Source organism: Prorops nasuta, unplaced genomic scaffold (assembly GCF_024137725.1).
Source record: "Prorops nasuta isolate Cenicafe-Biocafe unplaced genomic scaffold, Cenicafe_Pnas_1.2 PNAS00017, whole genome shotgun sequence".
Taxonomy (NCBI): domain Eukaryota; kingdom Metazoa; phylum Arthropoda; class Insecta; order Hymenoptera; family Bethylidae; genus Prorops; species Prorops nasuta.
The window spans coordinates 376,011-448,099 of NW_027116814.1; the positions used below are offsets into that span (position 1 = coordinate 376,011).

Sequence of the window (72,089 nt, forward strand, 5' to 3'; positions counted from 1 at the left end):
TAATTCTTCAATATTGAACGCTAATTTTTATCCACCAATAGATATTAGTGATGGGAAATATGAGCTTGACTTGATTGATTTACAAACCTTTAATACAATACAAAATATAAATTCATCGAATAATACATTTTATTAGGAAAAAAATATAATTGAGGAAAAAATCGAAATTCCACATGGATCGTATGAGCTTCGCGCTATTAATGAATATCTACAAGATGCTCTTTTTGATCAGTTAAATGATGATGACGCGGATAATAGTATAGATGATATATTAATCATACGTGCTAATAATAATACATTGAAAAGTGAAATTAAATGTAAATATGATGTTGACGTTAGTAAAAAAAATAATATAGGAAAATTGTTGGGTTTTCGGAAAAAAAGAGGAGTCCTCAAAGCTAATGAATTACATGCATCTGACATGCCTGTGAATATATTGAAAATAAATATTATACGAATAATGACGAATATAACTGCAGGAGCCTACAATAATGGTGAACTTGTGCACACTATTCATGAATTTTTTCCAAACGTTGAGCCGGGATATAAAATCTCGGAAACGCCAAATAATGTCATTTTTCTGCCGATAATCGTGAAGGTAATTGATAATTTAACTGTTTCTATTGTCGACCAAGATAACGATATTGTAAATCTCAGTGGTGAAGATATTACAATTAGACTCCATCTACGAAAATGTTAATTTACAACAAAGATTTTACATATAAATTACAATCTCCACGAACTTCAGAAATTAGTTGGAATTAAACTTCGAAATCAACACAACAACGACGAGGACGACGAAGAAATATCAAAAAACGACAGAGTAAGCTGAATATTAAAAATAAAAAGTTTTTAAAATCAATTGGTTTAAAAGTGTTGAAATAAGAAGAAATAATGGTTGATTTATTAAACATTATCGAAACACCTCATTACGATAACCGTATCAATAACATTGAAATACACTCTTACAATCCATATGTGAATTCATCGCTCAACAACAACGACGAAATACGCATTCCTATCTAACAACAGGATCTCTTTGTGTTACCAAGCGAAAGTTTCTTGTTTATTGAAGGAGATGTATCTGCAATCGCTGCTAATAATGCCACTATTAATGAGAATAAATTGTTCTTGGATTCAAATGGAGCTGCTTTTTTGTTTAATGAAATACGTTATGAATTGAATGGTGTTGAAGTGGATCTTTGTAAAAATGTAGGTATTACTACTACATTGCGAAACTATGCATTATTATCATCACATGAGAGTACAACTTTGAAATCAGCATCGTTGGATATTAACGGGATCCCTCAAGCCCTCTGTAGCCAACATTACGGAACGAAAAACGAGGGAGAATTGTCCAGCGCTATTTTTCAACCGATTTCAATGTTTTTGGGCTTATTGGAATCGTTAGGACTCGCCTTTCGTCATAAATAAAGCCGTATTTTCTAAAAAACGTAAAAAAATAAAATTGTTTAAAAATTCGCATTAATAATATTTAAACGCAAAACAAATCGAAAAATCGGGCTTCTTTATGACGAGGTGCCAGACCTAACGATTCCAACAAGCCCAAAAACATTGAAATCGGTTGAGAAATAGAGCCGTACCATTGTCCCGCGTTTCTGAGGTGGACGAAAACCAAAAATTTTTAGGAAGGCAGCTAGGCTTCCGCCCCTCTCGCGGCTCACGCTAACGTGTTCCCCCACTCCAGCATCGAAACTTACTGCGAAGCTTTCCTCATATTTACGCTACTCCCCTATCTGTAGCTATACACATATAAATACCGCTAAAATAATGTCGAGAACATTTCATTTCGCCGTTATAATGAAATTGCTAAAAATGCAATTATCATTTTGAAATAAAATTGTAGAAAAGGAGATTTCGTAATGCTTGAAATATAGGGCATACGGCGAAACGCGGGACAATGGTACAGTCGTATTTTTCAACAGAATTTGATGAGACTAGTAATAATTAAAGCCATTCTTCATGTAGATTGTCCTAAAGAGCTCGCATTTTCGATCAAGCTTATAGTTTTTCAGCTATGAACGTTTGAAGTTGCACGGCGCACAAATACATATTTCTTCTCTCGCGTTGATCAGCTGTTGCGCACGTCCATCTTCAATCGCTCATAACTGGAAAACTATAAGCTTTATCGAAAATGCGAGCTCTTTAGGACAATCTACATGAAGAACGGCTTTAGTTATGACTAGTCTCATCAAATTCTATTGAGAAATACGCCTGTACCATTGTCCCGCGTTTTGCCGTACTTTCAGGTCTTCAAGCGTCACTGACTCGTTCATTCTGTTATTTATTTCGGAACAAATAAAAGTATGATTGCACATTGAGAAATTACATTAGAAGCTCTCGATAATGTACATGCTGCTATGAGTATTTATTAATCTTATGAAGCTTGTCGTAGAAGGTGCAATGCAATAAATTTAGAAGGGCAATTTCGCGATTGAAAATAAGACCCACGTACATACATGCTAAACGCTATGTGTGTTTGTTTACAGTACACTCCACGAGTCACTAACACAGTCACACCCGTATGTATGTAGGCCATTGTAGGCCTACTAAGCTGGTTTACATACGCTGGACAAGGCAACAAGCTGCAGAAGGGAAAGGGGAAGCCAACTTTATTTACTCCGAGTACGCATCTTGTTACAGTTTGCATTATAATGACCAAAAGAAGCGTTGCAAAATTATGAAAATATCATAAAAGCGTCTCCCCTTTTCACGCTCTATTCAATGATGTCACCCAAGTTGTTAGTGCATTTTTTTACTTTGCTCGAAAGAAATAGCAGAATGAACGAGTCAGTGACGCTTGAAGACCTGAGATTACGGCAAAACGCGGGACAATGGTACAGGCGTATTTCTCAATAGAATTTGATGAGACTAGTCATAACTAAAGTCATTCTTCATGTAGATTGTCCTAAAGAGCTCGCATTTTCGATCAAGCCTATAGTTTTCCAGTTATGAACGATTGAAGATGGACGTGCGCAACAGCTGATCTACGCGAGAGAAGAAATATGTATTTGTGCGTCGTGCAACTTCAAACGTTCATAGCTGAAAAACTATAAGCTATATCGAAAATGCGAGCTCTTTAGGACAATCTACATGAAGAATGGCTTTAATTATTACTAGTCTCATCAAATTCTGTTGAAAAATACGACTGTACCATTGTCCCGCGTTTCGCCGTATGCCCTATATTTCAAGCATTACGAAATCTCCTTTTCTACAATTTTATTTCAAAATGATAATTGCATTTTTAGCAATTTCATTATATCGGCGAAATGAAATGTTCTCGACATTATTTTAGCGGTATTTATATGTGTATAGCTACAGATAGGGGAATAGCGTAAATATGAGGAAAGCTTCGCAGTAAGTTTCGATGCTGGAGTGGGGGAACACGTTAGCGTGAGCCGCGAGAGGGGCGGAAGCCTAGCTGCCTTCCTAAAAATTTTTGGTTTTCGTCCACCTCAGAAACGCGGGACAATGGTACGGCTCTATTTCTCAACCGATTTCAATGTTTTTGGGCTTGTTGGAATCGTTAGGTCTGGCACCTCGTCATAAAGAAGCCCGATTTTTCGATTTGTTTTGCGATTAAATATTATTAATGTGAATTTTTAAACAATTTTATTTTTTTTTCATTTTTTGGGAAATAAGGCTTTTTTATGACAAGGTGCGAGTCCTAACGGTTCCAACAAGCCCAAAATTATTAAAATTTGTCGAAAAATAACGCTGGACAATTCTCCCTCGTTTTTCGTTCCGTAATGTTGGCTACAGAGGGCTTGAGGGATCCCGTTAATAGTAAAAATCCAATTAAGAATTTCCAATACTTTAGCTTTTGCATACCGTTGAACGAACTAATGGGATTTTTTGATGATTATAAACGTGTTATCGTAAATGCACGTCATGAACTCATACTAATAAGATCGCGCAATGATTCTAATGCTGTTTATTTACAACGGATAATATTAATGTTAAAGTAGACTTAGTACTATCGAAAATTCAGTGGAAAATACCTCATATTACGTTGGAAGAATATACAAAATTACAATTTTTAAACATTATTGAAAAAGATCATCCTATTACAATGACGTATCGTTCATGGGAATTGTATGAATATCCTATGCTTCTCAAAACTCAAAACCATTCTTGGTCAGTAAAAGTTTCAACATAATTAGAAAAGCCATGTTTTATAGTCTTTGCATTTCAAACCAATAGGAAAGATAATGTAAAGAAGAGTATGGCTAAATTTGATCATTGTAATTTGAGAAATTTAAAATTATATTTACATTCCGCATCATATCCCTACGATAAATTAAATCTTAATTTTGCCAATAATAACTATGCTATTTTATATGATATGTATTATAAATTTATAATTTCGTATTATAATACTGAATCAAAGTATATTATGCCTATGCTTAATTTCGAAAATTTTATAGACTATGGTCCATTTGTTGCGATTGAATGTTCTCATCAAAACGAATCAATTAAAAGTGGTACTGTAGATATTAAGATAGAATTTGAGTGTGATTCTAATATACCTGAGAATACTAGCGCATATTGTTTAATTATTCATGATGAGATTATTGAATATAAACCATTAAGTGGTATTGTACGTAAATTTTTATAAAAATGATGATGTAATATGTATTTTTTTTATGAGAAAGGATAGGTAAAAAAATGTCTTGAGTATGTTGCGACATGATTTCTTGCCATTGTGGGGAAGGCACGATTTTAACAGAAAGTCAGTGCAAAGGCACTCAGACCTTATTTGTAAAGAGCGCCAGGCTCATAAACGCTAAATGAGCCAGTCTGAGGCTTGCCGGCTTGAGACTCTCAAGGAAGTGGCATGCTAGGAAACCAAAGTGAATTCTCTTTGGAAAGTAATAATACTAAGTTAATAACAATTAAAATAAAAATTATATTTTTGTAAATGCTCTGTCTATAATTTACAAATGTAAAGTCAAGATAATTAAACAGTTATGTATGGGATTTCTCCCCAAAGCTACCGTTAACTTCTAAAGATTAGAGCAATGAAGTTATGAATATCCATAAAAGAAAAGTGCTTATATAGATACGACAACTGAATATTGAATAATATTGAGGAGGTCCGATAATTGGATGACTTTCAGCCTATATACTGGACCGAAGATCTTCTTTTAATCCTCCCAGCGCTAGTCTTTCAAGAACCTAAATACTTGCTGTACCATTCCTGTAGGAACCGTAGAAGACACAAGCAAAAAGGTCACACCGAGTCAAGCAAGGCATAGCTAGGTCCCACAATATTTAAATCATTAATAAGAAAGTGAAGTGACTAGGGTTATATGATGGAGTCTATTACACTCCTTTGTCAGTGTGCTTAAGCACCAATTCATTAACAATATTTCACTCAAAATACAATATTACCCTTAGTCTGAAAATACTTTGTGATATAACCTATGTACAAGTATATAAGCAAAAGAAAGAGATTAATATGTATATTTGGCATTAAAGCCTTATTCCTGTCATCGTACAGGCTATGGAATTCAAAATCCAACTTATTTCAATAATAACTTACTTTCCCTATTGGAAATATTAGACTATATGAGTGTAAAGGAAAAATTCTGTATCTATCTCCTGAGAAAAAATGATTGAAGAGTAGGCTTTGTGGAATGGGTAAACTAGATTGTTTGAGCTAGAAATGAGTTTTTTATCTACGGTCATATGCTATTATACTTGACAATTTTTCCCCATATTCTTGTAGTAAGATTTAGGATAAGAAGGCGTAGGGAGAAGGATGAATATAGTGCAAAGGAAGTAGAGGGGAAAGAGTAGGGATATACCACCTACTTTATATATATAGAGTAGTGTAGCTATGCCGATACTGGAACAGGGGCGAGGGGGGTGCGGCGCGCGGGGGAGGGTCCCCGTCGCGAGAGGCGGGAGGTGTCCCCACTCCTCTGACGTCAGGCCCCCCCCCCCACTTGGTTAGCATATGAGTTCCCCCACTCCGCTGACGTCACAGTAATTTTTTAATTGCTTCACGAACGTGTCACAATTTTGATATAAGTTTAGGAACTCCATTGACCCCCACCAATTATGAGTCCCCCCACTCTGATGACGTCAGGGCATATGTTTTTAAATGCTTTAGGAATTGCTGTAATTTTTAAGAGAGAGAGTGAGTGAGTGAGAGAATAGCGGTCTCGGATGTGCTATTCGGCTGAGCACAGCGTTTCACGCTCGCCGCGACCTAAAATGGCTACAATCATCTTTTGAATATTTTTTCTATATACGATTGTCTTTTCTTTTTCTTCCATGGAGAGCGTTCCAGGAGAGAGAGAGAGAGAGAGAGAAAGGGGCTTCAACTTTTTTTCATCTTCTTTTTTACTGTAAAATAATAACTACTTCAAGGTTGTGATGATACATCACCCAACAATTAGAAATTTAATATACGATCAACAAAATTTCAAAGTGTAACATAAAATTGAGATCTATGTATGCTTTAAATATTAAATTTCAATTGACTGGTTTTGATTTCGTACGTGTATATTTTGAATTCTTTAAAGCTAAAAATAAGATGTAATTAGCAAAATAACAATTAATTTTTTAAATTTCAGCGAAAATTGATATTTGCACACATCTTTAAGATATCCCTACCATCATTATTTTTTACCCCCTCCACTACAATTTTTTATTATAATTTCAAGCAATACTGCATAAGCGTTATTCTTGAAAATCTTCCAACAGTGGTAACTAGTGTCACTTGTATTCAAGCTTCAGTCAACAGTATTAACTAGTATCAGTTAAAATATATACCAGATTAATTCTTTGCACAAGTTTCATACATATTTTTTTGTCTTCTAAAGGTAAGAATACATCATTTAAATCTTTGTTATTTAATAATAATAATAATAATAATAAGGGTTTTCTTTATAGTATAGAAAAAAGAATGTCCTTTTTAAGTGGTGTCAATTCAATAGCTTCCGTCCCTGAGATGGATTTTATTAAATTAAACACTCTTTAAGAAAATCAAGAGTACGAAATACTTCAAATTCTGAAAGTTAACACGAAATTTGGGATGAGATTAATAGCTAAACTATTTACTGATAAATGGTTCTATTTACCAGCGCGGATGGCTGCTTTATTGGAATCGAAGGCACAGGACCAATTTGCAGAGCTGCAGAAAGCAGCAAATGAAAATATATTAATAATGAGATATTTGGGAGGAAAATACAATAATCTGGAATTTAAATTGAAATAATAATGTTTTTTGTGTAATAACAGTAATAATGTGTAAATTAATAAATACTTTTATATATGTTTTAAAAAACAATGTTTTATATTTCTAAACCTTACATTTCTAATTTACATTTCTCACAATATTCGTAAGTGGATTATAGTCTACAATTTTATCATGTATAATTAAACAATACGCTGTAGTATTACTCCGAATGTTTTTCCAACACTCTATCTCAATTTTAACATCAACCGTTCCAGTTTTAATAGATTCATTTTGATGTGAACAATCAATTACAAAAAGGGGACCATATTTTAAAAAGTTTAGATAATCGAGCATTGGTTTCGACAGTTTTTCTCCAGCATAATATGAATTGAAGAACTTTACATACCTGTCTTATAGTACAAAATAGCGAGATTTTGTGAAATCTGTATCGAGACGATCGTAAGGATAAAATTCAGAATTCAGATAAACTTTAACATCACGTACATCACAATCGCTAAATTTAAGTACATATGAGTATTGATCGTTCTTTTTATTTCTTCTAAATGTCAGTATCACATATCTAGGCTTCTCCAATTGTGTAGCTGCTTTCACAGCCCACGTATGTCGCTGTGTTTCAAGGAGAAGCGGATATTCATAGAGCTCCCAGGAACGAAAAGCCATCGTGAGGTTTTTATTCTGCTCGATAATACGTAGAAATTGTAGTTTGGTAAATTCATTCAAAGTCACATGAGGTATTCTCCATTGCACTCGGTACAGTTGGATTCTTGAATCGGTAAACTTATGCGATGAAACTATTGAATTGATATCATTACGTGCTCGTATCAGAATAAGCTCATGGCGAGCATTGATGATGACACGTTTGTAATCTTCGCAGAATCCTAACAGCATATGCAGGGGAACGCAAAAGCTGAAATTGTTAGTGACATTTTCACGGTCTTGAGTCTCGATAAACCAACCAGAATGACGTAGACTCATACTCTCTTCAGTGCTTAAGGATATGAGATTCTTAATACTGGTAGTAATGCCGATGTTTTTACAACGATCGATTTCAATACCATTCAATTCATACCGAATTTCATCGAATAAGAATGCCATAGAATTAGCGTCGAGCATAACTTTATCCAACAAAGGTGTATCAGCAGCACGAGTACCTTCAAGCAGTTTCCCTTCTATATAGAGGTAACTTCCGCTCGATAAAAGAATCAAATCTTCTTGTTGTATAGGTATACGAATTTCATCACTATTTCCCAATGATGCATTCGCATATGGATTATAGGCATGTATTTCCAATTTACTTATGCGATTGTCGTATACAGGCTGTGCGGTAACGTTCAACGGATCCATGATTTTTTTTCCTCACAGTCAAACCCAATGAGTGTAGAAAATCTATATTTTTTCTCGTTAGCACTTTCTTATTACCAATTCCAATTTTATTATTTTCAATATTACTCTGAAATGATGATAATGATGATGATGATGTATTCAATTCAAATGCAGCTGATTGACTGATTGGTTCATTGAGTAATGATGGTTTATAATCATTAATATTCTTGTAAATCAACATTTTCTAATGTGTAACCGTATGGTGATCTCTTCACTTCCAAAATTTACAGGACGATTGTCTTGATCGAGAATACGTAATGTGAGACGATCGATTACCCTTGCAATGACTGGCAAGTAAATGACGTTCTTCGGTGTTTTTAGAGATTTTATAGCCTGGTGGAACGCTTGGGAAAAATTCGTGGATGACATGTCGTGGTCTACCGTTCGTATATGCACCAGCGGAAATGTTACATTCGATACGTAGAATATTTACTTTTAAAATATTCACAGGTTCGTCCGATTCAGCCCAAGTGTTTGGTAGGGTTACGCTGTCCGACGAAAATCCTAGCAGAGAACCAATATTATTAATTTTTTGTAAAATCAATAGAATATTTACACATTATTTCACTTTTCAGTGTGTTATTATTGGCACGCAGAATAATAACATTATCATCATACGGTAACTCCAACCGCATACGCAAGTATTCATTTATCGCACTCAACTCATAACATCCTGTAGGTATGGTTATTAGTTTATTTTTACCAAAGTAAAAATTATTATTCGTTTCATCTACATTGGCGATCGAGTAGAAACTTTGAAAATCTACGAGCCCCAGTTCATAGTGACCGTCGTCTAGATTGATCGGAGGGAAAAAATTTGATTCCAATACATGTCCAAGTCCTGATAGCGTAAATGATAAAGACATTTTGTCTGTTTTCTTAAAAATTTAACACACAACTGACCACAAATGCTAGTATCATACGACTGATATTGGTAATGATTGTAATAAATTGTACTAAGCGGACCGAAGTACCGAACAAGTTCAGTCGGTGGTTTCAGATTACCGAAAGAATCGAAATACTTTACAAGATTATTGCATTTAACGTAGGCAACCCAGTGAGTGCCTGGACCATTAGAATCGTTAAGGTTAACGAGTGCACATTTATTAGACCATGGACCGTTTCGTGGTAGACTTGTACGCATAAAGACTCCACGGAAATTTGGTATATCACGACATACGTGAGATAATTGAATATTACTTGTAGCACCAGATCTTGGTAGACCGTGTACAGTTACTTTTTTGTTCGCTTCTTTGACATTGATTTTTTTGCTACCCCTCCTCCGCTTCGTTTGTACGGTGCGAAATACAGCCCCCGTCCGCCTCTTGCAGTTGCTTCTATCATACGATTGTGACGCTGCATTTCTTCCAACTGTTTTTTCGCAGCTTTGGCATCGTTTACAGCTTTTGCTATACCTGATGCTTCACCTGCTAGTGCTCCCACCGCACCTAGCAGTGGGAGCAAAGGCAACAAGCCGCCCCGTTTTTTAGGCACTCGAATTTTCCGTTTTTTTACAGCACTATTTCCAGTTTTTCTCACTGCTGCTTTCCTCACCATATCTGTTTGTAATCCTAAACCAAGTTTACGCTTTGCGTTCATAGACGCCCAGACAGCTGTTGCTGCAGCACGCTCACCCAAGGTTGCGTCACCAGCTGTAATACGTCTACGTGCACGTTTTGCGAGCACTTTGTCAGTTTGATGACGCTGCGACAGGTCTTTGTATTGCGAATATGCGATATCGTGTTCTAGACAGGCTTCGTCCAGCTGATTCACACCTCGATCACCGCGTGCTAATCGTTTTTGAAGTCGAGTTCCTGGTCCACAGTAATTGTATCCTGGTAAATGAAGCTCAAACGATAGTTTGTTTATTAGTAGTGTAGTATGGCCGGTTCTGGCTCCCCCCCCCCCCACTCCTGTCTACTCGGATGAGCCTGGTTGCGAGGTAGTGGGGGGAGCCAAGAAGTGATAAGCGGTGTTGGTGGGGGAAATCGGAGGCTCCACGTAAGCTCGCAGCAGGTAGAGGTGAGAGGGTTGCGGCGGTGCGGGAGGATACTTGCAGCCTTTTGACGTCACACCCCCACTCGTTTGACGTCAGGTCCCATTGGGTAAAAGCAGTTTCCTAGATGGTAAATCAGATTCTCCCTGCGTTTTTTTTTGCTCGCGTAACCTTGAATCTTTGCAGCATGCTACTAACCCGCTGAACCCCCTTTACCCTAAATTTAGCTGAGTATGTTACTTTTTTTCCATAGCTCAGCAATTTTTGAACTAATATATAATAGCATGCACAAACACACAATTGATTCAAAGCATACTTGGTGCAACGTACTGTTCCGTTAAATAAATCCGAGGATAGGGGCCAGGGGACGCGTCAGTTTAACACAAATTTTCGAAAGATCATAATCAAAACGATGTTTCCTACATTTGTGGACTTTCAAGGGTTTCGATTGAAAGATAATTCTTTTATAGTGAAAGAGTTTGCAGTTTTGCGCGATAAAAAAGTGTTTCACATTTTATTTTCACCACCATTTCCATATTCTTGGTTCAATGAGGCAGAGATAAAACAAGCAAAGTAAGTGAAATTGTTTAATTAAAACAGAAGCTTCTTACTGTAATATTTTTATTTTTACTTCTAGCTGGTTATATTATAACCATCACGGCTTAAATTGGACAGATGGCTATTCACCGTATAATAGGTATAAAGATGTTATAAGGAAATATGTGATAAATGAAGAAGAATAACAAGAGATATTCGTGAAAGGACTAGAAAAATGGAATTGGCTTAGTGGTATCTGTGATTATACAATAAGTAATGCAGATGAATGCGAGTGGGGAGATTTCAAATTGAAAAACAGCAAAGACAAGTTGCATCTTTCCATGTGCAAGAATCATGAAGGTTTATGTGCATTGAAAAATGTTTATTTTATGAAATATATGTATGAAAGAGAAATGTACAATAAATAAGAAACAAAATAAAATTACGTTTCAGTTATTTAAGCAAATTCCTACAACAGTCTTTTTGAAACGATTTTTAACACGTGTTTAAATTGAAGAATAAGCATATCGAGTTTCTACAGTAATTCTATTTTAAAACTAATTTTTATACACACACACACCAATTGATGACTAAGTATATTAAATTTCATCTCAATATGTGAATTATAAAAAGATGTATCATGGATGAAATGTTTCACTCATTCCACTATAATCAAATTCGAATCAATCTTCCTCTTCTCCCATTTTTCGCATCAATTTTACATTCTCAAAATGTATACCGAACTTCGAAAAAAGTTTAGCTTAATTAAAACTGAGCACGAGTACTCTGCATGGGTACGTGAATGTCGTGATCGTATCCAGGAGCTGAGGAACGATAATCGGAATGCATCAGTGGGTACACGACAGAAACATTTTGCTGAAATCGCGAACATCAAGTGCCTTCTGCTTCGTGCATCAAAGGATAAATGCTCCATTAAATTTGGTTCTGGTTCTCATAATGCGGGAGAACTTATCTGGGAGGAGCTCAGATCAGCGTTTAATAGTCGAATATGTAGTGGTATGGTGATAAATAGTAGTTACATAGAACCACGCAGCTTTCTATTAGATGCAGAAGAAATTGTGTACACCCGTGTAAACCAAGTATTTGATAGTGTAAATAGTGTTAAGATAAACTGTGTATTTAATGGATAATTTGTTTCTAAGGACATTAGTGATGATAAGCATGTATGTACAAAGAATAGCGTATTGTATAAAACTGATAATTTTAAGGAATGGTATAGGCTAAATATTGTAGAGATTTTACTAAAAGAGTTGAGTGAGTTTCAAGAACGTGATAGTGGTTGGGCTCTGGAGAAAATTCTGAGTTTAATAGTTAATATTAATCATTACAATCCACTACGTGCTGGAAGCAGAATTGAGCTTCCAGCCGCTATTTTACATAAAAAAGCTGTGATAAACATATACAAAGAAGATAGCGCATGTTTCGCATGGGCTGTGACAGTGGCACTATTTCCGGCAATTCCACCTGCCAAATCCTACCGAATATCCTCCTATCCACATTATCGGTCTGTTTTAGATGTAGGAAGTATAACGTTTCCGACCACTCTAAAACAAATTCCGAAATTTGAGGTGGATAATGACATTTCAGTTAATGTCTTTACCATGGAGGAGGTGGAGGAGGAACATAATTGTAAAGCCAAAGTGAACATTGTACCGCTTCAAATAACAAAGATGAAACGTTCTAGGCATGTTAACCTCCTCCTCATCACGGATGACCAGGGAACTGCACACTTTCTTTGTATAAGAAATCTTCCAAGGTTGATAAGCAGTCAAATAAGTAAAAGAGTATACAGTGCTCATATTTGTGATCGGTAAGTAAGAATTATACTAGAGATATTAATATTTTATAAAAAATACTAATAATATCAATAATGCATTTCAGCTGTTTACACTATTTCCGTACTGCAGATAAGCTACAGTCGCATGAAAGGGATTGTGTGCAGCTTAATGACAACCTGCACGTAATTCTACCAAGGAAAGCTGAAGACTGCTGGGTATCTTTTAAAAACCAGAAGAACAGTGAAAGAGTGCCGTTTGTCGTCTATGTAGACTTTGAATGTTTACTACAGAAAATTGACCATAGTAGTAAAAATAGTTACGATTATCAGAAACATGTACCTTTTAGTGTAGGGTATTATTTAAAAAGTGCTCGTGATGCGTCACTTTCATTTTATAATTCACATCGAGTTGCTAATTGCATCGAATGGTTCGTATGCGAGCTCGAGAGCATTGCACGCATCGTCAGCGAAAAATTGAAGACTGTAATACCGATGAATACTCTTAGTGATGTTGAAATTTCGCGGCACTACAGTGAACCTAATTGTCACATTTGTGGAAAACCGTTTCTTCCAAATCAAGTGCGTATTCGCGATTATGATCACCTACCTGGTAGATATAGAGGACCGGCTCATAATAATTGCAACTTAAACTTTAAAGACACGCATGTTATTCCCGTAATTTTCCATAATTTATCCGGCTATGATTCACATTTTATTTTTGAGGCGATCGTGAATACGCTTGAGGGATCGGTAAATTTGCTGCCTGTAAATAAGGAAAAATACACTTCATTTAGTAAATATCTGCGAAAGTATAATATACAGCTAAGATTCATCGATTCGTTCAAATTTATGGCATCCAGTTTGGATAAATTGAGTTCATATCTGAATAGATCTCAGCTGAAAAATTTAGAGTCACAATTTTTGGAATTAAGTATTGAACAGTTCAGCCTGCTTACGAGAAAAGGTATTTTTCCTTACGATTATGTGGATAACATTACTCGCTTGGAAGAAACGGTTTTACCTGCACGAGGGTTGTTCTACAATAGACTGTCCGATAGCGATATCACGGAAGAAGCATATAATCATGCCAAAGAGGTATGGACCAAATTCTCTGTGACAACACTCGGGGAGTACAGCGATCTTTATTTAAAGACCGATGTCCTATTGTTGACCGATGTTTTCGAGAGTTTTCGAGATAGCTGCATGAAAAATTATAGTTTAGATCCCGCTCACTATTATACGCTAACAGGCTTCACTTGGGACGCGATGCTCAAGCATACGGGAATCCGTCTGGAACTCTTCACAGACGTGGACATGTTGCTTTTTGTTGAACGCGGTATACGCGGTGGTTTGAGCCAGTGCTCCCACCGCTACGAGAGGGCCAACACAATCGGTACATGCGAAACTAAGATCCGGCGGAACCGTCGAAATACTTGATGTATTACGACGTTAATAATCTATATGGATGGGCAATGTGTCAACCGTTGCCTACCCACGGTTTCCAATGGATCGATGACGCTGCCAAACTCGAGATCCTTAATGTGTCCGAGGATTCGTCTGAAGGTTATATTTTGGAGGTGGACTTGGAATATCCACGCGAGCTTCATGACAAACACTCCGATCTACCATTCTGCCCGGTGTGTGAGAAGCCGCCAGGTTCACACCAGGAGAAACTGCTCGCAACCGTCGACGATAAGACGGGTTATGTGATACACTACCGTGCTCTACAGCAGTGTATACGTAACGGTATCGTCTTAAAACGCATTTATCGAGGTTTAAAGTTCCAGCAGTCTATCTGGCTGAAGTCGTATATCGAATTAAATACACGCTTGCGGACAGCCTCAAAAAACGATTTCGAGAAGAATCTCTTCAAGCTAATGAACAACGCAGTATTTGGTAAGACTATGGAAAATGTTAGGAATAGAGTTGACGTGAGGCTCGTAACCAAGTGGGAGGGAAGATACGGGGCGGAAGCGTTGATTTCCAAACCGAATTTTCACAGTCGTGCGATATTTAAAGAGAATTTGGTCGCTATTCAATTGTCGAAATTATCCGCGAAGTTTGATAAGCCCGTGTACGTAGGCATGAGCATTTTAGATATTTCAAAGACCTGTCTGTATGAATTCCATTACGATTATATGCTTCCTACATTCGGCAGTAAATGTAAAGCGATGTATACCGACACGGACAGTCTAGTGTACAGTATCGAGTGTGATGATGTTTACTCGGTCATGAAACGTGATCTGGTCAAATTCGACACCAGCGATTACCCTGCTGATAATCGGTACGGCTTACCTCGAGTCAATAAAAAAGTGCCTGGGCTAATGAAGGACGAGAACATTGGAAAGATCATGACCGAGTTCGTTGGACTGAGAGCGAAAATGTATACCTTTAAGGTGCAGGACTGTATGAAAATTACCAAAAAGGCTAAGGGGGTCAAAGGTTATGTTATCGATAGAAACATAACCTTTGACGACTACAAGGATTGTTTGGATAATTTCACCGTACAGTCCCGTAACCAAAATTTAATTCGTTCGAATTTGCACAAGGTGTTTTCCACTACTCAGCGAAAAATTGCTCTCAGTCCGTATGACGATAAGCGTCACATAACACCCGGTTGCGTAGCGACTCTACCTTGGGGACATCATAGGTTAAAAGACTAGATTTTAATAGCTGTATTTATTGTATTATATTATATTACATAAATTATTATTATTATTATTACAAAACATTATTCTTATTTATCCACGAATTATGCGTTTTATCCATTCCTAACCATTTTACAAATACCTTATTCCCTTTCTTACGCAATATCTTCTCTACCAAGTATACATCAGGATTAGCTGTTTTTAAATGTTCATATTCATAAAATCCACCATGTATGTCTGTACCACGAGAATCTCTAAGTAGATACGTGACAGGATTTGTCCTTTGCACTTTTGTAATTTGAAATATTTCAGTAGTCCAATTCGGTGTGTAACCTTTAGCAAACGCATTTTTGTATTTACTGATTCGCACGAAATCACCAGCCTTGAACTTGGTACGTCCAACGATCTTAATGTTGCTATATACAGTAGCAAGCAGATGCTCAGCATGCTCAGGTTTCACGTCAACGGGTCGCATTCCTATAGTACAATGTCTTCGCGCGTTATAATCATCCACCAGCTGTTGCAGTATATTTCGCCATTTGTAACTACCGTCCAGTGTAAAACGTTTCCACATTTCGGTTTTTAACGTTCGATTCCAACGCTCGACTATTGACGCTTTTAACGTGCTGTACGTGGAGTAATGATTTATTCCACGTTTTTTCATGAGCAGTTGAAACTCGTTGTTGTAAAATTCTTTACCATTATCAGTTTGCAAATTTTTGGGACATCTTCCACTCTTTAAAATTTTTCCCATAGCTGTGGTCACTTCCTTACCACTTTTTGTCTTAAGCGCTACTGCCCAACCATACTTCGATGAGGTATCAATCACTGTCAGAATATAGTGATGACCAGTATCATCGTAATAACATATATCAACAAGGTCAGCCTGCCAGAGATCATCGAAACCACGTATTATAACTTTTCGTCGTGGAAAATTTCTTCTCGCAGGGACATGTAACTCTTGCACCAGTTGTTTCTTTTCTTCACTCACGATTTTCCCCGATTCTCTTTTTACAACCTTTCCCCCAGGCACATATAATTTCTGTTTCTTTTCTTCACTCATGATTCTTTTTCTTTCGAAAGCAATCGATTATCATGACTATAAAATGTATGATGCATCCTAAACATTCACTTTTTGGATCCATCATTAATCTTGCTGTTTGTTTGCAAAAGTTTTGCCTCAATCTCCTGTATTTTTTTATTTATTCTCTCTTCAATTTTCTCCTCCAATTTAGCTAAACTGTGTTGCAAGAACTTTATATTCACAGCACATGTATTATTATCAGAATCAATAGTTAAATTTACTATTTTTTTATTATTCAAATCCAGTGCTCTTTTAGTCACATTTAATGTACCAATATGAAATTCTTTCCTTACGTTAAAACCACTACCAAATTTGTTAATTGACATATTGACGTGTGGTACGCAACTGAAGAAAATGTTTCTAAACTGTACCCTTTTATAGAATAAGATCCTCTTCACGCAACTCTTCTATTATTGACTGTATTTCATTATGGTGGTTTGTATGACCTGCGGTGGTTGATGCAATTAAAAGTCGCAATCGATCAACTAATTCATTAGGATCGTTCCAATGTATATAGTTCGCAGGCTCATCAGTAACACGCATAAATCCACTACCAGCTATCACTCGTTGTGATGGTACTTTATTGTAAATTAGTGGTTGAATAATTTTCTTATACTTTGGACCCTTATTCCCTTGAACCTGTTGGTAACTATCATTTGCTGTTTTATATGATTTAGTTTGTTCAAGGATTTGCTTATATATGATCTTCTCATCAATGCTGTAGAGCTTTCTATCAGGCTCTTTCATTAAGATTAAATCAAAAAGACCTCTCTTACCAATATAGCGCTTTTTATCAATTAAAATATCACCTTCATGACTAATATCAAATGTACATCTTCCCATCACATATTGGTTCCTTTCATCTAATGTAACTCCGAAACCATGATCGATTTGATCTTTACTACCGAAAAGGAACAACTGCATATAATAACGTGCAATAGGTGGAAATGATCTCCAATCTATGGAATGATTTATTTGTTTTTTGAGCAATCCTAAGGTTTCCTGTCTCGATGTTGATTGTGATGATGCAGACTCTTGTCCAGGCTCTGAATGTAATGATGCAGATTCTTGTCCAGGCTCTAAATGTAATGATGTAGATTCTGGCATTGATTTCATTGGTAATATTGATTTATCAAAAGTAGATTTTTCATCTTTATCATCATCATAGATCATCAATGATTTATTTGTAAGAGTACCGTCATTGTTATGTAATTTCTTTTTTTTCTTGATAATATACTCATTGGGGGTTGAAGTATGATAACGTTTTCGCTTCTTGTCATGATTTAGATCAATGTTTAAGTCATAAGATTGTTCATTGCTATTATCTGTTTGCATAACTAGTTTTTTCAGTGGATCAACAATTGGTTTAAAAGTTTCATTCAATCTACTTTCCACCATTGATCTTTCCGATTTCAGTGCGCGATGTTTTTCACGAATCACCTGACTCGTTTCAGCAATCTTCTTAAGTAGTGACTTTTCATCCATTTTTTATTGTAAACATTTAATTGATTAAGCAGTCAATGTGCTAGTTCAATCGATCTTTAAAACTGTTCAATCAACTAGTATAGTAGTTCGACCGACAGGTTCAGCGGTTCAACCGACCTGTTTAGCGGTTCAATCGTGCTGTTCAGGTGTTCGATTGACCGGTTCAGCGGTTCGATTGACCGGTTTAGCGGTTCAACCGACCTGTTTAGCGGTTCAATCGAGCTGTTCAGCGGTTCGATTGACCTGTTTAGCGGTTTAATTGAGCTGTTCAGCGGTTCGATTGACCGGTTTAGCGGTTCGACCGACCGGTTCAGCGGTTCAATTGAGCTGTTTAGCGGTTCAACCGACCTGCTTAGCGGTTCAATCGAGCTGTTTAGCGGTTCAACCGATCTGTTTTGCGGTTCAATTGAGCTGTTCAGCGGTTCGATTGACCGGTTTAACGGTTCACCTGACCGGTTTAGCGGTTCAACCGATCTGTTTAGCGGTTCAACCGACCTGTTTAGCGGTTCAATCGAGCTGTTCAGCGGCTCGATTGACCGGTTTAGCGGTTCGACCGACCGGTTCAGCGGTTCACCCGACCTGTTTAGCGGTTCAATCGAGCTGTTCAGCGTTTCGATTGACCGGTTTAGCGGTTCGACCGACCGGTTCAACGGTTCACTACCGGTTTAGCGGTTCGACCGACCGGTTCAGCGGTTCAATCGAGCTGTTAAGCGGTTCAACCGACCTGTTTAGCGGTTCAATCGATTGGTTCAACGGTTCACCTAACCAGTTTAGTGGTTCGACCGACCTGTTTAGCGGTTCAATCAATCGGTTTAGCGGTTAACTGACCTCTTTAACGATTCGACCGACCGGTTTACCGATCCAAGTGACCCTTTTATCTGTTTAATGGTTTGGTTAATAATGTAACCGGTCCGTTTTATGTAATTAAAAGATTTACACTGTTCAATGCTCTACGTTAAACTAACACTTTCCAGCACTGATATGATGCTTTATGCTACTCGATGGTTGTATACTCATGGAATCCCTTCCGATATCGACCATTTTGCATACCATTGTCCTTATCAATTACTAAAAATCCATAATCTTCCTGCCAACACTTTGAACATAATTCACAAAGTTTTTCAAATATCATATCAGTGTTTACGTGATCTTTGTAAACATGCTTCAAGTTAGTCCCATCCTGCTTAAAAATGATTAACATATTTGCATTGACACGAATCAGATGTTTTGGGATCTTGGCATAGGTCTGACAAAGATAGAAGCAATCGATGCTCGAGTGCCGACCCATTGAAAAGTAGTCTCTTATATTGTTCTGTTTATCGCTTGCCACATCATCAAATATAAAGATTGAATTTGGTAATGCATCTGTCACATTAATAACCTCACTATTATTTGAAAATTGATGATAACCAATTTCCTCCACATATTTCAATAGCTGTTCCAAGTAACGGTACTTCGGTTGCTGTAACGATTTCGAGTAAACGTACAGGTTGTCAAATCTTACACCGTGAGGACTCTCAATAAGACTTAGCAATAGGTTTGTTTTCCCACAATTTGAGGGTCCGCAAACTATACAGCGTATAGTTGACGGTAGCAAAGTTCCATGACGTTTCATATCACTAACGGTGGCAGTGTGATAATCGGTATTAGAGATATTGATACTTAATGGTTGCTTTACGAAATGCATTCTCGAACGACTGTGAGGTTAAATCTTAATTGCACGAGCTAGTTATAGGCATGAAATCGGAGAATTGAATCAGTTTTCATTATGCCTGCATTTGTGTTAGATGTTAAAAGTTTGGAGGAGTTAAGCAGTGATCAATTGGAATACGTACCGAAAAGTGTACTTTTAAAATACTTTTCACACATTATTGACAGATATTGGAATAAATTACCCAAGCATATTCGTGCAGATCCTGAGGTTCAAAAATATCGCTATTGTTTACAACATTTTAATCTACCTAATACTACTCATGCGGATGGACTACCACCGTTGATAAAAGATTGTTATACATGTCGTGCGTTGGATGTGGATCATTTCTCAATAAAACAATAAACAAACTACCGTTTGAACTTCATTTACCGGGATACAATTACTGTGGACCAGGAACTCGACTTCAAGAACGATTAGCACGCGTTGATCGAGGTGTGAACCAGCTGGACGAAGCCTGTCTGGAACACGATATCGCATATTCGCAATACAAAGACCTATCGCAGCGTCATCAAGCTGATAAAGTGCTCGCAAAACGTGCACGTAGACGTATCACAGCTGGTGACGCAACCTTGGGTGAGCGTGCTGCAGCAGCAGCTGTCTGGGCGTCTATGAATGCAAAGCGTAAACTTGGTTTAGGATTACAAACAGATATGGTGAGGAAAGCAGCAGTGAGAAAAACTGGAAATAGTGCTGTAAAAAAACGTAAAATTCGAGTGCCTAAAAAACGGGGCGGCTTGTTGCCTCTGCTCCCACTGCTAGGTGCGGTGGGAGCACTAGCAGGTGGAGCATCTGGTATAGCGAAAGCTGTAAACGATGCCAAAGCTGCGAAAAAACAGTTGGAAGAAATGCAGCGTCACAATCGTATGATAGAAGCAACTGCAAGAGACGGACGGGGGCTGTATCTCGCACCGTACAAACGAAGCGGAGGAGGCGTAGCAAAAAAATCAATGTCAAAGAAGCGAACAAAAAAGTAACTGTACACGGTCTACCAAGATCTCGTGCTACAAGTAATGTTCAATTATCTCACGTATGTCGTGATATACCAAATTTCCGTGGAGTCTTTATGCGTACAAGTCTACCACGAAACGGTCCATGGTCTAATGAATGTGCAATCGTTAACCTTGACGATTCTAATGGTCCAGGCACTCACTGGGTTGCCTACGTTAAATGCAACAATCTTGTAAAGTATTTCGATTCTTTCGTTAATCTGAAACCACCGACTGAACTTGTTCGGTACTTCGGTCCGCTTAGTACAATTTATTGCAATCATGACCAATATCAGTCGTATGATACGAGCATTTGTGGTCAGTTGTGTGTTAAATTTCTAAGAGAACAGACAAAATGTCTTTAACATTTACGCTATCAGGACACGGTCGTGTGTTGGAATCAAATTTTTTCCCTCCGATCAATCTAGACGACGGTTACTATGAACTGGGGCTCGTAGATTTTCAAAGTTTCTACTCGATCGCCAATGTAGATGAGACGAATAATAATTTTTACTTTGGTAAAAATAAACTAATAACCATACCTACAGGCTATTATGAGTTGAGTGCGATAAATGAATACTTGCGTATGCGGTTGGAGTTACCTTATGATGATAATGTTATTATTCTGCGTGCCAATAATAACACACTGAAAAGTGAAATAATGTGCAAATATTCTATTGATTTTACAAAAATTAATAATATTGGTTCTCTGCTAGGATTTTCGTCGGACCGCGTAATCCTACCAAACACTTGGGCTGAATCGGACGAACCTGTGAACATTTTAAAAGTAAATATTCTACGTATCGAATGTAATATTACCGCTGGTGCATATACGAACGGTAGACCACGACATGTCATCCACGAATTTTTCCCAAGCGTTCCACCAGGCTATAAAATCTCGGAAACACCGAAGAACGTCATTTACTTGCCAGTCATTGCAAGGGTAATCGATCGTCTCACATTACGTATTCTCGATCAAGACAATCGTCCTGTAAATTTTGGAAAGGAAGAAATCACCATACGATTACACATTAGAAGATGTTGATTTATAAGAATACCGACTATTATAAACCAACATTACTCGATAAACCAAACAGTCAATTAGCTGCAACAGAGCTGAATACATCAACTCAGAGTGAAATAGGGAACAACGTGATCGGTGGCAAAAAAGTTTTGACAAGAAAAAATATAGATTTTTTACACTCATTGGGTCTGACTGTGAAGAAAAGAAATCATGGATCCGTTGAACGTTACCGCACAGCCTGCGTACAACAACCGCATCACTAAATTGGAAATACATGCTTACAATCCGTATGCGAATGCATCATTGGGAAATAGCGATGTAATTCGTATCCCAATACAACAGCAAGATTTGATTCTTTTGCCCAGTGGTAGTTACCTCTACATAGAGGGGAAGCTGATTGAAGGTACTCGTGCTGCTACTACACCTTTGACGGATAAAGTTATGCTCGACGCTAATTCCATGGCATTTCTGTTCGATGAAATTCGTTATGAATTGAACGGTATTGAGATTGATCGGTGCAAAAACTTTGGTATCACTACCAGTATGAAGAATCTCATATCTTTAAGCAGTGAAGAGAGTATGAGTTTACGTCATTCTGGCTGGTTCGTTGCCACTCAAGAGCGTGAAAATGTTGCTGACACATTCAGCTTTTGCGTTCCCCTGCAGATGATGTTATGATTCTGCGAAGATTACAAACGTGTCGTTATCAATGCACGCCATGAACTCGTTCTGATACGAGCGCGTAATGATATAAATTCAATATTTTCTTCGAATCAGTTTACCGATTTTGGGATTGAACTGCATCGAGTGCAATGGAGAATGCCTCACGTAACTTTAAATGAATTTACCAAACTACAATTTCTACACATTATAGAGCAGAATAAAAATCTCACCATGGCTTTTCGTTCCTGGGAGCTCTACGAATATCCCCTTTTACCTCAATCACAGCGACATACATGGGCTGTGAAAGCAGCTACACAATTGGAGAAGCCTCGATACGTGATACTGGCGTTTAGAAAAAATAAGAAGAACGATCAATACTCGAATGTACTTAAATTTAGCGATTGCGATGTACGTGATGTTAAAGTCTATTTAAATTCTGAATTTTATCCGTACGATCGTCTCGATACTGATTTCACGAAATCTCGCTACTCCGTACTCTATGATATGTATGTAAAGTTTTTCCACTCATATTATGCTGGAGAAAAACTGTCGAGACCAATGCTCGATTACCTAAACTTCTTGCAATACGGTCCGCTCTTTGTAATTGATTGTTCACATCAGAACGAGTCAGTGAAAACCGGCACGGTCGATGTTAAGATTGAAATCGAGTGTTGGAAAAATATTCCGAGTAATACTACAGCCTATTGTTTAATTATACATGATAAAATTATAGAATATAATCCGCTTACGAATAATGTTAGAAATGTAAGTTAGATATGTAAGGTTAGAAAAAAAATAAAGCATTTTTTAATAAATATATATTGTGACGAAGTATAATGTTCGTCACTTATATGTATTTCGTCTTTTCAGTTAGTCCGGCAAACGGGAGGGGGAACATCACCTGCCGGGTTTAGCGACAATCATCCGTATTAATCTTAATCGCGGTCGATGAGAGAACAGATCCGCGCATGCGCAGAATACATTGTCTCGCGTGCCATAATTGCCGGACGACACTCGCATTTTTGGGCCCTACGTAGCCGGTTGTGTGCCGTAGTTGTGTCTTGTTGAGTTGTTAAGGGTACTCCCCTGTTTAGTATTTTCTATTTCTTCTCTACTTGTAATAGTGCGCCATAGCGATTTCACTGAAAGGGTTCCCTGGTTAGTAAGGGAAAAGGTCTAGCATGGTAAATGGACTCGATACAGGAAGCATGGAAGGAAAGCAGAACTTGGGCAGGACCGTCTAGCACGTGGTAGTCCTTAAAAAGGCCCCTGCATGGATCCCCATTTTGTCTGCATATATAGTTGATTCCAGGTAAAGCTGACCTCGAACTTGCGAAGTCAGGCTTCCTTAATCTTATACTCCTCTTTCCTTGAGTTTCGTCCGGCATTATTACTCGTATGATTTTTCTTATATTTGTATTGAGCGTATACCAGATATTTTGTACTTAATTAATTCTGGTTCGGACTTGTCCAAACCTAGCACGGGATTGAGAAACGCGAATCGCTGAGGGAATGCCCTGTATCCAAGGGATAATTATAGGTCGGGGTGTAACCCCTCGACGGAGGCGAGCATCATGTGTGCCTCCTCTAAGGCTTTCCTCGCCTATTTCGCAATAGTCTCCCCTAGGTTATCTTTATTTTCAGTTGCATACTTTAAAGCGTCTTGGTACACGCCTAGAGATAGTCTCAAGCCGGTCAGCCGCGGAGGGTCATATTAACGGATTTAGCAAGCTGGCGCCCAACACCTTGTAAACGGTTTATTGTACTTGATCTCCTTTTCAGTATGGCGTATTTAATATAACTAACCAGTTTATATAATTAACTATTGTCGTTTTAATACAACGTAGGGAATACCCTATTGTAACTATGAGAACGTTTGCTGGTCCGTAATAATTAAAGTAAAGCTGTATTTTTAGAAATTAATCATTTGCTTATTTGATTACCCGGCCAATAACTCCCTCCGTGTGCCTTGTGCGTCGGTTCTGGTCACTGCCTATCCCCTGGCAAACCAAGGCCCATAAGTGATACTTTTCGTTTTTAGGTAATAACCTTAGTGAAAGCGCTTATTTGGCCAGGCCGCGAAATACGACGTTACAATATAAAGCATTTTATTCACTCATTTATTATGCAAAACAGTTATTGTTTAATCTTAAATTCTAAATTATTGTAATGTGTGTGTGAGTGTATAAGTGCTCGCACACAAGAGCAAGCAGTATGAGTGTGGCAGCAGCGGCGAGCGCATAACCAGCAAGCATGTAACTGCGCACAAAAGCAAGAAGGGGAGAGCCAGTTGAGAGAGCATCCGACCAACAACTACCGTACTTGGGCTCACTCGAATCATCATTAAAGGTGTTAGAATCAAAGTACAGATTGTGCTTAGTTATTTATTTTGTCACCTGCATAAAACCTTATTGTACAAACCAGATTATAGAACATACATCGAATTACAATAATTAAAAGACTTCACATTGGCGACGAGGATAAAAAAGATTAAAAGTGATTTTTACAGTGAATTAGCATACATAGTTTGCGTGTAAGATTAAGAAATCTTCCAAAGGGAAAGCCATTCAAGCCACGTGGTGATATAAGGATAGATGATATAAAGCTAGGTGTTATCAGAATATTACATCATCATAAACTATTGGGTACAAATATTAGATTCAAATTTACGATAAAAGAAAGTATACTTAGTGCAGTGATTTACAGAGTGAGTAACAGCAACTAATATTTAAAGCAAAAATCTCAATGCGCAGGCACGCCGGTATTAGAGAATGTGAGAACATTCAGCTTATTCACACATAGTATACGTATAGCACACATATACAGTGTGTATATCAAAACACAAGACTACATAGTCGTTATTCGTCACGCATATAGTATACACATATAGTGTGTAGAAGAAGCAAAAGTTCGAACATATTAAGTATTTATGTTGTTGTCCTCTAACAGGCAGCAGAGTACACACACTAGGTTCACGACAAACGGATGGAGCGGATCTCATCCATAACAATAGGTAATCTAAACAAAGAACAGTTAAAAGAATTGCTGAATACATTCACATTAGCAGAAATAAAAGAAACATTAACAGTAGACGACTTAAGAAACATATTGCGTAAACTACGAAAAGTACAACAAGATTACAAAGCTAAACTAGTTAAAACAAGGAAAGAGACAGAAGAAAACGAAGAAAATAAAATTGACAAAAATAAAACAGCAGTTGATATAAAAGAAAATTTTGAAAACGCTGAAACAGTTAGCGAAAGGGAAGAAATAATTACAGAAACACATACACAGCCAGAGGACGACTCAAACATGGATAAACACGTAGACATGGAATACGACAAAACCAAGTATACTTGGGACGAATTTGTTATGAAATGGGAGTTTTATTTCGAAGGTCACGAAACACTTAAGAAAAGACAGACATCGCTTTTTCTCACGAAATCAGGACACGAAATATTCAAATTATCGATAGATTTATGTGCACCTGATAAACCAAATACTAAGACTTTTGAAGAATTAACTAAATTAATAGGTGAACATTTCTGCCCAAGAAAAAATGAACAAATGGAGAGATACAATTTTACCTTAGCAGCACAAAAACAGAATGAGTCAATAAGCGGCTTTATAGCGAGACTAAAGGACTTATCACTCAATTGCAAATTCGACAATTTAGAAGACATGCTACGCGATAAATTCGTTTGTGGAGTAGCAGACCAGGATACACGAGTAGCGTTGTTTAGCGAAAAGAACTTGGATTACAAAAAAGCAATGGACATCGCCATGACAAGAGAAGCAGCAGTGAAGAAGGCCTCACAGACACATAAACAAGGAGCACAAGCATCAGTTCAACACCTGAATAGTCAACAGCAGCAGTATAGAAGTAAGAATTTGTATTCGCACAACAATCAACGTAATAAATCACAGCAAGGTGGTAAATACAATAAGAACTTTAATAATGATGATAACAATAATATCAAAAATGCGAATTTATATTGTTATTGTTGCGGAAAAAACAATTATACAACAAATAATTGCCGTATCAAAAATAACGCAACGTGTAATTTTTGCAAAAAGATGGGTCATTTAGAAATAGCATGCATTACTAAGAAAAAATCATTGTCAAAAAATAATAATACAAAAAACAGTAAAAATATGCATTTACTGGAAGAGGATAGTGATTCCGATACGTATGAGAATAATGCTAAATGTAATAAAATAAAATCTTCCAATCGTAATTTTGACACTGATTTTTATACAATTAATTTTGAAATTGATTATTCATGGCAAAATGACCTTACATGTAATAAAATCATGGCAGAATCTTTATTTACAGAGGTTAAAATCAATGACAAAGTAATTAGTATGGAAGTGGACACTGGAACATATGTCACTGTAATTTCAGAAAATGATAAAAATAAATTTTTTTCAGATATTAACTTAGATAACGTAAATATAATTTTATCAACATATGGGGATAAACAATTGCAGCCATTAGACAAATTAACCAATTTAAAAGTCCAGTTCAATAACCAAACTAAATACTTAGATATATATATAATAAAAGGCAAAGATCCTATGTTGTTAGGTAGACAGTGGTTAAAAGCATTTAACCTTTGGCCAATTGAAAATTTCGCGTGTTTGGCAATAAACAAAAATACAAAAAACGAATCAAAAATGTATAAATTAGACAGCGAAGAAATAAAGCAAAGGATGCTAACAAAATTTAAAAACTTATTTTCAAGTAGTCAAGGATGTTATACTAAGAGAAAAATACATTTAGTATTTAAAGATAACGTAAAGCCAGTACAAATGAAACCGCATCATGCTCCCTTTGCTTTACTTCCCAAGATATCAAAAGAAATAGAAAGACTGGTAAATTTAGGGAACTTAGAAAAAATAGAATGCAGTAAATGGGCAACACCAATAATACCAGTACTTAAGAAAAATGGAGAAGTTCGTATCTGCGGTAACTTTAAACTAACAGTTAATCCATAATTAATAATTAAAAGGCATCCGATACCGTTAAAAGAAAAAATTTTTAACACATTGAGAATTGGTAAAAAATGGTCGCAAATTGATTTAAAATACGCGTTTATGCAATTTAGCTTAGATGAAGAATCTAAAGATGCACTAACTATAATAACACATGAAGGTTTGTTCAGATACTCAAAATTACCGGAAGGTGTAGCATCTAGTCCTGCAGAATGTCAAGGTATCATAGAGGATATTCTTAGAGGTATTAAACATACAGAAATATATATAGATAACATTTATTGTACAGGCGAATCTGACGAAGAACATATACTAATTTTGACAGAAATTTTTGACAGATTAGATAAAGCAGGACTAAGAGTAAATTTAGAAAAATGCGATTTTTTCAAGGACGAAATAGAAATCTTAGGCTTTCTTATAAACAAAAAAGGCTTGCAACCAAGCGTATCAAAATTAGAAGCAATAAAAAATGTACCAGTACCAATAAATATCAAAGAATTAGAAGCTTTTTTAGGTTTAGCAAATTTCTATGAAAGATTTTTAAAAGACAGAGCAGAATATGTAAAACCGCTATACGATGCATGCAAAAATAAAAAACTTATCTGGACTAAAGAATGTCAAAGAGGATTTGAATGGATTAAAAAACAAATTACATCTGACAACGTATTAGCTTTATATGATCCAAATATCCAATTAGTATTAGCTTGCGATGCTAGTGATCACGGTTTGTCAGCGATATTATCACATAGGTATCCGACGGGCGAAGAAAGACCAATTGTGTTTGCGTCGAAAATAATACCGAAAGCGGAACGACATAGAGCAATAATAGACAAAGAAGCAGGAGCAATCATATTCGGGTTCAAAAAATTTTACCAATACATTATAGGTAATCGTATAATATTAAAAACAGATCACGAACCTTTAAAATTCATATTTGGTAATAAAAATATATCTACAATGCTGCACAGTCGTTTACAACGATGGGCATATTTTTTATCCGGATTTTTATATGATATAGAGGTAGTAAAATCTAAAGCAAATGGTAACTGCGACGCATTATCTAGATTACCTACGGATGATAGTACAATGGTTTTTGCATCTGAGTACACTAACGTAAATTATTTATCAGACGAGTGCTCAATGGTAGATTTTAAAGAAGTAGCAAAAGCTACTAGTAATGACAAAACATTGGCAAAAATAATTGCATATATACAAAATGGTTGGAATAAAACCAGCGAACTGTCGGAGGTAGCGAAAAATTTTTTTAGCAAAAAACATGAATTGAACTTTGAGAATGGTTGTTTATCTTGGGGACACAGAATTGTAATACCAGAAATTTTACAAAATAAAATTTTACAATCAGTGCATTCATCGCATTTAGGTATAGTTAAAATGAAACATATTGCACGTAGTTATTTTTGGTGGCCAGAAGTAGATAAAGACATAGAAAATTTGGCAAATTCATGTGCAAACTGTTTGGAAGCTAGACCGTATCCCAATAAAGTACCATTAACCACATGGTTATGGCCAAGCAAACCATGGTCACGTATTCATGTTGATTTTGCTCAATTAAATAATAATATGTTTTTGATAATTATAGATGCACACTCAAAATATCCAATTGTTATTAATATGAAAAGTAACACAACAGCAAAAAATCTGATTAAAGAACTAGACACGATATTTGCAGATAAAGGTTATCCAGAGCATTTAGTTTCGGATAATGGAACTCAGCTTACAAGTGAAGAGTTTCAATCATATTTAAAGAGATTCAAAATTAAGCATACTTTCTCAGCACCTAATTATCCGGCAACTAACGGAGCAGCTGAAAATTTTGTTAAAACATTTAAAGATAAGGTTAGCAAAATTTTGAAAGATGGTCATTCGTTGGAATTTGCCTTAAACAGATTTTTGGCTGATTATCGAAATACACCGCATTGTGTAACAAATAAAACACCTGCAGAATTATTGTATATGCGTAAAATAAGAAATAGATTTGATGTTATTAGATTAGATACTCGTGCGCAAGTAGAAGCACAGCAATATAATCAACAGCGTTACAAACGTGGTAATAGACAAATAGATTTCAATATAGGAGACATTGTGTACGCTAAAGATCATCGCAAAGATACAACGGTTAATGCGAGAGCAATTATTGTTAAACGTGTTTCACCGATTATGTATACAATAAAATTCGAAGATGGGTTTGAAACTAAACGTCATGTTAATCAAATTTTGCGCACAGCATTATCACGAAAACTAAAAAGAGGGGAATGGGATAATGATAGCGAGTTTGAAGAAAAAGAACAAAATAATCAAGCGCACAAAAAAATCACGAAAGCAAACACGAGTAAGAATAAAATTGTAAACAGTAACGTGCCTGTTACTTTGCGTAGATCTCCCAGATTGAATCTAAAAAGAGGGGAGTTGTAATGTATGTGTGAGTGTATAAGTGCTCGCACACAAGAGCAAGCAGTATGAGTGTGGCAGCAGCGGCGAGCGCGTAACCAACAAGCATGAACTGCGCACAAAAGCAAGAGGGGGAGAGCCAGTTGAGAGAGCATCCGACCAACAACTACCGCACTTGGGCTCACTCGAATCATCATTAAAGGTGTTAGAATCAAAGTACACATTGTGCTTAGTTATTTATACTGTCACCTGCATGATAGCTTATTGTACAAACCAGATTATAGAACATACATCGAATTACAATAATTAAAAGACTTCACAATTATTATAATTCCCGCCTAAGTATTTCATGATTAAAATATTTTGTGATGCTGCATTTATCAGCTCCGTAAACTGATCCTGCGATTCGAGTAAGGCAACCATCCGGGCAGGGAGATAAAACCAATCCTCCGTTGATAGTTTCGCTATTATCCTCATTCCATATTTAGTCTTTATTTTCATCATTTCAATTATTTCTCATATTCTTTATTTTCCTCGAGACTGTTTAATTTAACAAATGTCTTTTCAGGGATGAAAGCGAATGCATTAACTCCAGTTAAAAATGCCATTTTATATAGACCTTGTATTACACAAAACTATTATTATTATTATTGTTATTATTATTGAAAAAAATTAAAAAAATATTTGAATAATATATTCCTACTTTTCTTTAGCAGTTTTTTCAAAATAATCAGTTGAAACTGAGGTATAAACTGAGCTGAGTATTCTTACTGATCTGAAGATTCTTGCTGGTTGTGTGGCCGATGCACTAACTAAAGTTTGAACAGATTGAAGCTGGTTCACTATTGTTCGAATCCATTTATATAGGAAAAATTGTTGATGGAGGGGGTAAAATTCATTAATGGAAGGGGTAAAAATTTTTTTGTTGGAAACGTGTGCAGAACTTTAAGGTGTCATTAAAACTGATTAGTAAGATGATATACTGCTGATTACTCAAATTATGATTCTATTAAAAGAATATGCATGAATCATTCAAGCACATTTTCATTTTAAGAAAAGAGGAGATGATCTTCAATGTGTTAGCGATCAATATATTTGTAAATATCTATTTTCTGAATAAAAATCCAAAATATACATTAAAATTTTTTAAAAAGGATATGTTCTTGCTGGAGATCTCAATTTCATCATACGTAGACATATTGTTATATAGTAAGCTCTAGCGTGTAGCGTATTCGAGGTTAATAATTTTCGTCTCGTGCTGAAATTAATACCAAAAAGATATTTGTATATCTGAAGCATGCTTTTCTCTTGAATCTTTATTACATGCATTCTCACGAAGATTTTAATTTCATAGCTTAGTAAGATGATGATATGTGTTTGTTTATCTAACTTGGGGTGTAATTTCATCAAATGACACGTATAAGTACCCTCAACACTGTCGTTGAAAGGGCGTTTCTTATTAAGATAGTTGGTGTTGGAGATGTTATAAAAATCTGAGTAGTTCCAGACTGCTCATTAAAGTTTGCTTCTACCACAGATCTATTTGCAATAAAATAAAAAGTAGCAGTGACATTGTTAAAAAATGGGTTTCGAAAAAAGAGAAGTTGTCCTACCAAATAAAAAGAATTTAGTCGATCAAGGGATACCTATTGTGGTTGTTAAACCATTCCGGTTGGTACCGCAGGTGACAAATCAGCTGTCGGAGGCTCCTGCTCAACCTGGTACTGTCCTCACTCCAAATCAGGCGCTGGCACGTCGGCTGCTACTGTTACGGGTGCGCAATATGCAGCCGATGTGAATATAGGGATCGTGAGTGTATTTAACAGAAACCACCCATCGGTAAGAATTAATAAAAGTCTACACATTGCTAACATTAAGTACTGCATGAAAAAATAAAAGATCAAGACTAATAATAAATAATTTTCTTTAATCATAGATTCTGTTGCTATTTGGGAGCTGAGTGTCAGCATCATAGTGAAAGGAGGAATACACTCTTTAGACAAAATGAGACATACGTTGTGTGTACAGAATATTACAGTAGACTCTTTGCTGTCTATATCCACATTTCTAGTGTCATATGCTTACATGTCACGAAAAATTAAATATTTTCTTTTTATACATTATCTTAATTATATTATTTTTAAATTAATAATTGTATAATATTTATTTATTCCTAAAATTCATACCAATCCTTCACCCTCACATCATTATTATTTTATCTTTCAATCGAAAACTTTGAAAATCCACAATTCCAACAAAAGCATATTGAAAAAAATTCAAGGTTACGCGAGCGAAAAAATCAATGCAGGGGGAATCTGTTTTACCATCTAGGAAACTGCTTTTACCGACTGGGACCTGACGTCAGACGAGTGGGTGTGTGACGTCAAAAGGCTGCAAGTATCCTCCCGCACCCCCGCAACCCTCTCGCATCTACCTGCTGCGAGCTCACGTGGAGCCTCCGATTTCCCCCACCAACACCGCTTAGCACTTGTTGGCTCCCCCCACTACCTCGCAACCAGGCTCATCCGAGTGGACAGGAGTGGGGGGGGCCAGAATCGGCCTTACTACACTACTTTTATTGTTTCATTGAGGAATGATCTGCATCCAACGCACGACATGTATAACTATCTTTTATCAACGGTGGTAGTCCATCCGCATGAGTAGTATTAGGTAGATTGAAATGTTGTAAACAATAGCGATATTTTTGAACCTCAGGATCTGCACGAATATGCTTGGGTAATCTATTCCAATATCTGTCAATACTGTATGAAAAGTATTTTAAAAGTACAATTTTCGGTACGTATTCCAATTGATCACTGCTTAAATCAATGCCAGAATCTACATCATTACATTCAGAGCCTGGACAAGAATCTGCATCATTACATTCAGAGCCTGGATAAGAGTCTGCATCATCACATTCAACATCAAGACAGGAAACCTTAGGATTGCTCAAAAAACAAATAAATCATTCCATAGATTGGAGATCATTTCCACCTATTGCACGTTATTATATGCAGTTGTTCCTTTTCGGTAATAAAGATCTTATCGATCATGGTTTCGGAGTTACATTAGATGAAAGGAACCAATATGTGATGGGAAGATGTACATTTGATATTAGTCATGAAGGTGATATTTTAATTGATAAAAAGCGCTATATTGGTAAGAGAGGTCTTTTTGATTTAATCTTAATGAAAGAGCCTGATAGAAAGCTCTACAGCATTGATGAGAAGATCATATATAAGCAAATCCTTGAACAAACTAAATCATATAAAACAGCAAATGATAGTTACCAACAGGTTCAAGGGAATAAGGGTCCAAAGTATAAGAAAATTATTCAACCACTAATTTACAATAAAGTACCATCACAACGAGTGATAGCTGGTAGTGGATTTATGCGTGTTACTGATGAGCCTGCAAACTATATACATTGGAACGATCCTAATGAATTAGTTGATCGATTGCGACTTTTAATTGCATCAACCACCGCAGGTCATACAAACCACCATAATGTAATACAGTCAATAATAGAAGAGTTGCGTGAAGAGGATCTTATTCTATAAAAGGGTACAGTTTATAAACATTTTCTTCAGTTGCGTACTACACGTCAATATGTCAATTAACAAATTTGGTAGTGGTTTTAACGTAAGGAAAAATTTAATATTGGTACATTAAATGTGACTAAAAGAGCACTGGATTTGAATAATAAAAAAATAGTAAATTTGACTATTGATTCTGATAATAATACATGTGCTGTGAATATAAAGCCCTTGCAATACAGTTTAGCTAAATTGGAGGAAAGAATTGAAGAGAGAATAAATAAAAAAATACAGGAGATTGAAGCAAAACTTTTCCAAACTATCAGTAAGATTAATGATGGATCCAAGAAGTGAATGTTTAGGATGCATCATAAATTTTATACTTATGATAATCAATTGCTTTCGAAAGAAAAAGAATCATGAGTGATGAAAAGAAACAGAAATTATGTGTCTGAGGAAAAGGTTGTAAAAAGAAAATCAGGGAAAATCGTGAGTGAAGAAAAGAAGCAACTGGTGCAAGAATTACATGTCTCTGCGAGAAGAAATTTTTTACGAAGGAAAGTTATAATACGTGGTTTCGATGATCTCTGGCAGGCTGACCTTGTTGATATGCGTTATTACGTTGATACTGGTCATCACTATATCCTTACAGTAATCGATGCTTTATCAAAATACGGTTGGGCAGTAGCTCTGAAGATCAAGAGTGCTAAAGAAGTAACTGCGGCTATGGATAAAATCTTGAAAAGTGGTAAGTGTCCGAAAAATTTGCAAACTGATAACGGGAAGGAGTTTTATAACAGCGATTTCAAACTGCTTATGAAGAAACGGGGTATAAATCATTACTCTACGTACAGCACGTTAAAAGCATCGATAGTTGAGCGTTGGAATCGGACATTAAAAACTGAAATGTGAAAAGATTTACATTGAACGGTAGTTACAAATGGCGAAATATGCATCAACAGCTTGTGGATGATTATAACACACGGAAGCATCGTACTATAAGAATGCGTCCAGCTGATGTGAAACCTGAGCATGCTGAGCAGCTACTCGCTACTGTATACAACACAATTAAGATCGTTGGACGTTCCAAGTTCAAGGTCGGTGATTTTGTGCGAATCAGCAAATACAAGAACGTGTTTGCTAAAGGGTACACAGCGAACTGGACTACTGAAATATTTCAAGTTACAAAAGTGCAAAGGACAAATCCAGCCACATATTTACTTAAAGATTTTCATGGTAAAGATATATATGGAGGATTTTATGAAAATGAGCTCCTAAAAACAGCTAATTCTAATGTATACCTGGTAGAAAAAGTGTTGCGTAAGAAAGGGAACAAGGTTTATGTAAAATGGTTAGGTATGGATAAAACGCATAATTCGTGGATAAATAAGAACAATGATTTATGATCGTTTATGTAATATAAATATTCTTGTATTTAAAATAAATAGGAAAAACATGTTTTTTATATAATATAATAAATACAAAATTATTCTTTTAGTCTATAACGACCCCAAGGTAAAGTGGCTACAGTACCGGGTGTGACAAAACGCTTATCATCATGCGGACTGAGAGCAATTTTTTTCTGTGTAATTGAGAAAACTTTATGTAATTTAGAACTAATTGAATTTTGATTGCGGGATTGTACACTGGCCTTCATCGATTCTGCTCCTGGGGAAAATGGCGGGCGGAAGTATCGAACGCAAACTATAGCACATACTAGCAGTATACGAGAAATTGTAAATATTTATCTACAGTTTGTGCCGTCTGATCGTCATGCTATTCCACAAAATATAGCTCTGAAGCAGAGAAGTGCTATAGAATGTCCAATCGCTCTGTCTTCGTTTATTCGCATAGGAGCGAGAGAGAAGGATATATCTGACCCCATGGGATCATCGATTTTGCTCGAGCAAATCTTAATATAGTGTGTTATACAAATAATAAACTGTAGTTTTTTATTACAGTCGTATATTATGATTATGAATTTTAAAAGCGCGTATCTCAAACTTATGACATTTAACATTTATAATAATATCGGTGTTTCTTTATTAGTCATGTTGAATGATTTAATATGAATGCTGAAGCAAAAATAGTCTGAGCGCAGGAAAAATATAATAAGATGGAAATTAAAAATAAAATAATTCATTGACAATGTGAATTGAAGAAGAAGTTAAATAAATTTAGCGTAATTTTTTATTTCGCTTAATTCCTATAAATTACATTTCACTTAATTTTATTAAGTAAATTACATTGAAGTAATTCTTATAATGTTATTGTATAGTATTATTAAATAAAACAGTAAATAAATTCGTACTAGTAAAATGTAATGTTATTTGAAAAAAAAACTCTTAAATATTGGAAGAAATGTATCAAATTAATTTCAAATATAATTTATGATTTTTTTAATATGCTAAATGTTACTAATTAAATTTTTATGGAAATCTACTACGAATAAATTTGAGCTTCTGAGAAAGGAATAATTACTCTATAAAGGAAGGTGAAGTATCTTCGCACAACTTATATGTTTCATATTCTTTCTCTCTAAACAGATTCATCGCTGCCTGGTTGATAAGATATTCAACAAACATGTTTCGCTGATTTAATTCTCTTGAAAAGAGAGTATGAATAATGGCCTGCAACAATGGAAATGATAATCCAGTGCTTTTTCTCTTACCCAGCCACTCTGCTCATTGCAAATTCATGTTTCTACAAACGTAAGATTAATCAGTAAACATTTTAATTTTAAATAAGTTGATTTATTTGGCTAATACCTTTTTTTTGTTTAGTTAGCATCTTTCATATTATAGCTTCTCCTACCAGCTACAGATTTACAATTTCTAGGGCATCCAAATTGCAATGAAGTATGCAATATATCCTGGTATATCCCTCATGAAGCAATTGGAAGAAATATCTATAGATATTGGATTGTAAATCAAATTTTGCAGTTTTAAGCAACCTGCAATATTTTAACTTAATTTGGAGAATATTCAAGATCTTCTACGGATTCTTCTTATTCAAGAGAAAACATCAGCTACGCATGACATCCCTTTTATGGCAATCTATTGCTCTTCCTCCACAAATAGCCTCTCCTATATATTTATGAAGCTCCTTCAAAAGCAAATAGCAAAATAATATATTTGCCAGGTAAAATCTTTATCTCCATATAGTTAATTTATCGGGTCAACCTATATTTTACCAATCTAGAATCTGCTTATTGGGAAAAATAAGAGAAAAATGAGTAAGATATAGGCTGACCAGATAAGTTAACTCTATGGAGATAAAGATTTTACCTGGCAAATATATTATTTTACTATTTGCTTTTGAAGAAGCTTCATAAATATATAGGAAAGGCTATTTGTGGAGGAAGAGCAATGGATTCCCATAAAAGGGATGTCATGCGTAACTGATGTTTTCTCTTGAATAAGAAGCATGTGTAATAGATCTTGAATATTCTCCAAATAAAGTTAAAATATTGCAGGTTTCTCAAAATTGCAATATTTGATTTACACTCCAATATCTATAGATATTTCTTCCAATTGCTTCATGAGGGATATGCCAGGATATATTGCATACTTCATTGCAATTTGGATGCCCTAGAAATTGTAAATCTGCAGCTGGTAGGAGAAGCTATAATATGAAAGATGCTAACTAAACAAAAAAAAGGTATTAGCCAAATAAATCAACTTATTTAAAATTAAAATGTTTACTGATTAATCTTACTTTTGTAGAAACATGAATTTGCAATGAGCAGAGTGGCTGGGTAAAAGGAAAAGCACTGGATTATCATTTCCATTGTAGCAGGCCATTATTGATACTCTCTTTTCAAGAGAATTCAATCAGCGAAACATGTTTGTTGAATCTCTTATCAACCAGGCAGCGATGAATCTGTTTAGAGAGAAAGAATATGAAACTTAGAAGTTGTACGAAGATACTTCACCTTCCTTTATAGAGTAATTATTCCTTTCTCAGAAGCTCAAATTTATTCGTAGTAGATTTTCATAAAATTTTTATTAGTAACATTTGGCATATTAAAAAACCCATAAATTATATTTGGAATTAATTTGATACATTTCTTCCAATATTTAAGAGTTTTTTTTTGAAATAACATTACATTTTACTAGTACGAATTTATTTACTGTTTTATTTAATAATACTAAACAATTACATTATAAGAATTACTTCAATGTAATTTACCTAATAAAATTAAGTGAAATGTATTTTATAAGAATTATGCGAAATAAAATATTACACTAAATTTATTTACCTCCTTCTCTCCATTCACATTGTCAATGAATTATTTTATTTTTAATTTCCATCTTACTATATTTTTTCTGTGCTCAGACTATTTTTGCTTCAGCATTCATATTAAATCATTCAACATGACTAATAAAGAAACATCGATATTACTATAAATGTTGAATGTCATAAATTTGAGATGCGCGCTTTTAAAATTTATAATCATAATATACGACCGTAATAAGAAGCTACAGTCTGCTACAGTTTATTATTTGTATAACACACTATATTCAGATTTGTTCGAGCAAAATCGATGATCCCATGGGGTCCGATATATCCTTCTCTCTCGCTCCTAAGAGAGTAAACGAAGACAGAGCGATTCGACATTCTATAGCACTTTTCTGCTTCAGAGCTATATTTTGTGGAATAGCATGACGATCAGACGGCACAAACTATACATAAATATGTTCAATTTCTTGTATACTGCTATTATGTGCTAGTTTGCGCACGATACTTCCGCCCGCCATTTTCCCCAGGAACAGAATCGATGAAGGCCATTGTACATTGAAATTATTCATACAATCCTTGTAATCATCAAAAGTTATGCTTCTATCAACAACATAACCTTTGACACCTTTAGCTTTTTTGATCATTTTTGTACAACCCTGTACTTTAAAAGTATACATTTTTGATCTCAGTCCAATGAACTCCTTCATGATCTTACCATTATTTTCATCCTTCATTAATCCTGGAACCTTTTTATTAGCCTATGGTAAGCCGAATTGATTATCAGAAAGATAATCGCTAGTATCTAATTTCGTAATATCATTTTTCATGACAGAATAAACATCATCACATTCGGTACTGTATATCAGACTGTCCGTGTCAGTATACAAAGCTCTACATTTGCTACCAAATGTAGGAAACATATAATCGTAATGAAAATCATACAAACTAGTCTTAGAGATATCTAAAATACTCATGCCTACGTACACCGGTTTATCAAATTTCGCGGATAATTTCGATAATTGTATTGCAACCAAATTCCGAGTGAATATTGTACGACTGTGAAAATTCGGTTTAGAAATCAATGCTTCTGCCCCGTATTTTCCCTCCCACTTGGTAGGGAGCTTCAAATCAATTCTATTCCTTACGTTTTTCATAGTTTTACCGAATACGGCGTTGTTCATTAACTTAAAGAGATTCTTTTCAAAATCGTTTTTCGATTCTGTACGTAAACGTGTGTTTAGCTCAATGTATTCGCGTAGCCAGGTGGACTGCTGAAACTCTAAACCTCTGAGTATTCGCGTTAATCTAATACCGTTACGTATACATTGCTGTAATACACGATAGTGTATAACGTAACGTATCTTATCGTTTAGAGTTGCAAGCAGTTTCTCCTGACGTGAACCTGGCGGCTTTTCACGCACCGGACAGAACGGTAGGTCGGAATGTTTGTCGTGTAACTCACGTGGATATTCCAGGTCAACCTCTAAAATGATACCTACGGATGAATCTTCAGGTACACTATTAATATCAAAATTATCAACATTTTCGATCCATCGGAATCCATGTGTAGGTAGAGGTTGACAGATTGCCCAACCATACAAATTATTTGCATCGTAGTAAGTAGTGTGGCTATAGAGATTCTGGGACCGGGTGGCGAGGGGGTCGGGTTTTCGCGGGGGAAGGGGAGGTAGGGTAAATACCCCTACTTCTTAGCGGAGGGGGATTGCCCCCACTCCAGGGTGGTGGGGGAAAATTAATCACGTGACACTCCAATTGTTTAGCCTTTAACAAAAAGGTTTATTTATATCGGTAGATCTCTTGGTACTGATAACGTGGTATAATTTTATAAGAAGTTTGCGAATCTAAATTCCATTTTATAAATTGTGCAGTACATCACGCGCCTATCTGCCTATTTTGTTATTTCATCCATTGGTATGCCTAATTTCAAATGAAAAATTCCAGCCGGTGTTCGCAACGGGTCCGCCAAACGTCCCAGCCCTTTACGCGAGAGATATAAGAGAGAGAGAGAGAGAACACATATTGTAAAATTAATTTATTATTAAAGGAATTGAGGGAACGTATAAATACACGTAGATTTTGGTGAAACAGCCTTGCGGCATAAAAAACACACTTTATTATTTAAAATATATATATTTTTCATAATCTTCATATTTTTTTTCTGATAATCTGCAGCGAGATAGCTGGGCTCTGCGTTTTGATTAGTTCTTCCATCTAAAATCAAAATGGTCCACTTTGCCTCGTCGAAGTAAGGTCTACCTCAGGCTCCATTTGCGCGCAGCTTGTGTTCCCGTGACGAAAGTCTCCGATTGCGTAGCCAATATTTCTCACCTTAGACATAATTGAAATCATGTTGTTACTTTTCGCATAGTAATAGCTCTATTTTTTAACAAAGCAAGTATACTTACAAAAATTCAGCACGTTTTCATCGATGAAAAAGAAGTAGTAGGTACAGATGAATTTTCATCCTCCTCCTCCTTCCTTAGATTTTAGCCTCACAATGCACCAAGTAAATCAGGAAAGTAACGAAAATTTAAATAAAGCAAACTTAAATGCTCCAGACAAAAAACAACGAAGTACTAAATCCATCAATTTCAACGATCGATTAATTTTCTATGATTTTTCAATGTGTACTGCATTGTTGAAGGCATGCACCAAGTAAATCAGGAAAGTAACGAAAATTTAAATAAAGCAAACTTAAATGCTTCCAGAAAAAAATAACGAAGTGCTAAATCCATCAAGGTCAACGATCGATTAAATTTCTATGATTTTTTAATGTGTACTGTTGAAGGTTTGAGGACTGAATGCTGCTCCACCGAGGATATCCTGTCGAGAGAAAGTCTTTATCAGTTTTTAAAATATAAAGTTACATGTGATAAGGAGTTAATTCTTTCTTAATCAAAATAAGAAGAATCATACCCTTCGAATAATCTCCGTATAGAGATATTTTTTTTCCTATTGTCTTTAACCTATAGGTTACAATCACAATGGAAATACATCGCAAGTAAGAAAATCTTAGAAAATTACTCTTTCCAAGAAATACGATAATATCGTTTTTTTTCTATTGAGTTATACTGTGATAAGTCAAGTACAATGGAAATTCATCGCAAGTAAAGAAAAAAAAAAAAATTACCCCTTCCAAACATTGAAATTAAATACGATTAATATACGATAATATCGTTCGTATAAAAAGTCAGCCTGTTAAACGAGAGCTGCATAACAGTACCACGGATGCTTGACGTATTAAGAAAAAAATAAGTGTGTGATTAAACACATTAAAAAGAAACTTGTTTGTTACATAAAAAAAAGGTAAGGAAATTTTTTTTTTCATTCGATTAGTACATGCATTATTTAATTGAGTTTTTAACTTTAATGAGACTAATCATTTTTTTTCATAGAAATAAAAATGAATTTCAATAAAATCAATGAATTGGGAAGCGTCATTCCAAAAAATTTTGTGAAATTAAATAGCTTGACAGAAAATCAAGAGTACGATATTTCCGAAGTGGACAAAATTATTACAAAATATGGAATTAAAATCATTGTAAAGCTGTCAACAGCCGATTGGGTATTCTTGCCAGGGAGAATGGCAAAATTGGCGGAAGATACGGAGCAGTTGCAGCAGCTACAAAAGGCTGCAGCAGCCAATAATTTAATAATGTTATATAAAGGAGGAAAATATCACAACGTGGAATTTAAGTCTAAAGTTTGATAGGTATTTTGTATCAAAAAAAAAAAATAATGAATAAATTTGTTGTTTATTATATATTTATTTAATAAAAATTGTTTTCTTATTTTTAAGTTACATTTCTAACAATATTCGTAAGAGGATTATATTGTACAATTTTATCGTGTATAATTAGACAATAGGCTGTAGTATTATCCGGAATGATTTCCATACACTTGATCTCGAGTTTGACGTCGACCGTGCCGGTTTTTATGGACTCGTTCTGATGCCAGCAGTCGATGACGAAGAGCGGCCCGTACGTCAAAAAGTCCGTATAGTCGAGCATGGGTCTCGCGAGTTTCTCACCAGCGTAATAGGAGGTGAAAAACTTTACATACATGTCGTAGAGGACGGAGTAGCGGGATTTCGTGAAATCAGTGTCGAGACGATCGTACGGATAAGATTCGGAATTCAGATAAAGTTTGACATCGAGGACTTTGCAATGATTGAATTTCAGCACATCCTCGTGCTGACTACTCTTTTTGTTCGTTCTGAACGCCAGAATGACGTATCGCGGCTTCTCCAATTGCGTGGACGCTTTCACGGACCACGTGTGTCGCTGCGACTTGGGCAAAAGCGGATACTCGTAAAGTTCCCAGGCGCGAAAAGCGAGTGACAGACTCTTGTCCTGCTCGACGATACTGAGAAATTGGAGTTTCGTAATTTCGTTCAGGGTCACATGGGGTATTCTCCATTGCACTCGTAGCAGCTTGATCGACGAATCGGTGATTTTCACCGATGAGTAAATGGCGTTTGTATCGTCGCGGGCGCGAATGAGAACGAGCTCGTGACGCGCGATAACGACGACTCGCCGATAATCCTCGCAGAATCCCAGCAGCATTTTCAGGGGCACGCAAAAGCTGAAATTCTTAACAGCCTCCTTGAGCCGGTCTTTGGCCGTTGCGACGAACCATCCGGAATGACGTAGACTGGCGCTCTCCTCGGTACTCAGGGAAACGAGATTCTTCAGAGTGCTGGTAATACCGAAGCTTCAGCATCGGTCGATCTCGATACCGTTCAATTCGTAACGAATCTCGTCGAAGAGGAAGGCCGCGGAATTGCAGTCGAGCGTAACTATATCCTCGTTGCTAGCGCTCGCGTCACGCGTGCCCTCCACCAGCTATCCCTCGACGTAGAGATAACTCTTGCACGGCAGGAGTATCAAATCTTGCTGCTGTATGGGAATGCGAATTTCGTCGCTGTTCGCCAACGAGGCGTTCGCATACGGATTGTAGGCATTCATCTCCATTTTGGTGATGCGATTGTCGTAGGTCAGCGGTGCGGTGACGTTCAAGGGAACTGCCATTGTTCCACTATGAACTTTCGCCCAATCTCTTCACGGTGAATCCCAATGATTGTAAAAATGCTATATTTCTTCTCGTTAGCAAGAAGCTCCTTTTGTCGCGATTCCTGCTATCACTCTGAACCGGTGTATTCAACTCCACGCAGGACGAACGACTAGCGAACGTTTCATCCAGTTTCACCGCTTTATAATCCTCGTTACTTTTGTAAATTAACATTTTTCTTAATGTGCAATCTTATGGTAATTTCTTCACGTCCAAAATCTACGAGACGATCGTCCTGATCGAGGATACGTAACGTGAGACGGTCGATTACTCTGACGAGGACCGGTAGATAAATGACGGTTTTCGGTACCTTCGAGATTTTATAACCCGGTGGTACGCTGGGAAAGAACTCGTGAATAATGTGTCGTGGTCTACCGTTGGTGTAAGCACCACCCGCAATGTTGCACTCGATGCGTAGAATATTTGTTTTCACAATGTTCACGGTTTCGTCGGATTCAGCCTGGGCGTTCGGTTCGATCACGTGATTCGACGAGAAGCCCAGTAGTGAGCCAATGTTATTCGGTTTTCCAAAGTCAATCGAATATTTATACAATATTTCACTCTTCAGTGTATTATGGTTCGCTCGTAAAAGAATAACGCTGTTAATGTCGTCTTTAATTTCGTGTCTCGCAGAAATTTGATACTGCAAATACTCATTTATCGCACTCAATTCGTAACAGCCTCTGGGTATCGTCAGTACCTTATCGTTATCGTAGTAAAACTTATTATTCGTCTCGTCCACATTGGCTATCGAGTTGTACGTTTGCATGTCTACGAGACCGATCTCGTACCGATCGTCTTGCAGATTGATCGGGGGAAAGAAATCTGAATTTAATACTGATTTACGATCCGATAATGTCACGGTGAAACACATTTTTTTTTTCAAAGTATCTGTTCTCGCAGGAATTTCACGCACAACTGACCGCAATTGCTTTTATCGTACGATTGATATCGATCATGATTGTAGTAGATTGTAACGTTAGGACCAAAGTAACGCACACATTCTTTCGGCAGTTTCAAATTTCCAAATGAATCGAAATATACGACGATGTCGTTACGCTTGATGTAGGCTACCCAGTGGGTACCAGGGCCGCATTGATCGTCGAGATTCACGATCGCTCACTCGTTGCACCGCGGCCCGTCGAACGGCAGAGATGTGCGCATAAAGACTCCACGGAAATGTGGTATGCGTCGGCAGATGCGTGCCAATTGTATGTTGCTAGTAATCGACCTCCAAAATGTAACCCTCGGGATGATCCGAGGGTATAGCGGAGACATCGAGATTGGCAGCGTCCTCGATCCATCGGAATCCATTGGTGGGCAGCGGCTGACACATTGCCCACCCATACAGATTGTTTACGTCGTAATACATGAGATACTTCGACGGTTCCGCCGGATCGTAGTCCCGCATGTACCGATTGTTGGCCCTCTCGTAGCGATGGGAGCACTGACTCAAACCACCGCGTATACCGCGCTCCACGAACAGCAATATATCCATGTCCGTAAAAAGCTCCAGCCTGATTCCCGTATGCTTCAACATCGCGTCCCAGGTGAAGCCCGGAAGCGTATAATAATGGGCTGGATCCAAGTTATAATTTAGCATGCAACTATCGCGAAAACTTTCGAAAACGTCGGTCAACAATAGGACATCGATCTTCAAGTACAGGTCACTGTACTCCCCAAGTGTGCCCATCTGGAATTTGGTCCATACCTCTACGGCATGACTGTATGCTTCCTCGCTGATATCGCTGTCGGTCAGTCTGTTGCGAAACGACTGGCGCGGTGGTAAAGCCGTCTCTTCCAATCGAGCCGCACTATCTATATAGTCGTAAGGAAAAATACCTTTCCTCGTAAGCAAGTTGAACTGCTCGACGCTCAAGTCCGAAAATTGTGACCTCAAATTTGTCAGCTGAGATTCCGTCAAGTACGAGCTCAATTTGTCCAGACTGGAGGCCATAAATTTGAACGAATCGATAAATCTCAACCGTATATTATAATTTCGCAAATATTTGGTGAATGAAATGTATTTTTCCTTATGTACAGGCAGCAGATATATCGATCCCTCGTACAAATTAGCGATAATTTCGAGAATAAAATGCGAATCATAGCCGGAAAAATTGTGGAAAATCACTGGAATGACATGCGAATCTTTAAAATTTAAATTACAATTATTGTGAGACGGTCCTCTGTATCTGCCGGTCAGATGATCGTGATCGCGAATTCGAAGTTAATTCGGAAGAAACGGCTTTTTGCATATATGACAATTGGGCTCATTATAGTGACGCGATCGTTCAGTAAGACTAAGATCACGCATGGGTACGATAGTGCCCAGTTTCTCGCTCGCGATACGCGCAATGACCTCGAGCTCGCGTACGAACCATTCGATGCAGTCGACACCCCGATGAGCATCGTATCTCGAGAGTGACGCATCGCGAGCACTTTTCAAATAATAGCCTACACTTATAGGTTCATGTTTCTGATAAATACTACTACTACTACTGTTCGATTGTTCAACTTTTGATAATATGCACTCGAGATCCGCGTGTACGACGAATGGCACTCGTTCCCCATTTTTGATGTTCTTGAAGGAAACCCAGCCATCCTCGGACTCTCTCGGTAGCATCAATCGGAGATTATCGTTGAGCCGCGCGCAATCCTGCTCATGCGACTCCAGCTTCTCCACTGTGCAAAAGTAGTGGAGACATCTAAAAATAAATCATATGCAGTTATATTTGTATTATTATTATTAAATACCGATCGCATATATAATGTGCAATTTTGCTCTTGGTGAATTGACTTCGCACCAATCTCGACAGATTCCTTATGCACATGAAGTGTACAGCTCCCTGTTCATCGTTGACGAGAAGAAGATTGGCATGCCTCGATCTCTTCTTCGTCACCTGAAGAGGTACGATTTTTACATCGATATCATTCTCCAAGGTAAAGATGTTGACCGACACGTCATTATCCGTCTCGAATTTCGGGATCTGTTTTAGCGTAGTCGGAAAGGTTATGCTATCGACGTCTAAAACAGTCCGAAAATGTGGATAAGAGGACGTACGATTTGGATGAGCCGTAGGTTTTGCCGGATAGAGTGCCACCGTCACGGACCACGCGAAACATGCATTATCACTGGTTTCCAAATTTATCAGAGATTTCCTACTTGCGATAGCAGGTGGCAGAGTAATTCTACAACCCGCGTGCAACGGGTTAAAATGATTAATGTTAACTAATAAATAATGGATTTTTTGTAAAGCCCATCCACTATCACTCTCTTGAAATTCGCTTAATTTTTTCATAATAACGTCTAAAATATTTTTCCTATACCAATCACTAAAATTATCAGTTTTATACAATGTTGCGTTAGTCGTACTGATGTTTTTTTCATCACTATTGTCCTTGGAGATGAATTGTCCGTTAAATACATAATTAACCTTAACACTATTTGCACTAACAAATACCTTATCTATACGCGTACGCACTAATACTTCCGCGTCTACTAAAAAATCCTTAGGCTCTATATAATTACTATTAACTACCATTCCGCTGCATATTCGACTTCGAAACGCCGAATCAAGCTCCTCCCAGATAAGTTCTTGAACGTCATTGCTACAACCAGCGCCTGATTTAATATGATTCAGTTCTCTCTGCGCTCGTAGCAAAAGACACTTTATAGACGCGATTTCGGCGAAATTCTTTTGACGCGTTCCAACGGGCAAAGCTCGATCCGCGTTGCTCAATCGTCGAATATGCTCGCGACATTCCAGTACCCACGCATCGTATTCGTTCGCGCTATTGATTGTAAAAAACTTTCTTCGCAATTCAGTCGACATTTTGTGTGTTTCTTAAAGAAATGACTCTGTCATACGGTGAACAACAACAATAAATTAATAATTGCGAATGCGTCTCTCGCGAAGAGAAACCCTTATATATATATCGAATAGAGAATGAAAGAAGGGTTATCTACACATCCCATTGTTTCGTCCGAAATGCATACTGACATTGATATACATTGTTATTTTTCAGAAGTCTTTCATTCCTTTATATATTGATGATATACAGATTTCATAAAGTAGACATTTTGCAGTGAACATATACCATAATGATTCATACACTTGGGTAACGGTGGTTCGAAATTTTTACTACATCCAAGACTAAATTTACCCCACTCACACTCCTTCGCATTGTATATATTTTCTAAGTTGCAAATTTTTCTCAACCAATCATATTTCTCCCGTCCTTTCACGAAAATCCAATCCTCCTCCTCCTCCTCCTCGTATGACGTTACATACTTTCTTATTACATCTTTATACTTGTAATAAGGTGAATGACCGTCGGTCCAATTTAATCCATGGCGATTAAAATAAAGCCAACTTTAAAAAGAAAAAAACATTATATTTTTTATCTTTAAAAAAAAAATACTTACTCATTCTGTTCTCTCTCGAGATCGCTCAACCAAGCTTCTTGAAATGGTGGTGAAAATACATTGTGATACACTTCATTATCACGCAACACCGCAAACTCTTTAACTATAAAACTTTTGTCGGTCAATACAAAACCTTGAAAATCAACGAATGTCGGTGTCATTATCGTCGTCAGTCGTTCGATGCAATACTGAACGATCTTTTTTTTTTATCGCATTTAAGAAATTTCTTTTCCCCCTCCATCAGGGGAACAAATATGCTAAACGTATTAAAATTCAATGTTTTTTTTTTTTGGAGGGGATAATTTCTAAGATTTTTTCCCATTGTAAATAAGAAAGAATGGACTCCTTATCAAATGTAACTTTATATTTTAAAGAAACGATAAAGTCTTTCTCTCGACGAAGATATTTCTTCGGATGCTTCATTTCAGTTCTTTTCTTCGTCGAGAATAGCGCGAGCGCAACGATGCATAGAATAACTCACATAATGGATATAGAAGGTTTCTTAGTTTATAAAAAAGAACTTAAATATAAAGATATAGCTACAATTGATTTAATAAGTAACCAAATTTCTAACGCATCTTTTCGTTTGCATGACACTATTAACAACCTTAGTGAGAAAGACAAAAAAACTGTGTGGTATTTGCTCAATATGGTTCATGGTATAAAATAGAGTGATACGGGATTCGAGAAATACGAGCAGGAGGATGTAGAAGATTTTATTGGAGATTGCTTAACCTGCGAGAATCCCGTAGTAGCCTACAAGGGAGGGAATATTGAAAAAAATATATTGAATAGGATGAATGTGGAAAATATCAATTTAGAAGTGTATGGTTGTCCTAAGTTTAAGGATTTAATTAATTTATATGATTTTGAAAAAACACCGTGTAATTTACACGTTCGAGAGACGAACTTGGACAATGAACGTATCCACTGTCCTTACGAGAAGGTGTCAGTTTTTGCCAAGTGGATAAAAGCAAATATGTGATTCTTTGAAAACTATTTAGAGAAGTAAAGAGGAGAACACAAGTCCTCAAATCTTCATTCAATCTTATACCGTTGTCGGTGCTGCACACAGGAAAAAAAATGAGCTGCGAAAAGTGTAAATTAATCATGATTCAAGAGGAGATTGTTCCTCTTTCACCCACTCTTCCCAGAGAATTGACAGAGGAATACGTCAATCGAATTAACGATTTTTGCAATCGTTACTTCGAAGAGTATGAACGGAAACTGCATTTTTATTTGCATAAAAACTGTAAGTATTTATTTTTTACATTTTTTCATAATTATTGTGTTTTTTTTTTTTTTTAATAAAGTGAAGAAAGACGAAGAGAAACAGGCTGAGGAAAAGATATTGAGTCAAAGGAGACGAAGAAGGAAGAGGAGGAGGAGGAAAAAGTAGAGGAGGAGGATATTGAGTCAAAGCAGACTAAGAGGGAAGAAGAAGAGGAACAACCACATTTCTATTTCTTTTACTATTAAATTTTGTGTATAATATTTAAAAAAAAAACATGAGAGAAAAAGTAGAGGTTAAATAAAATATTATTGAAAAAATATTATTGTAAATATTCCCCTTCCTATTTCATCAGGAATAAACGGAAAGAAATCTAATACGTTTTGATTAAGAGATGTAACTCAATCTAGAGTAGAGATAGATAAGGATTATTCGTACTGGAGAGCAATCTCGACTTCAGTAGTGTTTCTGACAGTAGACGAAATGGATTCAAACAAAACAAAAAATCAGTTTGCCAGACAAAAAAATGACATTATTGGATTATCAACAAACAGGAAAACCTGTAGCAATCGTAAAGCCATTTAGGTTTGTACAACAGCCAACACCGCAGTTAGACTCGACGAGATCTCGTGATCGACGACGGACATGATGGAAGTGGCCGATGCGGTCGGCTGCGTTTAAGTTTGCTTTATTTAAATTTTCGTTACTTTCCTGATTTACTTGGTGCATGCCTTCAACAATGCAGTACACATTGAAAAATCATAGAAAATTAATCGATCGTTGATATTGATGGATTTAGTACTTCGTTGTTTTTTGTCTGGAGCATTTAAGTTTGCTTTATTTAAATTTTCGTTACTTTCCTGATTTACTTGGTGCATTGTGAGGCTAAAATCTAAGGAAGGAGGAGGAGGATGAAAATTCATCTGTACCTACACTTCTTTTTCATCGATGAAAGACGTGCTGAATTTTTGTAAGTATACTTGCTTTGTTAAAAAATAGAGCTATTACTATGCGAAAAGTAACAACATGATTTCAATTATGTCTAAGGTGAGAAATATTGGCTACGCAATCGGAGACTTTCGTCACGGGAACACAAGCTGCGCGCAAATGGAGCCTGAGGTAGACCTTACTTCGACGAGGCAAAGTGGACCATTTTGATTTTAGATGGAAGAACTAATCAAAACGCAGAGCCCAGCTATCTCGCTGCAGATTATCAGAAAAAAAATATGAAGATTATGAAAAATATATATATTTTAAATAATAAAGTGTGTTTTTTATGCCGCAAGGCTGTTTCACCAAAATCTACGTGTATTTATACGTTCCCTCAATTCCTTTAATAATAAATTAATTTTACAATATGTGTTCTCTCTCTCTCTCTCTTATATCTCTCGCGTAAAGGGCTGGGACGTTTGGCGGACCCGTTGCGAACACCGGCTGGAATTTTTCATTTGAAATTAGGCATACCAATGGATGAAATAACAAAATAGGCAGATAGGCGCGCGATGTACTACTTAGATTCGCAAACTTCTTATAAAATTATACCACGTTATCAGTACCAAGAGATCTAACGATATAAATAAACCTTTTTGTTAAAGGCTAAACAATTGGAGTGTCACGTGATTAATTTTCCCCCACCACCGGGGTGTCACGTGATTATTTTTCCCCCACCACCGGGCTTCCCCCACCACCCTGGAGTGGGGGCAATCCCCCTCCGCTAAGAAGTGGGGGTATTTCCCCTACCTCCCCTTCCCCCGCGAAACCACGACCCCCTCGCCACCCGGTCCCAGAATCCCTATAGCCACACTACTGTGAATCGTAGCCGGGCAAATTATGGAAAATTATTGTAATAACATGCAAGTTTTTAAAGTTTAAATTGCAATTATTATGTGCCGGTCCTCTGTATTTACCCGTTAAGTGATCGTGATCGCGAATTCGAAGTTTATTTGGAAGAAACGGCTTTTTGTATATATGACAGTTGGGGTCACTATAGTGCCTCAAGCTTTCGCTGACACTAAGGATTGACATAGGTACTATCGTCTTTAACCTATAGCTTACAATTTGTGCAACGCTCTCAAGTTCACGTACAAACCACTCGATGCAATCAGTACCTCGACATGAATTGTAACTTGAGAACGATGAATCACGAGAACTTTTATATAATACCCTACACTAAATGGTACAGGTTTTTGATAACTATTACTATTACTGTTATCGTCAGATTGGTCAGTCTTCTCCAATATACACTCTAGGTCTGCATATATGACAAACGGTACTCGTTCACAATTCTTAATGTTCTTAAATGATAGCCAACGGACTTCACCTTCGCTAGGTAATACAACACGCAGGTTATCATTGAGCTGCTCACAATCATGCTCGTGCAACTTTAACTTCTCCACTGTATGAAAATAGTGTAGACACCTAAAAAAAAAATATTAGAATATATTAAAATAACTGTACTTTAATATTGGTAGTAAAATAATTGTGCTAATATTTGGTAGTTCAATCATTATATACCGATCACAAATATGGTGAACGTGTCCTCTCTTCGTAAGCTGTGAATGTAATAATCTGGAGATGCTTGTTATACACATGAAATGTGCAGTCCCCTCTTCATCTGTGATCATTAAAAGGTTGACATGCCGATCTCTCTTTTTCTTAGTTAATTGCAGAGGTGCGACGTTTACTCTTTCTCTCCCCTGATGATCATCCTGCTCCTCCAAGATGAAGGTATTGACCGAAACATCATTATCAACTTCAAATTTCGGTATCTGATTTAAAGTGGTGGGAAACGTTATGCTTCCAACCTTTAAAACAGATCGAAAATCAGGATAAGAGGATGATCGACTGACCACAGCAGGTGGTTGTGCGGGATACAACGATGCAGTCAGAGACCATGCAAAACAAGCATTATCAGTTGTTTTTACATTTATCACAGCTTTTTTGCACATGATAGAAGACGGTAGCTGAATTTGACACCCTGCTTGCAGGGGGTTGTAATGGTTCATGTTTACAATTAAACTAAATTTTCTTCAATGCCCATCCACTATCACGTTCTTAGAATTCACTAAGTCTATGCAAAATTACTTGTACGACTTTGGACTTGTACCATTCACTAAAGTTATCAGTCTTATATAAGGTACTCTTCTTCGTACTAATATGCTTTTCATCACTATTGTCTTTGCATACAAATTGTCCGTTAAATGAACAGTTTACCTTAATACAATTAACACTATTTAATACTATGTTTATATGAGTTTGCAATAGTTCTTCCGCACTTAATAAAAACACGCGTGGATCAATATAATTACTGTTAACTACCATACCGCTACATGTTCGGTTTTTAACTGCTGAATCAAGATTCTCCCAAATAAGTTTATCATTAACCGCAACAGTAGCAACATTGTTACCACCACCGAATTTTATTGAACTTTTATCCCTTGCTGCTCGGTGGAGGAGACACTTGATACGTGCGATTTCGGTAAAATGCTTTTGTGGCGTACCGGGAAGTGTATTCTGATTAACATTTCTCAATTCCTGAATACGATCGCGGCACTCGATGACCCACGCACGATAATCACTCTCAGTTTTCACCAAACTAAACTTCTTCTGAAGAGTGTTATTAATTTTGAACTTCGATATTTTCCGAACAAAAAAAAGATTTAAAATGGATAAGCATAAGAACGTTGGATAACTATCTTGTAACAAAGTGTTAAATGACAATGAAAATTTATTTTCGAACGTGCACGTTTTTATATAAATGAGATGTGATGAGAATGAAACCTGATATATGCTTATTCTTCATTTTTACACAAGTGATAGAAAATAATTTATTATAAATTCATCTAAACTGATTTATGGTAGAAAAATATTTATATGTGATATAAATAAAGTTTTTAATCAATTTTTATTTTTTTTATTTATGAAATTTATCATACATAAACTGCATGTAATGCACATTTCTTATTGCACATATACGATCATGATTCATGCAAACAGGTAACTGCGATTTATACATACTATTTTTTAATTTAAATTCGCCCCAATTATATTCATCTGCGTTATTAATATCTAAATCAGATATTTTTTTTAACCATTTCATTTTTTCCAGACCTTTCACAAAAATCTTGTCTTACTCGTCCTCATAAGACGTTAGATATTTTTTAATTACTTGTTTATGTTTATAATAGGGTGAATAACCATCCGTCCACTGTAGACCATGGTAATTTAAAAACAGCCAACTATAAAATGTATTTTATTAGATAAAAATCAATCAATCATTATAATATTAACAAATTTCACTTACTCTGATTGCTTTCTCTCCCAATCATTAAGCCAAGCGTGCTGGAATGGTGGAGAAAATAGGATATGTTGCACTTCTTTCTTTCGTACAGCTGCAAATTCTTTCACTATGAAAGATTTTGTCAGCCAATCTAAACACTTAAAAATCTACAAAGATAGGAGCCATCCTTTCACACTGATCTTATTAAAATGGTTTGATGCTCCTCTGATCGATTTATATATAAACAAAAATTTTTAGGGTGGGGAGGAGGAATAAGTATGTGTACATATCAATTATATAAACTGATGTATATATGTATGAAATTTTATATTAGAGATGTGTACAGATCTCAATTTTCTCTACATTTCTGAAATTTGATGATTATGTACAAAATACTGTATCATCGCAACCTTGATGAAAATATTAATTTACCTCAAGATATAAAATCCACGTGTCATATTGAAAAGATCTTCATGTAAATAAGACATAACGATGTATGCACATCTCAATTTTCTCCAGACTTCTGATTTCTTACCGATCGCATGCAATTTCTACAGAGCTCATACGATGTATCACCACAACCTTGATAATAAACTCATTTTACCTCGAAAAATAAAATGTGTGTTATATTTGATAGATCTTCATGTAACTCTATCAAGAGTAGAGAGAGAAAAAAGATAATAAGTCTTCTTTGCATGTTCTGTTGAAACAGCAATTCTTTTACTTGAGTTGGAGGAAACGTGATAATCTCTTAAATCTAATTCTCAGTCTACCAAGTTCACTCAATACAGTCTGTTGTCAGTGATTTAGTAAAAAAAAAAAGAAATTGTAATGGGTGTTCCAAACAACAGCAACAACATTAACCGAATGGATACTAAGGAGAATGATATTCCGGTCATTGATTTAGTGAGTGACAGTGATTCGGATATTCTGTTCGATGAGGATGGTGATGATGATCCGGAAAATAATGACGTTTATTAGCTGCTTTCCGAGGTCAGGAGATACTTGGAGATGGAAGCGAGGATTAATCTGTTATTGGAGGATACGGATATGGAGGAGGATGAAGAGGAGGAGGAGGTGATGCACATACATCAGGAATCTCCACAAACTGTAAGTAAATTATTATTATTATTTTTATTTCAATTGAAAAAATAGAGAGTAATATTTTAATTTTCTGTATAGACACGAACCACGGCTACACAAACAGAGCCTGTTGTAGATTTGACACCATTCTATTGGTGTCGAAGATGCAGTGATTATGGACATCTGGCCATAACTTGCCCTGCTCCGAGTTAGTGCAGCATTTGTGAAGATTATGGGCATAATACCATAGAATGTGAAAATTATCTATGGTAACTGGTAAGAATTGTTACAAGTTTAGACTCTTATAATATTATTTAATTAATTAATTAATTAAATTGTGAAAATAATAATAAGTATAGTTTTTGTTCACAGATTTCCTCACGCGTAGATAGACTTATTTTGATCGAGCTGCGATAAGTTTTATTATATCATATTATATTATTATTATTATTATTATACAATTATATTATTTTGAAATGAATTATAAATGTATAATATTTTTTTCCTAAAAATTCGTACAAAATTCTTCACCATCACATTTATATCTTAAATCTTTATTACGTTCATTCTCACGATGATTTTCGTTCCATTGCTTAGTAAGACATTTGTGCTTCTAGAGGAGTAAGAAGAAAGTATGGTATTTTTTTTCCTGGAAGAAACTTAATCTTAATTCAAGTCAGAGAAATATTCTTTACCGCTGTAGGAACTGGGATGCTACTGAAAAGTCTCATTAGCTTTTCAGAGTGTCTCCAGTACACATCATGTATATCGAATCAAAAGTGAATTGGGAAGAAGTAATAGAGGAAAGGCCTCCCCTAATACTTCCAGAGGAATAATGAGAGGACTGGGAAGAGAGTCGGAGACCTGGTCCTGGAGGTCTTCCTGGAGGTAAGTTCATTAATATTATTATTATATTTCGTGAGTAGAAAAGAGTGAGGTTAATAATATTATTAATACTTTTTTTCTGTTTAATAGAGTATACCCGCTTCATGCGTGAGGGTAGACGTCAACAGCAGGAAGACTGGGAAGAAGGAATCCTCCGAGAAGCATCCTACCAGGAGGATTTCGACTTCTTCGGGATCCGCTGGATGCAGGATGGGTGTTGGGGATCACCCAACCTCCAGCATGAGGATCCCGAGGTTGACGATGGATGGCCTCCTACGCGTAGCGAGGAGTTCATCAACACATTTTTTAATATCTAAACGGTAGTAGTTTGCCACACACACACCCACACACAAAAATACATATATTTAAAAAATAATTTTCTCTCTTTAATTATAGTTGCTGTTGATGTCAACCCTGCAGCCTCCTCCTCCTATTTATCCAAGGTTGTGCCTGTGTGTATGTGTGAGCGTGTTCGTGTGCATATTGAACTTTGTAATTTTGTATTGTGTTAAATAAACAGGGTTTTTTATGCCTTCGGGCTTTTTCCCTTAATTTATTGTTTTTAATTTCCTGACAATTCCATTATCCTTACATAGGGGGTTATCTTAATAATATTAGTAGTAGTAGAGTCATATGCATATGGTGTGCTACTCCACACACGCTGTGGAGTACACCAAAACTGTTTTAGAGAGTCTTGGGGGAGGGGGGGGGTTGAGATATATTACCTTATGTTAGGACAATGGACTCAGTCCTGAAAAGCGCGAAACGCTATGCTCAGTCGAATATCGCGTCTGACACCGTTATTCTCTCTCTCTCTTTCTCTCTTTCCAGGAACGCTCTCCACGGAAGAAAGACAGTCGTAGAAACAAATATTTAAAAGATGATTGTAGGTCGCAGCGAGGGCGAAACGCTGTGCTCAGCCGAATAGCACATCCGAGAGAGCTATTCTCTCTCTCTCCTCTCTCTCTCTCTCTCTCTCTCCACGGGAGAAAAACTATCGTGGAAAAAAAATATTTAAAGGATGAATGTAAGTGAGGGTGACTCGTCATGTCCGAATTTCATCGGAAAGTACCAATGGCGAGCTCATGCGCATGTATTGAGAAACGTTCGAATACATCGGAGCGTACCAATACATTTAATAAAAAAAACATTCATATCTAATCATACTGGTGGGGTGAATGTAGTCCCTAAACTTATTAAAAATTACAGCAGTTCCTAAAGCAATTAAAAAAAATATGCCCTGACGTCATCAGAGTGGGGGAACTCAAGTAGTGTAGTAAGGCCGGTTCTCTGGCCCCCCCCCCCCACTCCTGTCCACTCGAATGAGCCTGGTTGCGAGGTAGTGGGGGGAGCCAAGAAGTGCTAAGCGGTGGTGGTGGGGGAAATCGGAGGATCCACGTGAGCTCGCAGCAAGTATAGGCGAGAGGGTTGCGGGGGTGCGGGAGGATACTTGCAGCATTTTGACGTCACACTCCCACTCCTCTGACGTCAGGTCTCAGTTAGTAAAAGCAGTTTCCTAGATGGTAAAAGAGATTCTCCCTGCGTTTTTTTTTGCTCGCGTAACCTTGAATCTTTGCAGCATGCTACTACCCCGTTGAACCCCCTTTACCCTAAATGTAGCTGAGTATGTTACTTTTTTCCATAGCTCAGCAATTTTTGAACTAATATATAATAGCATGCACAAACACACAACTGATTCAAAGTATACTTGGTGCAACGTACTGTTCCGTTTTCTCGGTTAAATAAATCCGAGGATAGGGGCCAGGGGACGCGTCAGTTTAACACAAATTTTTCGAAAGATCGTAATCAAAACGATGGTTCCTACATTTGTGGACTTTCAAGGGTTTCGATTGAAAGATAATTCTTTTATAGTGAAAGAGTTTGCAGTTTTGCGCGATAAAAAAGTGTTTCACATTTTATTTTCACCACCATTTCCATATTCTTGGTTAAATGAGGCAGAGATAAAACAAGCAAAGTAAGTGAAATTGTTTAATTAAAACAGAAGCTTTTTACTGTAATATTTTTATTTTTACTACTAGCTGGTTATATTATAACCATCACGGCTTAAATTGGACAGATGGCTATTCACCGTATTATAGGTATAAAGATGTTATAAGGAAATATGTGATAAATGAAGAAGAACAACAAGAGATATTCGTGAAAGGACTAGAAAAAAGGAATTGGCTTAGTGGTATCTGTGATTATACAATAAGTAATGCAGATGAATGCGAGTGGGGAGATTTCAAATTGAAAGACAGCAAAGACAAGTTGGATCTTTCCATGTGCATGAATCATGAAGGTTTATGTGCATTGAAAAATGTTTATTTTATGAAATATATGTATGAAAGAGAAATGTACAATAAATAAGAAACAAAATAAAATTACGTTTCAGTTATTTAAGCAGATTCCTACAACAGTCTTTTTGAAACGATTTTTAACACGTGTTTAAATTGAAGAATAAGCATATCGAGTTTCTACAGTAATTCTATTTTAAAACTAATTTTTATACACACACACACACATACCAATTGATGACTAAGTATATTAAATTTCATCTCAATATGTGAATTATAAAAAGATGTATCATGGATGAAATGTTTCACTCATTCCACTATAATCGGACTCGAATCAATCTTCCTCTTCTCCCATTTTTCGCATCAATTTTACATTCTTAAAATGTATACCGAACTTCGAAAAAAGTTTAGCTTAATTAAAACTGAGCACGAGTACTCTACATGGGTACGTGAATGTCGTGATCGTATCCAGGAGCTGAGGAACGATAATCGGAATGCATCAGTGGGTACACGACAGAAACATTTTGCTGAAATCGCGAACATCAAGTGCCTTCTGCTTCGTGCATCAAAGGATAAAAGCTCCATTAAATTTGGTTCTGGTTCTCATAATGCGGGAGAACTTATCTGGGAGGAGCTCGAATCAGCGTTTAATAGCCGAATATGTAGTGGTATGGTGATAAATAGTAGTTACATAGAACCACACAGCTTTCTATTAGATGTAGAAGAAATTGTGTACACCCGTGTAAACCAAGTATTTGATAGTGTAAATAGTGTTAAGATAAACTGTGTATTTAATGGACAATTTGTTTCTAAGGACATTAGTGATGATAAGCATGTATGTACAAAGAATAGCGTATTGTATAAAACTGATAATTTTAAGGAATGGTATAGGCTAAATACTGTAGAGATTTTACTAAAAGAGTTGAGTGAGTTTCAAGAACGTGATAGTGGTTGGGCTCTGGAGAAAATTCTGAGTTTAAAAGTTAATATTAATCATTACAATCCACTACATGCTGAATGCAGAATTGAGCTTCCAGCCGCTATTTTACATAAAAAAGCTGTGATAAACATAGACAATAAAGATAGCGCATGTTTCGCATGGGCTGTGACAGTGGCACTATTTCCAGCAATTCCACCTGCCAAATCCTACCGAATATCCTCCTATCCACATTATCGGTCTGTTTTAGATGTAGGAAGTATAACGTTTCCGACCACTCTAAAACAAATTCCGAAATTTGAGGTGGATAATAACATTTCAGTTAATGTCTTTACCATGGAGGAGGTGGGGGAGGAACATGATTGTAAAGCGAAAGTGAACATTGTACCGCTTCAGATAACAAAGATGAAACGTTCTAGGCATGTTAACCTCCTCCTCATCACGGATGACCAGGGAACTCCACACTTTCTTTGTATAAGAAATCTTCCAAGGTTGATAACCAGCCAAATAAGTAAAAGAGAACACAGTGCTCATATTTGTGATCGGTAAGTAAGAATTATACTAGAGATATTAATATTTTATAAAAAAATACTAATAATATCAATAATTCATTTCAGCTGTTTACACTATTTCCGTACTGCAGATAAGCTACAGTCGCATGAAAGGGATTGTGTGCAGCTTAATGACAACCTGCACGTAATTCTACCAAGGAAAGCTGAAGACTGCTGGGTATCTTTTAAAAACCAGAAGAACAGTGAAAGAGTGCCGTTTGTCGTCTATGTAGACTTTGAATGTTTACTACAGAAAATTGACCATAGTAGTAAAAATAGTTACGATTATCAGAAACATGTACCTTTTAGTGTAGGGTATTATTTGAAAAGTGCTCGCGATGCGTCACTCTCATGTTATAATTCACATCGAGGTGCTAATTGCATCGAATGGTTCGTATGCGAGCTCGAGAGCATTGCACGCATCGTCAGCGAAAAATTGAAGACTGTAATACCGATGAATACTCTTAGTGATGTTGAAATTTCGCGGCACTACAGTGAACCTAATTGTCACATTTGTGGAAAACCGTTTCTTCCAAATCAAGTGCGTATTCACGATCATGATCACCTAACTGGTAGATATAGAGGACCGGCTCATAATAATTGCAACTTAAACTTTAAAGACTCGCATGTTATTCCCGTAATATTCCATAATTTATCCGGCTATGATTCACATTTTATTTTTGAGGCGATCGTGAATACGCTTGAGGGATCGGTAAATTTGCTGCCTGTAAATAAGGAAAAATACACTTCATTTAGTAAATATCTGCGAAAGTATAATATACAGCTAAGATTCATCGATTCGTTCAAATTTATGGCATCCAGTTTGGATAAATTGAGTTCATATCTGAATAGATCTCAGCTGAAAAATTTAGAGTCACAATTTTTGGAATTAAGTATTGAACAGTTCAGCCTGCTTAGGAGAAAAGGTATTTTTCCTTACGATTATGTGGATAACATTACTCGCTTGGAAGAAACGGTTTTACCTGCACGAGAGTTGTTCTACAATAGACTGTCCGATAGCGATATCACGGAAGAAGCATATAATCATGCCAAAGAGGTATGGACCAAATTCTCTGTGACAACACTCGGGGAGTACAGCGATCTTTATTTAAAGACCGATATCCTATTGTTGGCCGATGTTTTCGAGAGTTTTCGCGATAGCTGCATGAAAAATTATAGTTTAGATCCCGCTCACTATTATACGCTTCCAGGCTTCACTTGGGACGCGATGCTCAAGCATACGGGAATCCGTCTGGAACTCTTCACCGATGTGGACATGTTGCTTTTTATTGAACGCGGTATACGCGGTGGTTTGAGCCAGTGCTCCCACCGCTATGAGAGGGCCAACAATCGGTACATGCGAAACTACGATCCGGCGGAACCGTCGAAATACTTAATGTATTACGACGTTAATAATCTATATGGATGGGCAATGTGTCAACCGTTGCCTACCCACGGTTTCCAATGGATCGATGACGCTGCCAATCTCGACATCCTTAATGTGTCCGAGGATTCGTCCGAAGGCTATATTTTGGAGGTGGACTTGGAATATCCACGCGAGCTTCACGACGAACACTCCGATCTACCATTCTGCCCGGTGCGTGAGAAGCCGCCAGGTTCACACCAGGAGAAACTGCTCGCAACCGTCGACGATAAGACGCGTTATGTGATACACTACCGTGCTCTACAGCAGTGTATACGTAACGGTATCGTCTTAAAACGCATTTATCGCGGTTTACAGTTCCGGCAGTCCACCTGGCTGAAGGCGTATATCGAATTAAATACACGTTTGCGGACAGCCTCGAAAAACGATTTCGAGAAGAATCTCTTCAAGCTAATGAACAATGCAGTATTTGGTAAGACTATGGAAAATGTTAGGAATAGAGTTGACGTGAGGCTCGTAACCAAGTGGGAGGGAAGATACGGGGCGGAAGCGTTGATTTCCAAACCGAATTTTCACAGTCGTGCGATATTTAAAGAGAATTTGGTCGCTATTCAATTGTTGAAATTATCCGCGAAGTTTGATAAGCCCGTGTACGTAGGCATGAACATTTTAGATATTTCAAAGACCTGTCTGTATGAATTCCATTACGATTATATGCTTCCTACATTCGGTAGTAAATATAAAGCGATGTATACCGACACGGACAGTCTAGTGTACAGTATCGAGTGTGACGATGTTTACTCGGTCATGAAACGTGATCTAGTCAAATTCGACACCAGCGAGTACCCTGCTGATAATCGGTACGGCTTACCTCGAGTCAATAAAAAAGTGCCTGGGCTAATGAAGGATGAGAACAATGGAAAGATCATGACAGAGTTCGTTGGACTGAGAGCGAAAATGTATACCTTTAAGGTGCAGGACTGTACGAAAAATACCAAAAAGGCTAAGGGGGTCAAAGGTTATGTTATCGATAGAAACATAACCTTTGACGACTACAAGGATTGTTTGGATAATTTCACCGTACAGTCCCGTAACCAAAATTTAATTCGTTCGAAATTGCACAAGGTGTTTTCCACTACTCAGCGAAAAATTGCTCTCAGTCCGTATGACGATAAACGTCACATAACACCCGGTTCTGTAGCGACTCTACCTTGGGGACATCATAGGTTAAAAGACTAGATTTTAATAGCTGTATTTATTGTATTATATTTTATTACATAAATTATTATTATTATTATTACAAAACATTATTCTTATTTATCCACGAATTATGCGTTTTATCCATTCCTAACCATTTTACAAATACCTTATTCCCTTTCTTACGCAATATCTTCTCTACCAAGTATACATCAGGACTAGCTGTTTTTAAAAGTTCATATTCATAAAATCCACCATGTATGTCTGTACCACGAGAATCTCTAAGTAGATACGTGGCAGGATTTGTCCTTTGCACTTTTGTAATTTGAAATATTTCAGTAGTCCAGTTCGGTGTGTAACCTTTAGCAAACGCATTTTTGTATTTACTGATTCGCACGAAATCACCAGCCTTGAACTTGGTACGTCCAACGATCTTAATGTTGCTATATACAGTAGCAAGCAGATGCTCAGCATGCTCAGGTTTCACGTCAACGGGACGCATTCCTATAGTACGATGTCTTCGCGCGTTATAATCATCTACCAGCTGTTGCAGTATATTTCGCCATTTGTAACTACCGTCCAGTGTAAAACGTTTCCACATTTCGGTTTTTAACGTTCGATTCCAACGCTCGACTATTGACGCTTTTAACGTGCTGTACGTGGAGTAATGATTTATTCCACGTTTTTTCATGAGCAGTTGAAACTCGTTGTTGTAAAATTCTTTACCATTATCAGTTTGCAAATTTTTGGGACATCTTCCACTCTTTAAAATTTTTCCCATAGCTGTGGTCACTTCCTTACCACTTTTTGTCTTAAGCGCTACTGCCCAACCATACTTCGATAAGGTATCAATCACAGTCAGAATATAGTGATGACCAGTATCAACATAATAACGCATATCAACCAGGTCAGCCTGCCAGAGATCATCGAAACCACGTATTATGACTTTTCGTCGTGGAAAATTTCTTCTCGCAGGGACATGTAACTCTTGCACCAGTTGTTTCTTTTCTTCACTCACGATTTTCCCTGATTCTCTTTTTACAACCTTTCCCTCAGACACATAATTTCTGTTTCTTTTCATCACTCATGATTCTTTTTCTTTCGAAAGCAATTGATTATCATAAGTATAAAATTTATGATGCATCCTAAACATTCACTTCTTGGATCCATCATTAATCTTACTGATAGTTTGGAAAAGTTTTGCTTCAATCTCCTGTATTTTTTTATTTATTCTCTCTTCAATTCTTTCCTCCAATTTAGCTAAACTGTATTGCAAGGGCTTTATATTCACAGCACATGTATTATTATCAGAATCAATAGTCAAATTTACTATTTTTTTATTATTCAAATCCAGTGCTCTTTTAGTCACATTTAATGTACCAATATTAAATTCTTTCCTTACGTTAAAACCACTACCAAATTTGTTAATTGACATATTGACGTGTGGTACGCAACTGAAGAAAATGTTTATAAACTGTACCCTTTTACAGAATAAGATCCTCTTCACGCAACTCTTCTATTATTGACTGTATTTCATTATGGTGGTTTGTATGACCTGCGGTGGTTGATGCAATTAAAAGTCGCAATCGATCAACTAATTCATTAGGATCGTTCCAATGTATATAGTTTACAGACTCATCAGTAACACGCATAAATCCACTACCAGCTATCACTCGTTGTGATGGTACTTTATTGTAAATTAGTGGTTGAATAATTTTCTTATACTTTGGACGCTTATTCCCTTGAACCTGTTGGTAACTATCATTTGCTTTTTATATGATTTAGTTTGTTCAAGGGTTTGCTTATATATGATCTTGTCATGAATGGTGTAGAGCTTTCTATCAGGCTCTTTCATGAAGATTAATTCAAAAAGACCTCTTGTACCAATATAGCGCTTTTTATCAATTAAAATATCACCTTCATGACTAATATCAAATGTACATCTTCCCATCACATATTGGTTCCTTTCATCTAATGTAACTCCGAAGCCGTGATCGATTTCATCTTTATTACCGAAAAGGAGCAAATGCAAATAATGACGTGCAATAGGTGGAAATGATCTCCAATCTATGGAATGATTTATTTGTTTTTTGAGCAATCCTAAGGTTTCCTGTCTTGATGTTGAATGTGATGATGATGTAGACTCTTGTCCTGGCTCTGAATGTAATGATGCAGATTCTTGTCCAGGCTCTGAATGTAATGATGTAGATTCTGCAATTAATTTCATTGGTAATATTGATTTATCAAAAGTAAATTTTTCATCATTATCATCATAGATCATCAATGATTTATTTGTAAGAGTACCGTCATTGTTATGCAATTTCTTTTTTTTTCTTGATAATATACTCATTGGGGGTTGAAGTATGATAACGTTTCCGCTTCTTGTCATGATTTAGATCAATGTTTAAGTCATAAGATTCTTCATTGCTATTATCTGTTTGCATAACTAGTTTTTTCAGTGGATCAACTATTGGTTTAAAAGTTTCATTCAATCTACTTTCCACCATTGATCTTTCCGATTTCAGTGCGCGATGTTTTTCACGAATCACCTCACTCGTTTCAGCAATCTTCTTAAGTAGTGACTTTTCATCCATTTTTTTCTTTTTTTATAAACTTTTAATTGTTTAAACAGTCAATGTGCTAGTTCAATCGATCTTTAAAGCTGTTCAATCAACTAGTTTAGCAGTTCGACCGACAGGTTCAGCGGTTCAACCGACCTGTTTAGCGGTTCAATCGAGCTGTTCAGCGGTTCGATTGACCGGTTTAGCGGTTCGACCGACCGGATCAACGGTTCACCTGACCGGTTTAGCGGTTCAACCGATCTGTTTAGCGGTTCAACTGACCTGTTTAGCGGTTCAACCGACCTGTTTAGCAGTTCAACCGACCTGTTTAGCGGTCCAATCGAGCTGTTCAGCGGTTCGATTGATCGGTTTAGCGGTTCGACCGACCGGTTCAACGGTTCACCTGCCGGTTTAGCGGTTCAACCGACCTGTTTAGCGGTTCAATCGAGCTGTTCAGCGGTTCGATTGACCGGTTTAGCGGTTCGACCGACCGGTTCAGCGGTTCAATCGAGCTGTTTAGCGGTTCAACCGACCTGTTTAGCGGTTCAATCGAGCTGGTTAGCGGTTTAACCGACCTGTTTAGCGGTTCAATCGATTGGTTCAACGGTTCACCTAACCAGTTTAGTGGTTCGATTGACCTGTTTAGCGGTTCAATCAATCGGTTTAGCGGTTAACCGACCTCTTTAACGATTCGACCGACCGGTTTACCGATCGAAGTGACCCGTTTATCTGTATAACTGGTTTGCTTAATAATGTAACCGGTCCGTTTTGTGTAATTAAAAGCTTTACACTGTTCAATGCACTACGTTAAACTAACACTTTCCAGCACTGATATGATGCTTTATGCTACTCGATGGTTGCATACTCATTGAATCCCTTCCGATATCGACCATTTTGCATACCATTGTCCTTATCAATTACTAAAAATCCATAATCTTCCTGCCAACACTTTGAACACAATTCGCAAAATTTTTCAAATGTCATATCAGTGTTTACATGATCTTTGTAAACATGCTTCAAGTTAGTCCCATCCTGCTTAAAAATGATTATCATATTTGCATTGTCACGAATCAGATGTTTTGGGATCTTGGCATAGTTCTGACAAAGATAGAAGCAATCGATGCTCGAGTACCGACCCATTGAAAAGTAGTCTCTTATATTGTCCTGCTTATCGCTTGCCACATCATCAAATATAAAGATTGAATTTGGTAATGCATCTGTCACATTAATAACCTCACTATTATTTGAAAATTGATGATAACCAATTTCCTCCATATCTGTCAATAGCTGTTCCAAGTAACGGTACTTCGGTTGCTGTAACGATTTCGAGTAAACGTACAGGTTGTCAAATCTTACACCGTGAGGACTCTCAATAAGACAGCAATACGTTTGTTTTCCCACAATTTGAGGGTCCGCAAACTATACAGCGTATAGTTGACGGTAGCAAAGTTCCATGACGTTTCATATCACTAACGGTGGCAGTGTGATAATCGGTTTTAGAGATATTGATATACTTAATGGCTGCTTTACGAAATGCATTCTCGAACGACTGTGAGGTTAAATCTTAATTGCACGAGCTATTTATAGGCATGAAATCAGAGAAATGAATCAGTTTTCATTATGCCTGCATTTGTGTTGGATGTTACAAGTTTGGAGGAGTTAAGCAGTGATCAATTGGAATACGTACCGAAAATTGTACTTTTAAAGTACTTTTCATACAGTATTGACAGATATTGGAATAAATTACCCAAGCATATTCGTGCAGATCCTAAGGTTCAAAAATATCGCTATTGTTTACAACATTTCAATCTACCTAATACTACTCATGCGGATGGACTACCACCGTTGATAAAAGATTGTTATACATGTCGTGCGTCGGATGTGGATCATTTCTCAATAAAACAATAAACAAACTACCGTTTGAGCTTCATTTACCGGGATACAATTACTGTGGACCAGGAACTCGACTTCAAGAACGATTAGCACGTGGTGATCGAGGTGTGAACCAGCTGGACGAAGCCAGTCTGGAACACGATATCGCATATTCACAATATAAAGACCTATCGCAGCGTCATCAAGCTGATAAAGTGCTCCCAAAACGTGCACGTAAACGTATCACAGCTGCTGACGCAACCTTGGGTGAGCGTGCTGCAGCAACAGCTGTCTGGGCGTCTATGAACGCAAAGCGTAAACTTGGTTTAGGATTACAAACAGATATGGTGAGGAAAGCAGCAGTGAGAAAAACTGGAAATAGTGCTGTAAAAAAACGTAAAATTCGAGTGCCTAAAAAACGGGGCGGCTTGTTGCCTCTGCTCCCACTGCTAGGTGCGGTGGGAGCACTAGCAGGTGGAGCATCAGGTATAGCGAAAGCTGTAAACGATGCCAAAGCTGCGAAAAAACAGTTGGAAGAAATGCAGCGTCACAATCGTATGATAGAAGCAACTGCAAGAGACGGACGGGGGCTATATCTCGCACCGTACAAACGAAGCGGAGGAGGCATAGCAAAAAAATCAATGTCAAAGAAGCGAACAAAAAAGTAACTGTACACGGTCTACCAAGATCTGGTGCTACAAGTAATATTCAATTATCTCACGTATGTCGTGATATACCAAATTTCCGTGGAGTCTTTATGCGTACAAGTCTACCACGAAACGGTCCATGGTTTAATGAATGTGCAATCGTTAACCTTGTCGATTCTAATGGTCCAGGCACTCACTGGGTTGCCTACGTTAAATGCAATAATCTTGTAAAGTATTTCGATTCTTTCGGCAATCTGAAACCACCGACTGAACTTGTTCGGTACTTCGGTCCGCTTAGTACAATTTATTACAATCATGACCAATATCAGTCGTATGATACGAGCATTTGTGGTCAGTTGTGTGTTAAATTTCTAAGAGAACAAACAAAATGTCTTTAACATTTACGCTATCAGGACACGGTCATGTGTTGGAATCAAATTTTTTCCCTCCGATCAATCTAGACGACGGTCACTATGAACTGGGGCTCGTAGATTTTCAAAGTTTCTACTCGATCGCCAATGTAGATGAGACGAATAATAATTTTTACATTGGTAAAAATAAACTAATAACCATACCTACAGGCTGTTATGAGTTGAGTGCGATAAATGAATACTTGCGTATGCGGTTGGAGTTACCTTATGATGATAATGTTATTATTCTGCGCGCCAATAATAACACACTGAAAAGTGAAATAATGTGTAAATATTCTATTGATTTTACAAAAATTAATAATATTGGTTCTCTGCTAGGATTTTCGTCGGACCGCGTAATCCTACCAAACACTTGGGCTGAATCGGACGAACCTGTGAATATTTTAAAAGTAAATATTCTTCGTATCGAATGTAATATTACCGCTGGTGCATATACGAACGGTAGACCACAACATGTCATCCACGAATTTTTCCCAAGCGTTCCACCAGGCTATAAAATCTCGGAAACACCGAAGAACGTCATTTACTTGCCAGTCATTGCAAGGGTAATCGATCGTCTCACATTACGTATTCTCGATCAAGACAATCGTCCTGTAAATTTTGGAAAGGAGGAAATCACCATACGATTACACATTAGATGATGTTGATTTATAAGAATACCGACGATTATAAACCAACATTACTCGATGAACCAATCAGTCAATTAGCTGCAACAGAGCTGAATACATCAGTTCAGAGTGAAATAGGGAAAAACGTGATCGGTGACAAAAAAGTTTTGACAAGAAAAAATATAAATTTTTTACACTCATTGGGTCTGACTGTGAAGAAAAGAAATCATGGATCCATTGAACGTTACCGCACAGCCTGCGTACGACAACCGCATCACTAAATTGGAAATACATGCTTACAATCGGTATGCGAATGCATCATTGGGAAATAGCGATGAAATTCGTATCCCAATACAACAGCAAGATTTGATTCTTTTGCCCAATGGTAGTTACCTCTACATAAAGGGGAAGCTGATTGAAGGTACTCGTGCTGCTACTACACCTTTGACGGATAAAGTTATGCTCGACGCTAATTCCATGGCATTTCTGTTCGATGAAATTCGTTATGAATTGAACGGTATTGAGATTGATCGGTGCAAAAACGTTGGTATCACTACCAGTATGTAGAATCTCATATCTTTAAGCAGTGAAGAGAGTATGAGTCTACGTCATTCTGGCTGGTTCGTTGCCACTCAAGAGCGTGAAAATGTTGCTGACACATTCAGCTTTTGCGTTCCCCTGCATATGCTGTTGGGATTCTGCGAAGATTACAAACGTGTCGTTATCAATGCACGCCATGAGCTCGTTCTGATACGAGCGCGTAATGATATAAATTCAATATTTTCTTCGAATCAGTTTACCGATTCTGGGATTGAACTGCATCGAGTGCAATGGAGAATGCCTCACGTAACTTTAAATGAATTTACCAAACTACAATTTCTACGCATTATCGAGCAGAATAAAAATCTCACCATGGCTTTTCGTTCCTGGGAGCTCTACGAATATCCCCTTTTACCTCAAACACAGCGACATACATGGGCTGTTAAAGCAGCTACACAATTGGAGAAGCCTCGATACGTGATACTGGCGTTTAGAAAGAATAAGAAGAACGACCAATATTCGAATGTACTTAAATTTAGCGATTGCGATGTACGTGATGTTAAAGTCTATTTAAATTCTGAATTTTATCCGTACGATCGTCTCGACACTGATTTCACGAAATCTCGCTACTCCGTACTCTATGATATGTATGTAAAGTTTTTCCACTCATATTATGCTGGTAAAAAACTGTCGAAACCAATGCTCGATTACCTAAACTTCTTGCAATACGGTCCGCTCTTTGTAATTGATTGTTCACATCAGAACGAGTCAGTGAAAACCGGCACGGTCGATGTTAAGATTGAAATCGAGTGTTGGAAAAATATTCCGAGTAATACTACAGCCTATTGTTTAATTATACATGATAAAATTATAGACTATAATCCGCTTACGAATATTGTTAGAAATGTAAGTTAGATATGTAAAGTTAGAAAAAAAAATAAAGCACATTTTAATAAATATATAAAGCATTTTATTCACTCATTTATTATACAAAACACTTATTGTTTAATCTTAACATCTAAATTATTATAATTCCCGCCTAAGTATTTCATGATTAAAATATTTTGTGATGCTGCATTTATCAGCTCCGTAAACTGATCCTGCGATTCGAGTAAGGCAACCATCCGGGCAGGGAGATAAAACCAATCCTCCGTTGATAGTTTCGCTATTATCCTCATTCCATATTTAGTCTTTATTTTCATCATTTCAATTATTTCATATTCTTTATTTTCCTCGAGACTGTTTAATTTAACAAATGTCTTCTCAGAGATGCATTAACTCCAGTTAAAAATGCCATTTTATCTAGACCCTGTATTGCAGAAAACTATTATTATTATTATTATTGAAAACTAACACAATATTTGAATAATATATTCCTACCTTTCTTTATCAGTTGAGACTGAGGTATAAACTGATCTGAGTATTCTTACTGGTTGTGGTTGATGCACTAACTAAAGTACTGATTTGAAGATTCTTGCTGGTTGTGTGGTCGATGCACTAACTAAAGTTTGAACAGATTGAAGCTGGTTCACTATTGTTCGAATCCATTTATATAGAAAAAAATGTTGATGGAAGGGGTAAATAATTTTTTGTTGAAAATGTGTAAGATGATATACTGCTGATTAATCAAATTATGTCTCTATTAAAAGAATATGCATGAATCATTCAAGGACATATTGATGATCTTCAATGTGTTAGCGATCAACATATCTGTAAAGATCTATCATCTGGATAAAATATATATTAATATTTAAAAAAAAAATATGATCTTGCTGAAGATCTCAATTTCACCATACGTAGACATATCGTTATACGGTAAGGTCCAGTGTGGAGCGTATAAGAGGTACTAAATTTTCATCACGTGCTGATATTTAATACGTCAAAGATATTTGTATATCTAGAGCAGGCTTCTCTCTCGCTGAAATTTGATGCATCAAAAGTATTTGAACATCCAAAACATATATCGTTCATACAAACCTTTCTAATATGTATCATATGTAAGAATTAAACGACTTAGGCTTATTAATAAAATTATTCTTCTATTAAAAGCATGCGTATGAATTTAAGTAATGGGGGATAGTGCTACACATTTCATCAATTGGTCAATCTTGAAAAATTTATCACGAAAGTGTTGTGATAAATTTTCGATTACGGTTAATCGTAGAAATTTACTACACCATAGTATGTATTATATCTTAAGCATTTCTCTCTCTGCCTTGCATCTCTATTACGTTCATTCTCACGATGATTTTGGTTTCTTCGCTTAGTAAGAGGATGATATGTGTTTATTTATCTAAACTGGGGTGTAATTCTATCAAAAGAAATAAAACATGAATGATAAGTACACACACACACAGCGATTTTCGTTGAAAGGGCGTCTCTTCTTAAGGTAGCTGGAGGTGGAAATGTTTTATATACTTAAGTAATTCTAAACAGCTCATTAAAGTTCTGTTCTTACCTCCAAGAGTTCAAATAGTAGCAGTAGAAAATGGGTGGAAGTAATATAATGTGCGAATGCTGTATGGATGTAAACATTATAAATATCTTAGACGAAATTGACAGAGATTTGGAGATAATATTGGAACGTTTAATTGATAGTGATGAAGAAGGACAAATAGAGGAGGAGGATGAAGTATATGACAGTGATGTGGAAAACGAAGGGTACGAGGGTGATGATGAGGAAGAAGAAGTACAGGAAGAACAGCAGATATACGTGGAAGAGGAGGAAATGCAGTTCCTTTATGAACTACACCACGCATATACAGCTGAAAGTGAAGTGTATGAAGAAATAGTGAATATTATAGAAGAGAATGGGGGTGGTAGTAATATAGTTCAAGATATAGCAGAACATAACATTGATATGGGTATATTGAATGCGGTAAATAAAATGGTGATGGTAGTGGAGTGTTTGGGAACTGATGAGGAAAGTGATGATGATATAGAAATGGTAGAAGTGAAGAAAGCAGATGTGATTGAACTTTTGGATTCAGATAGTGAAAACAGTGATGGTATAGAAATGGTAGAAGTCGATGTGATTGAACTTTTGGATTCAGATAGTGAAAACAGTGATGGTATAGAGATGGTAAAAGTTGATGTAATTGAACTTTTGGATTCAGGTACTGAAAACTGTGATTAAGATTTTTAGAGACAGACGTTGAAAACAGTAATAATAGTTATAATGATATGGAAATGTTAAAAGTAAATGATATAGAAGTAATGGATGTGGAAGTGGTAGATTTTGAATAACAATGAGGAAAATTGTAATGATATAGGCATGAAATGAATATGAAGGAGAAATAGATTGTAAGGAACGAATGAAATGTGTGAGTGTGAAATTTGAAGCATTGTGATCAGAATGTATTTGTATCTTTGAGTTATTTTAAATACGTATCAATTCAGCAATAAGCGCAGGGAGAATCTGTTTTACCATCTAGGAAACTGCTTTTACTAACTGAGACCTGACGTCAGAGGAGTGGGAGTGTGACGTCAAAATGCTGCAAGTATCCTCCCGCACCCCCGCAACCCTCTCGCCCATACTTGCTGCGAGCTCACGTGGAGCCTCCGATTTCCTCCACCACCTCCGCTTAGCACTTCTTGGCTCCCCCCACTACCTCGCAACCAGGCTCATCCGAGTGGACAGGAGTGGGGGGGGGGGCCAGAACCGGCCTTACTACACTACTAACTCATAAGTGGTGGGGGTCAATGCAGTCCCTAAACTTATATCAAAATTGTGACACGTTCGTGAAGCAATTAAAAAATTACTGTGACGTCAGCGGAGTGGGAGAACTCATATGCTAACCAAGAGGGGGGGGGGCATTACGTCAGAGGAGTGGGGACACCTCCCGCCTCGCGACAGGGTCCCCCGCGCGTCTCACTCCCCCCCCCCCCCCCCCTCTCGTTGCTGTTCCAGTATCGGCATAGCTACACTACTCTTACTTCAGCTGTCAAGGGCTGGCTCTCTTCTTTCTCTCTGCTCTCTCTCTCTTTCTCTCTCGCCTTGGTGTCTCTCTCCTTTTCTCGCCCTTAATTCTTGCCCTTAGGGCCAGTACACTCCGCTGTCCGGTATGGTTTCGCGGCCGGGCTGCAGTCGCTGCACTATCACTCACTGGTTCACTGGTTTTCTATGTAGCTGCTGTGGCTTCGGTCGCGAGGTTATATCGGCGGCGGGGAAAGAATCCAGGCACTGAGTGTCACCTTTGACATCTAAACTACGTGTGTCGGGGCAGTCCGCGGGAGCAGGTAAGGCCCTGCGCCTGTCCCGCCGCTGCCCCGCTACACCCATCGCGCGACACTAGGAAGCCGACAAGTTATCGATCCTCGATCAATAACTCATCGGTTGAT

General features: G+C 36.9%; 3 protein-coding genes across 3 annotated transcripts; all 3 read left to right on the top strand.

Moving 5' to 3' along the window:
• The first annotated feature begins 2,802 nt into the window (after window positions 1-2,802).
• On the top strand, window positions 2,803-4,815 carry LOC136779753 (uncharacterized). Its single transcript, XM_066737517.1, has 5 exons — window positions 2,803-2,866; window positions 3,784-3,899; window positions 4,013-4,158; window positions 4,225-4,616; window positions 4,736-4,815. The coding sequence occupies exons 1-5, from the start codon at window positions 2,803-2,805 to the stop codon at window positions 4,813-4,815; spliced, it is 798 nt and encodes a 265-aa protein (XP_066593614.1).
• Window positions 4,816-25,534: 20,719 nt separating this feature from the next.
• On the top strand, window positions 25,535-27,547 carry LOC136779754 (uncharacterized). The gene has a single exon (XM_066737518.1). It carries the CDS (start codon window positions 25,535-25,537, stop codon window positions 27,545-27,547), a length of 2,013 nt encoding a protein of 670 aa, XP_066593615.1.
• Window positions 27,548-34,493: 6,946 nt separating this feature from the next.
• Window positions 34,494-34,895, top strand: LOC136779755 (uncharacterized). Its single transcript, XM_066737519.1, has one exon. The coding sequence runs from the start codon at window positions 34,494-34,496 to the stop codon at window positions 34,893-34,895; it is 402 nt and encodes a 133-aa protein (XP_066593616.1).
• The last annotated feature ends 37,194 nt before the right edge of the window (window positions 34,896-72,089 follow it).

Coding starts and splice junctions, on each gene's coding strand:
- LOC136779754 (XM_066737518.1), top strand. CDS start 25,535: ATGGAGCGGATCTCATCCATAACAATAGGTAATCTAAACAAAGAACAG.
- LOC136779753 (XM_066737517.1), top strand. CDS start 2,803: ATGAACGAGTCAGTGACGCTTGAAGACCTGAGATTACGGCAAAACGCG. Junction 2,867..3,783: donor CGCGGGACAATGGTACAGGC/GTATTTCTCAAT, acceptor TGTTGGCTACAG/AGGGCTTGAGGGATCCCGTT. Junction 4,159..4,224: donor AAAACTCAAAACCATTCTTG/GTCAGTAAAAGT, acceptor TCAAACCAATAG/GAAAGATAATGTAAAGAAGA.
- LOC136779755 (XM_066737519.1), top strand. CDS start 34,494: ATGCGTCCAGCTGATGTGAAACCTGAGCATGCTGAGCAGCTACTCGCT.